At 38.9% G+C, this 72,089-nt stretch overlaps 1 protein-coding gene across 1 annotated transcript; it reads left to right on the top strand.

Moving 5' to 3' along the window:
• Positions 1–24,829: 24,829 nt before the first annotated feature.
• RIC1 (RIC1 homolog, RAB6A GEF complex partner 1) lies at positions 24,830–71,632 on the top strand (the record flags this gene model as incomplete). Its single annotated transcript, XM_082498120.1, has 26 exons — positions 24,830–24,970; positions 31,184–31,291; positions 36,425–36,501; positions 47,425–47,532; positions 48,656–48,798; positions 49,035–49,171; positions 50,092–50,183; positions 51,252–51,340; positions 52,350–52,494; positions 52,988–53,036; positions 54,165–54,317; positions 54,672–54,875; positions 56,207–56,245; positions 56,515–56,625; positions 57,227–57,316; positions 57,810–57,970; positions 58,965–59,103; positions 60,958–61,074; positions 61,977–62,705; positions 63,015–63,173; positions 63,284–63,417; positions 64,454–64,740; positions 65,541–65,735; positions 67,396–67,573; positions 67,715–67,903; positions 68,300–71,632. The coding sequence occupies 26 exons, from the start codon at positions 24,830–24,832 to the stop codon at positions 68,583–68,585; spliced, it is 4,260 nt and encodes a 1,419-aa protein (XP_082354246.1). The 3' UTR covers positions 68,586–71,632.
• Positions 71,633–72,089: the final 457 nt, after the last annotated feature.

Here is a 72,089-nt window from a genome sequence, read left to right as displayed (position 1 = left end):
GCAGTGCCTCCTACCCATTTTACAGCCATAACAAATGCTACCCTGCTTTCCCTCTTAATAGCCTGCACACTGAAAGGTTTCACCTGGCGTCTCTTGGCAGAGGCAGCTCAGCTTTGCTCAACAATCCTATGCCCCATCCACTCCGTTACTTATGAAAAGAGCAATAGTACTATCTACTGTAATAACCATAAGAATACCCGCAAATGTGTCTTGGTTTATAAGTTTCTATTTTTACCAGCTCTCACTGGATACTTAAGAACTGCAATAAAAATAAATCAGGATGATTGCCACATCTTAGTGTATGAAAGTTAGCTTGTCAGCAGCTTGACCAGTCTGTATGTGTCTATGAATTCTTGCATGAGTTGTTTTTTACTGTAAACCATTGAGCATATGATACGTGTGTGATACGATGAGTCTCTGTTCTTTCTGCTTCAGCTGCTGTTTACACACTGTTATCTTGAAACAGCTGAAGTAAGAGTTTTCAGATACAGATAAACTGCCTGCAAAATGTTTGAAGGGTGTGCAGTTGGGTGGGTTTTTTGATAGTTTTGACGTTTACAGAGAGTCAAGAGCTGATATTATTAGATCATAAAACTAGAGGTAATATAAAGATTAGTTTGTAGGGATTAACTTTAAAACTTACTTACGCTCTCAACTCGCATTTTAGAGTGGCATAGTGGACACCTTGCATAGGAAGCTTCCTGATATGTACATCCTCTATTCATTTCCTTACGTTTGTCCCAACTAGGAGAATGTCATAAGCAATAGTATGTTAGTGTACTGTGTAAAGGTATGGATTCAGTTAAAGCTGGTGGAATGTTTGTATGAAAAGATGAGCAAAGAATCTACCCGCTGGTTTATAGTCATCAAAAACATAGTTTACTGAATTTTAAAGATGATAATTTTTCACAAGCACGTATAAAAATAAGTAGTTTTTAAGTACTAAATTCTTCTTGTCTGGCTAAGGGACACTACTTTTGCAATCCTCTGGCCTGCTTTACTGTGAGTGAGATATTTGCCATTTTAGCCCAGGAACGACTGGCAAATCGTGTGATTAGTCTTCCTGCTCATTCCGCACCTCTGCTATTTACCATAGATTTTAAGGGCTTGCAGTAGGTTCATCTGGGCATTTCTACCACAGATTTTAAGGGCTTGCAGTAGGCTCATCTGGGCTTTTCTACCACAGCGACTTTTTTAGTATCTGTGAGTTGCAGCTTCCTCTATGATTAGGAGCACAGAGGAGAGTAAGATTAGCTCTGTTTCGTGCCATGTTCACTTTAATACCGGCAACAGCCTAAACCCACTCCATTTACTTTATTTCCATTAGCATAGACATGGCTGAAAGCAACAGTTAACATCAAGAATGTTAATATCTTTTGGAAAAGACTGAAGTGGAAGAGGGATTTCTAATGTCCAGTTCAAACATAAGTCTTACAAGACCTCCATCTGCATACCAGAAAACTACCAGATGATTCTGACCATGGCTTAGTGGGAGCAGTTGGAAATGCCTTTTAGCGGTTTAGATTGCCAATGAACAAAACCCTATGTCTTTCTTAAGAAATGGTGTAGTCAGCTTTGTTTATGGAATTTCTTCTTTCACCTGACAGAAACCTGCTGCTTGCCACCAAACCCAGTACCTTCCTGCTTCACAAAATAGCAAAGGAGAAAGGTTTTAGAAACCATCTCTATACTGTAAAGAATCATCATTACTGGAACAGATCTGACTTCAAAGTTGGCTTTTCTTTCTGTGGGGCTGGGAGTCAGCTCAGTGATCTCCAGAAGTCCCTTCTAACCCAAAGTGACCATTGATTGTAAATTTGTTGTTCAATTAGCTTCCATATCCTTTGTAATTATCTGACTTTCATTATACTCTGATGAAAGCACGGCCTGAAAGTACAGGCCCAGATCAATGACTGCTTTTGTCACTGATCAAACACTCAAAAATCTGGTTTGACAAGGCATCCTATTTTTCCTCAGCGTGTTGTCAAGTGTCTCTGAAATACTATTTTATAGCCAGTACCCTGTAATATTTCACTCAACTTCAGTATGCAGCCATATGGTAAAAAGTAACTGACACAGGTAAGTGGTCTGTGCAAACATTGTTAAAAGCTCACTTGAAAGAAACATTAATAGAGCTCAGATGTATTTACTTTTGGTTATGTTTACTGCCTTTTTTCTGCAGCTGAGGTTTGTTTACTCACAACCCTCTTTCCTTAACGGGCTTTTCCAAGTGAGAAGTGAAATGTCTTTCATGCAAAGTCTGTGTTACAAACCACATTACATAAGGAAATAAACCAAAGCATATACAGTAGAAATTTGAAGAGTGGGTTTAAGTGCATTCCTTACACACACGTGTTTTTCAAGCAGTGGGTCAAGATGATTACATGAGTCTCAGCTGGTCAAATCAGGGCTTTCTGTAGTGAGGTGGGGAACCTATATAGTCAGAAATTTAGAGTTCTAATTGCAACTGAAATGTTACTAGCAGTAAGATTGCTGTGCTACTGGATGACTGCATATGTGTATGAAATCCACCTGTTTTCAGGTGAGATGATGAACATACTCTTCCCAGGTCTAAACCAGACAATTGTCAGTCTTAATGATGCTCCATCTTGGCAACAGTTACATCAAAATGCCAAGGTGACAAGCAGTGAAATAACTCTTTCCATGTATTCATGGAGCAGTAAAGTAAAACCTAGCAGAACAAAGAAGCCAGATATTGTTGAAAATACATATAAACCACAGAATGTCACTGAGAAAGGAGAAGCTTTTGGTGGGAAAAGAGAACAGAAGGTCAACAATTTTTGTTTCAAAAGGGACTCAGAGTTTTTGTGAGAATAGTCAAGTCAGATGAAGCACTGTGAGCTCAAAGAATTTCCTGGTTCTTACAAGAAGCCATGAACTGCTGTGGGATGCTTCTGTACATCCCCAAAATATTGTGACCCTATTCGACAGAGCTGTCTCAGACTGGTGAGAAAACTGAGGCAGCAAGACAGCTGCAAATTTATTGAGCAAAAGCAACATATCTACACCTCTATGCAAAACCTTTCATTTTCTGTATGTTTGCCACATGCATACCCATGCCCCTAAAGAGTTGTGAAGTGAAATGTAAACCACAGAGTGTAGACCCTGCTGAGATATTGGGGCAGATGTCAGAGATAGAGCCACTTTCTGGACTATTTAAATGCTCAAAGCCAGGAGCAGAATATGATTCAGCAAACTTAGAGATGGAGAATCTGGTGAATTCCCAGCTGAGAAGCTTATTTACAAGAGAGTCTAGATTTCACAGAACTGGATGGAGATTAGTATATACTGTGAGTGGGAACTACTTCCACCGTCCCATACATTTTGCTGTTGACATAGATTTAACAGTTTAACTTCAGAAGAGACCACTGGATCCGTTATTTTAATTGCCCTTACGTTACAGTTTATGAAGGATTATTCAGGTTCTTTATAACAAGCCTCAAACTTCACCTCTAAAAAGTTGTTCAGTTTTTCAAAACTGAAAACATGTATGACAATTGTCGCAACAGATCAGAGCCCCAGTCTCCTCCACTGGGAGGAAGTGGGTTGGGTCAGGTATGCCCAGGATTCCCACAATGCTGAGTTGTACAATTGTACCCCACACTGGAGAGAGGAAGGTGGAAAAGGCCCAAGGGTGTGAAAAATTTTCTTGCATCACTCAAGAGTCTCGAACAAGACATACTCTGGAAGCCATTTGAGGGCACGAGCCAACTCTGCTCAGTCTGTCATTGCTGACCTTGCCCAATCTCTGATACTTCAGACAAGGACACCATTATGTTGGAAGCCAAACTGTGCACTGGGATAACTTAACATTCCTGGTACTTTCAGCAGACTGGCTATAGTCTGAAACATGGAGATTTAGGGGTCCATCTTGCCTGACAGGTGAATTGCTAATGGGCAGAAGCTGAAAGGCCCTTGACTCAAATAGCAAAAGCTATGAAGAATTGCAGGAAGTTATCAGCAAAATTAACTAGACAGATGGGCTTACAGTCCCATGCAGAGAAGGTCAAGGTTTTTCTCAAGTCAAAGGTCATCAACCTACGCATCTTCTCTGTGCTGGGTCTTGATATAAGTCATGCATACTTTGTTGATCTGCATATTTTCAGCTTCATTCTTTAATAGATCTGCCTCAAGTTACAGCAGCACAACTGCATATATAACTTAGCTCCAGTTCTGGGCTACAAGTATGTCTTGCTCCTTCGTATGTTATTTTAAAACAAGATCATAACTGAGATAATTAAGCTTCCTGTTTCCATCCTACATAGTTGTCCTTTTTGTCATTGCCCTTTACAGTACTCGAGTATTCCTTGGATTTTTGCTTGCCTGCCTGAGAGGGAAGACAAGAATTGCTGTTAAGAAAACTATCTCATTTAGGTTATTGGACGAATAGTCCACTGGGATGGAAAGGAGTTGTTTAAATGCCAATAGTGGCATAGAAACAAAGGTATAAAGTGGTTCCACGCTAAATGTAGTGTAGAGATTAGGCTTCTTGAGAATTTTAGAGTAGGGAGGCTCAGAAGAGGCTTTCCAGTGAAAGTGGTAGAGCAAAACTCAAACCTGTTCACAGCTAGAGCTCAGTAAGTTTATGGAAGGGATTGTTTGACTCGGGTCTTGTGACACTGGGGTCCCGGACATAGTAATTGTGAGACCTTCTCTGATTCTGTGTTCCTGCCTTAAAGATCACACAAACCCTTTTTACCACATCATGACATCAATACCTGTGAGGACAGCAGTTTTCCTGGAGTTACAATTTTTGAGGCATTGTTTCCCACTCAGAAAGTGTTGCCTGTATTAATTTTCCTTCATAACCCTCTTTAGTGAACAAGAGCAACAAGCTGCAGTTATCCACTACTGAGTTCCTACTCAGAGAATCTGACTGCTTAGGCCTATGAACAAAAAAAGAAGGTCTGTTTTAACAAAAAAGTTTTGCCCTTGGTGTCTGGCCAGACACTTGTTCAAATCTGGGTTTTCCCCAGGAGAGCAAGAACATGTGCACTGCTTTGATATATAGTGAAACCTTACTTGTCATGAGAAACAGCTCTCATCTTGCAGTGTCATGAAGTAAGTGCTCCAGTAAAGGTGTCTGCTGCTGGTTTAGAAACCAGAAACCTCACAGCAGGAATAAGGAACAAGGCAAACCGTTCTTCAGTCTTGTGTGGTGATGGCTGTGAGTGAGTCATTCCCATGTGTAGGTAGATGCTCAGGCTTGCTTCGCCCCAGCCTTTCACTTCATAGCTGTCCAGCAGTGGGAGCACTGGTACAGAGGACAGGTACCAGTTACTGGCCAGCACGACAGGGCATGGCTGTTGGCAGAACTGGGCTTTGTGCCGCGAAGATACGCTCTGTGAAGGGCAGCTACAAAAGCATTTGAAACGAATCGTGCTCGACAGTCTGTAGCAACGCAGTGTAGGGGGTAAAAGTAACAACCTGGTTCAAACCCCTCTTTGTGACTATGAACATCCCTGAAAGACTTTTAAATTGTTAATTAAATCCAAAAAGCCACAGCAAGCTAAGTGAAACAAAACTGGAATGAATTAGGGAATCTGGCTTGTATTTTCAGCATAATTATTTTAATTTTTCCACTTTGGTAGATTTAAGTTGAACTTTTTGTTAGTGTTTTAACAAAAGACAGTGTCTTTTAAAAATCCGCTTTAGTATATGAAAAGAGAGGTTCCTCTTCGGGCTTTTGGAAGGCTGGGACAACAGGATAAGGTTGTGCTTGTTTTCCTCCAAAAATTGGGAACTCGCAATCTCAGTGCTGCAAGCTGCTTTGTGTAACCAGATGTGGTGTATTTACAGAAGACCACTGAAGTACAGCAGACTGTACTTGAATGCAGGGACCTGCTTTAATAGTGTCTGCCCAAACAGTAGGCCATACACCCCAGCGTCACAGTACCACTGTTATTTGAATTTTTAACTTTGGGAAACAGCTGGGGAAATAGCTGACTATGTTGCTGAGAAAGTAGGAGTGACAGCATTGAAAACTCAAATGGATGATTTCTGAAGGAACAGGGCGGCCTTATTTGTCCCCATTTTCTATCCTGGATATGAGTTCACATATGAAGACTCAAGATAGGGACTATTTTTTTTTTTACTGTATTTTGCTATTTGTCAGCTGATCTATTTTGTAAGAAGCATAGAATTTCCTGAGAAATTAATTAGCTGACTTCATGATTTTGTAAGTTAGTGAAGCACCAACACAATATGTCGTATCTGAGAATCTCAAAGTATTTTCCAAGTGTGTGTAAACACAATCATACCATCTTACTGATGGAGAAGGCAAGCATGTATCTTAATAAAAGCCACATCTCTTGAGGTTTCACGACCATCCTATATAACTAGTTTTACTACCCTTGCAGGGCAAACTAAGTGCCAGTGAGCCACAAGAGTAGGGCCCCCATGAGGGGCTATGAACGAGGAGTGGAGGGCAACCTCAGCACCATGCCCTGCCCAGCAGGGCGCAGCCCCACAGTGCCTAAGCAGGACCAGGGCTGGTGACACAATCTCTCAAAACCACCTCACCAGGCAAGGTGACGAGTTGGGTCTAAGACAACCCAGGGGACCCGGTTAGCTGCAGCCTGGACACAGGGCAATCTACAGCATGGGCCCGTGGTCCAGCCAGGAAAAGCAGTAAGTCATGATGGCAGGGGACAGGGCTGGGCACAGACCCACCTACAGCTCAGCTCAGGCAAGGCTTGGGTGCCTGGACATGAGCTTAAAGGGGGCTCCTGGGCCCATGGGCAGAGGGTGCATTGTGGGGGTCACCAATGAGGCTGGCCAGGGCTGCTATGGCCTACTGTTGCATGTAGCCCCCTGGCAATGAGGAGTCCATTGCCTTCTGTAAAACATCCCATGTTCATTGTTACCGGTTTTAATGGCAACCATGTTTGTGCAACAGCAGGACATCTCCTGTGACTCCTATTCTTAGAGCAGCCAATTCTGTAGTATCTATGCTCCTTCTGCTTTAACTGTCATATTTAACTACAGCCCTGCGTGTTGTTATTTTTAAATATTAAATGGTTGGGTTTTTTTTTCAATAGGGAAGCATAGATACATAGAGCTATTATATTCATACTCAAATATAACTGTTAACAAAAATTAAAAGTCAATTAACTTCCAGTTGCTTTTCACTGCACAGCAGGGCAATTTTTTCCTTAGAAAAGCAGGAACAATCTGAGCTCTGAGTAGAGATTTGGAAAACTGAGCAGAACTACTGCCAACCTGATCCCTGTACCTACTCCAATGGACATTCCTCCCTGAAAATATGAAAGCAATCAAGAAACAAAAGTTGTCCCAGCATCTCTATAGTTAAGCTCTGTTGAGCTGACCACAATACTGCTAACAGATCTTATCTCAAATTAGGTGGATTGGTTACATGCTTTAGTGACCTATTCACTTCTCTCTTTTTCAAAGCAAACTTGGTTAACTCTACAGAGATGCCATCTCAGGGCAGCTTCCAACAGCCACATGGCATGACTTTGCAACTTTGCTGCTTCTCACAACACAGCAGACCAGAAGATTGGTAGGGCCGATAATGCAATAGCAAATGGTAGGGACCTTCCTTGCACTAGTTCTGCCTTTACTGAACAACCGTGCCCAGGCAGGGCCTTTTAACTTAAAGAGAGCATTATACAAGGTATCATGGCATGGAGCCAAGTGATTTTCAGTTGAATAAATAATCAGCTCAAGTACTATAGAAGGACCTAATAGCAAACAGAGTAACAGAGAACTATAAACAAGATCTCATAATAACATCCCATAATTTACAGAAAAAAACCAAACCAACAACATGGGAAAATGCAAGAACAAAGCAAGTACTATTAAAAAAAGACAATGACGATGGTAACTATGATACTTTCCCCCCCCCAAAACAGGGAATAGGCTGCTAAAAATCTGCAGCATGTTTTACTAAGCAGCCCTGAGGGTGTGAAAAGAGAACAGTTTCATAGCTAAGCAAATTCTGTTGCTGTTCAGTTACTTAACCCCTGCCCTGGCTGTTTGGCACATAACCTTGGCATACTGTGCATCTCAAACAGCAACAGGATTTCGATGGGGTCTCTAATCAGGAATTTGTTAGCAAATTAATAATGGTTTCTTTGTATGCTAGACTAATAGTTTTCAGTCCTGTTTTCTGTCTGATTCCTCTCCTCTCCCCCTGGCTTCCTCTGCGTATTTCCTTTTCAAATTTCCCTTGAGTAGTAGGTGCCAACAGACACAGAAAAGGCAAAAATAAAACAACAACACATTTGTTAACCTTTTTACCTACACAACTGACATCAACTGAGTCAGAGTAGCACTGTCTGCCTGATGTCTCAAATAATCCCTTTTTGCTGGCAAGTCTCTAAAGGCTTTATTTTACAAAAATAGAGACCTGAATATTCTATGCTATTTGACTAAGGTGCCATTTCAAGTCAGACTCTATAAATACAATAAGACAAGCTGTCTGATGTCTAAGCACTGTGCTCTGTCCAGAGATGTTGGAGGTGTGTGAGGTCTATTTCTGAGTGCCATGAGAAAGACACAAGTTGCTTCTTGTAGGAAACATTGAGGGAGAACACCACCACTGCTGCGAGATCTGTTTTTCTTTCTTCTTCTTTAAAAAAAAAAAAATAAAAAAATTGCTGTGCACTAGCAGCATGTATGCATTTTGTAATGGAGAGACTCAGAATCTGGCTCTAGTGTTCTTACAGTTTTAATGATGCCTAGTCCCTTGACAAAAAGGCATAACAGTGGTACCTTCCATTGCTATAGACATGAGGGAGGCTTGTGTTTTGCCTGTCATTTACGTGTTGAAACACCAGATTGCTAAGTGGTTCCACCTGTTTCATCAGTCATGAAATTATAATGTCCTGTTCGTGGTGCAAAATCCTGTATTTCTGCATCTCTTCTATTCTCCTACTTTTAGCAGTTCAGTTTTCAGCTCCTTAATTCAGATTTCCACATGATGTTTGGAAGCTTTTATTTAGACCTTTAAAGCCACACCTGCAACATAGTGCAGGACTCTGCCTGTAACATGGGCATTTTATTTTGCTGTCCCAGCAAGAGGCTTATTATTTTGAAATCCAGTTCATAGTGGGAGTAAGAAGAAAGGAGGGATGAAATGTCAGTATTTCAAGGACTGTTATAAAACTTAAAGAGGATCACAAGACAGAAGTCTCACAAGGCCAAGAACATGACACAAGACAGCATGCGCTCATGAACAAGCACTTTTTTTAACCTAGTTTTTTCTCCAGATTTTGCTGAGCAATGGCGTATCTGTTTTTCCCACGTATACATAGAGCTAAACCCTGAGGGGCACCAAGCTCTTGCAAGTCCCTTTATGTTCAACTGAAGCTGCAAAAACTGAACAGATTCAAGGACTAGATCTATACACTTAATTTTTCTTCTGACTTCAGTTGTGCACATCCTGTGCTTGCTTACAAGCCTTCTAAGCTTGTAATTTTTTCCAGCTGAAAAAGCAAAGGTTGCAAGAGCAGTTTTGCCTGTGTGCCTTCACATAAACTCTCAGATATCTATCAGAGGAATTATAAATTTTTGCAAATCCACATATTAAAAATTAATTTGTAATTGTGGAGTCACTAAGGTTTCCTTTTTCATTTCAATAGAGATTAATTAGAGTTCTATCTATTTGTACATGGGTTTTGGATAAAATGGATATGCTGCCAAAGAACACAAAGGTGGCATTTTGAAATGTGTTGTCTGAGTGAAAAGATGAAGGAGGATCATGGGATACTGTGGATGAAGCATGAGAGTTTTGCCTTATTTAATGTTGGACACTGCTCATGGACTATGTATTATGCATGTCAAATGGAAGTGACACAGCAATAACAGTGATTTTGATTCTGGGCATGATAATTTTTATCCTTTATGCAAACTTCTTTGTGCTTTCCAAGTAACAATAGATACTGGATGATCCATTGATTTTGGAAAAAAATAATAAAATGGGAAGAAAATATGTGTCTGTAACATAACAGCCTACTCAAGAAGTGGACCCACTGACTTCCTTCTGTTTATTCAGTACTTATCCAAAGGCAAGCTTCACTAGATACTCCCTAGGTCTTAGACTGGAAGGGACAGTGAACACCAGATCCTTATTCATACCGTCAAGTTTGATAGATTTTGCAATATTTCCCCATCATCTCTTCCTTCTATGAGTCCCATGTAAACAGTGGCCTCATCCAGTTCCTCCTCTCTGGATGATCAGTTCTGAAGGTCACTAGTGAAACATACCCTTTCCCTCACTCACCTATCTCACACATACATTCACAATTGCAGTCCTTTTCAGATCACATACAATAATTTTCCACATCCTGGTCACTGAGCTTAACCCTGAGCTAGATCCTAGTCGGCAGCCTGCAGTCCTGAAGCCTTTTTGATCATCCTTGTAGCTTTTGGTGCCCTTTTTGCACATGAAAGGGTGAGACAGCCAAAAGTGTTCAAGTGACAAGACCACCTTGAATTACACACTGATAAAACAACCTTCTCTTTACTATCAGTAAGGTAATATTGAGTAGGCATTAGTTAGAACAGAACATCGATGATTAAAAAAGTGGTTTAGAGTTGGTATTGTACCCTTGGTTTAGGAGTGCATTAAAAACATGCTCATTAATTTTCAATGTATGAATAAAACCCTCTCATCTTTACAGTAGGGTACATTAAAGTACTAAACTGTTTAATGTATTTAAGTACCATTGAAATCAGTGTGAGTCACAGAGGCACTTAAACCACATGCTTGCTAAACTGGAGTCTTCTGACTAAATGTCTTGCTGCATTTGTCCTCTATCAAGCATGTGCAGTTTCGGTCACAGCCTTTATTTCAATATATTCAGGGCTGGCTAGCAAATTTCGTTGACCTACTATAAGTAAAACAGAAAAATAACTCTTAATATGGAAGTATAGTATTCTTAATAAAACCTAGTAATTATTCTCAATAAGACTGTAAATATGTGAGTCCTGGTGGACAACAGGATGACCATGAGCCAGCAATGTGCCCTGGTGGCCAAGAAGGCCAATGGCATCCTGAGGTGCATCAAGAAGAGTGTGGCCAGCAGGTCAAGGGTCTACTCTGCCCTGGTGAGGCCGCATCTGGAGTACTGTGTCCAGTTCTGGGCTCCCCAGTTCAAGAAAGACAGGGATCTGCTGGAGAGGGTCCAGCAAAGGGCTACAAAGATGATTAGGGGATTAGAATATCTCTCTTATGAGGAAAGACTGAGGGACTTGGGTCTTTTTAGTCTAGAGAAAAAAAGATAGAGGGGGGATCTTATTAATGCTTACAAACACTTAAAGGGAGGGTGCCAGGGGGATAGGAACAGTCTTTTTTCAGTGGTGCCCAGTGATAGGACAAGACGTAATGGGCACAAATTTGAACATAGGAAGTTCCATCTTAACATGAGGAACTTCTTTCCTTTGAGGGTGGCAGAGCACTGGAACAGGCTGCCCAGAGAGGTTGTGGATTCTCCCACTGTGGAGACATTCAAAACCCACCTGGACACCATTCTGTGCAACCTGCTGTAGGTGACCCTGCTCTGGCGGGGGGGTTGGACTAGATGATCTCCAAAGGTCCCTTCCAACCCTGACCATTCTGTGATTCTGATTCTGCGATTCTGTGAGTCACTCTGAGACCTGTGTTTCTCAGGATTGTTTAAGAACAATTAGTGCTATGTTTCATCATATGATTCCAAAAGGATGAGTAACAGAAACATTTCCACCTAAGCATGCCCTTATTTTGTATTAATTGTCCTTTATTTACTATACGTATTAAACCAAGTCATAAAGCAGTGTCTGAGCTGGAAAACTGGAATCCAGTGATACAGAACTTGCTTACCAAAACGGGCAAGTGTTGGTGTACAGAATTGTATTTTGTTCTGCCAGCATTCCAGCCAGTTTGCTCCCCATTCAATAGTTCTGTGGGTATTGTCTACAAAAGCTGAAATGCTTCTCCTTTTTTTTTTTAATAAGATCGTATCACTGAAAACAAGATTATATTTAGGAAAATGTCTATTCAACTCTATCAAGGAATTTCTGAAAGGTTGGCATGGTTCAGTGACTGAAAAAATGTGACTACTGGGGTGTAGCCTAAAAGCAGAACTTCTTATAGCGCTTCCCCTTTCATTTTACTGTTTTGATGCTATCTAATTTACATCTCCAGAAGAGCAAGCTCTATAGCTCCACACAGTGTTTATTTACAAAAGTCAAACCTCTAAACAGGCCACAGGATAGTTTAATTAGAGATTTTTCTGAATATGGATAAAATCAACCATCTATAGTTTTTCTAATGCATTCTTCTTTAATGGATTTATTTTTCTGATAGGTTATTTAATATTTGTGAGCTCCATATAAGAATATAACTGACAGTATTCACACTTTTTATGTGTGTGTACATCACCAGCTAGTCCTAATGTTGCAGCTTTTGGCCTTTCACATCTTCAGCTGAAGTATAGGCTTCTGCTTAACAAACAACTTGGAATCTGCCTCCTTAACTAATTTATACACGTAACAGTTTTCATGAAGTACATATTATTAGCAAGACCTGGAGCCCTCAATGTAAGAAGGACATGGACCTATTGGAGTGGGTCCAGAGGAGAGCCACAAAGATGATGAGAGGGCTGGAGCACCTCTGAGAGTGGTGAGAGGTGAGAATGAGGCTGAGAAAGTTGGGGTTGTTCATGCTGGAGAAGAGAAGACAAGACTCCAGGACACCTTATTGCATCCTTCCAGTATCTGAAGGGGGCCTACAAGAGGGCTGGAGAGAGACTTTTTACAAGGGCATGTAGTAATAGGAGGAGGGGTAATGGCTTTAAACTGGAAGAGGGTAGATTTAGAATAGACATTAGGAAGAATTTTTTCACTATGAGAGTGGTGAGGCACTGGAACAGGTTGCCCAGGAAAGTTGTGGAGGCCTCATCCCTGGAAGTGTTCAAGGTCAGGCTGGATGGGGCTTTGAGCAACCTGGTCTAGTGGGAGGTGTCCCTGCCTATGGCAGGGGGTTGGAACTAGGTGATCTTTAAGGTCCATTCCAACCTAAACCATTCTATGATTCTATGATTTTAACAACAAAGACTTAGGTGACTTCCTAGAGACCACATAGATGTCCCTGCATGGTCTCAGACCAGAAGTCAGAACCCTTTGCGTACAATTGTCCTCACTGCTCTGAGCCTCCTGTCTGGAAACCACATTTTGCTTGATGTGCAGAGCATAGGCATGAAGAAGAGCAATTTACTCACACATACAGCAATGAAAAGGGTCTACTTTATGCTGATGATATTCTTGCATTTAATGGGTTACCATTTAATCAATGATGATTAGGGATGAGCAAACAGTTTTCATGTAATTTACCAAGAGATAAATGATTTCCAAGTTTTGTCCTGCAACTGGAAGATATTTTAAGTCTGTAATAGATCATTCACAAATAGGAAAAAAAAAAAGCAGAGTTCCAACATAATTTATTTTACATTGCACTTGACCAGGAAACAGTTAAAAAATGTGATGTCTTCTCTGACAGTAACAATTTCAGTTGTACTTGCAGCTGTACTTTAGAGATGTTGGGACAGCTCTGCCTCGGTATCAACTTGGCTGAATCTGACACAAGGTCCTTCTTTTAAGAAAGCTGATTTATTTTCATTGCAGTCATTGATGACAAAGAAGTAAAAACGGAATTGATCACTCATTTCTTTCAGACACGGCTAGGTCAGTATAGACAGAGGTGAGCTCCTAAGGGGAAGAGAGATGGGAACCGGAATTCCTGTTGCCCAGGATGCTGTATGGTTTTAACACACAAACTCATAGGAAACCACGCTCTTGAAACAAGTGTGTAATTTGTTTGCATAGAGCTTTGTGGATGTTCACTTACTGCACTCTGTGTTTGTTTCCAAGCAGCTTGGTAATAAAATTCCAAAGTTCAGATGATGATCTGCTAGCAAAATATTTAAAAAGAACTAGCTCAACCAGCATAAATATGTAATCAAAATAGTGGAGTTGCTAAAGCTCTCTTTGCTTACCAAATAAAAGCCTGCAGAGGGCACTGATAATGCTATAAGCACGTTAATACACCTTCAGAGGTTATTTAATATGCATCTCAGTCCAGACAAGTGCATACAATGAAGTGACATAGAAGACAAAATTAAGGTTAATATCAACTAATCATATACAAGAAAAACCCTCTGTTCTCTCTCTTTCTTTTTTTTTTTTTTCTACTTTGTCCCTTGTATCTGCTCAAAAAAAAGCTTGCAAATGTGTTTTGCATCTTGACACCTGTAAGTCAGGTGTCAGGATCCCACTTTTTGGATAGAGATGGTGTTCCATGCTGCAGATAATAGAATCATAGAATGGTTTAGGTTGGAAAGGCCCTTGAAGATCATCGAGTTCCAACCCCCCTGCCAGAGGCAGGGACACCTCCCACTAGACCAGGTTGCCCAAGGCCACGTCCAGCCTGGCCTTAAACACCTCCAGGGATGGGGCCTCAACAACTTCTCTGGGCAACCTGTTCCAGTGCCTCACCACCCTCATGGTGAAAAATTTCTTCCTAATGTTTAATCTAAACCTGCCCTTTTTCAGTTCAAAGCCATTACCCCTCATCCTCTCACTACATGCCCTCGTAAAAAGTCCTTCCCCATCTCTCTCTCATAGGAGAGGTGCTCCAGCCCTCGGATCATCTTTGTGGCCCTCCTCTGGACACGCTCCAGCAGGTCCATGTCCTTCTTATGTTGGGGAGTCCAGAGCTGGATGCAGTACTCCAGGTGGGGTCTCATGAGAGTGGAGTAGAGGGGCAGAATCACCTCCTTTGACCTGCTGGCCACACTTCTGATGCAGCCTAGGAAACAGTTGGCAGATGATGTCCAACAGTCTACCAGATCAGACTCCTGCCTCCAACGTGTATGTTCTCCTTGACTGTTCATCTTCAGACTGAAAACATTCTACTTCAGATTCAACAGCACAGTCAGGGATGATCTATTGCAGATTAACACTGTATCCATAACACAAGTTTATGGATAACATGTATCAGTACAATATGTATAGCAATATAATTCAAGTGCACTTTTGTGAGTTTCAGATGATACAATACAGTAAATGTTCCCAAAATTCCAGAAACACCTAGTAAAAGCAATGATTTAAATGTATAACATAGGTCATCCTATCTACTAAAGGTTCCATATGCAAGAACTCCTATCTCTCCCACCATTTTGTCTGCAATTCCATATCCAAGTAATATACAGTAACCATACATGCACCTCATACTTCAGGTAGGGGGTGTTACATGGTAAAAACGTGCATCCATCACCCCAAAAAAGCTTAATTCATTTATTTCTACACATGGCAGCTTGCGCAGTTCTTTGGTCAGTTTGTTCATAGCATTGGTGCTTTCCTTAAAAGGCTGTATTGTGTGTTCCAGAATCCAAAAGAATAAACTTATTTCCTAAAGCCAAGACTTAAAAAATTATCTATGACTCTGGATGTTTCAGCTCCCTAGTATCAAATACAAAACACCTTCAAGGAATGCAATTCTCTAGACATATTCGGAAACCACAATGGCTTTTGGCAAAGTAATTGTGTGCACAAAGCAAATACTTCAGTGGTAGGCTACTCATGAAACTAAAAGTATATTCATCAGTCACTGAAACTCAGATAATAAAGTCGGAAAGATGATAATGTGTTTCTAAGAATATTTTCACTGACATAGAAGGGGATTTTTTTTTTTTTTAAATAACCCCTTACTGAATTTATAGCAGTTATGAAAACCAAACTGAAGTCCTCGTGGTTGTTTCTATCAGGATTTTATTCCAAAGAACCCAAATCATATGCAAATGCTGTGGTAGCTATGTTAAATTTGATAGTCTGTGGTTTTGGCACGTATATTGGCACTGACAATAATTAATCCATTAAATTATATGGGTTGCTTTCAGAATTTTGAAATTTTTTTCTCCCTTCATATTTGGCTTTATAAAGCCAAATATATTGTGTATGGCTGTTAATGTATGGGTAAGAGCTCTGCTTTGGTTTCCCTTTCTACTTTCACAGAGACAAGTAAACATAAGAAAGTATTTTGGGCTCAAATTTATTTGATTTCAAACCTAACTAAACCATAACTACAACTTTATTGTAATATTTGTTTCCACGTATATTTCCACTCCAAAATTCACTAGCAAATTTACTAATTTACTTGCAAATTTTAGGTTTGTGTTCCTGAATGCCCGGTGAAAGCCACTTTTGCCACCTTTTAATGATTTTGTGACCATTTGTGAATAATTGATTACTAGCAAAAACAGGTGGAATGTATTAAATTAATTTTATTACCTGCACTTTCTTTGCTCAGAATTAGCTTTTTATTCTATTTAACCGTCCTGGGTATATAAATAATAAAAAAAGATAGAAAGTGACTATAAATCTAATGATTAATCCAAGAGAACTGTACTGGTCTATTCCAGAATGATTGTTTTGTGTGGTAAAATGATGGAGTCTAGCTATTGTAAATGAGTATTGTCCCAGTATTTCAAGTCATATACTGTATATAGGCACAGATTGCCGATTTTGATTTTTCAGTAACAATAGAATAAACTGTTCTTCACCTTCTATCGAACAGTCTCTTCACAGGAATAGTCCTTCCGTCTCACTTGGCTAAATTCAGAAAAAGTCTACAATAATGAGTGTGATTTTTTTCTGTGCTTTATTAAAACTCACGGCTTTACAGCTGACTAGCCTTTGCATTTCATAGAATCATTTAATCCACTGTGTTTGTTTTTTCTCTTTTCCTTTAAAAATATGTAAGATTTTCCTGTGGGTTTATATCAAATAACCTCCTTTTTACTGTTTTTTTTTTTTAAATTTCTGATATTAATATTTCAATATTTCTGTAGATTTCATCTTTAAGGATGTTAACAACCATTATAACTCTCTCTGAAATCATGTCTGTGTATGGTCTACAGGAATAAGAGTTCAATATTTGCCCTACCTTGTTCTGTTTATATGGATCTGTTCTCAAGGAAAAAGTCCATTTTTGGTGGGTCAAAGGATGACTAATAAAACAGGCCGTTTAAATAACAAGCTAGTCTATGGCGATCTTCACAGTTCAGCCACAGAAATCTGCAAAGTAAAGGACTCATTTGTTTCATAGCCAGTTTTTAGAAGTCAAGATGAACTAATAAATATATTTTGAGGTACACAACACAGATGTCCACACATTGTCACATACCTTCTATGGTTTATGTGACATAATGCCTGAATTTTAATTCAGCCTGGCAAAAACTTCATGCCATTGACTATGACCATGCCTCCCTAACAGTCTTTCTGTATGTTTTTTTTTTTGTTTTGAGATATGTTGCTGGCAATAACAATAGTGAGGGGAGGGGTCTTTTTTTTTATATAAATTCCACATACAAGGACTGACCCTCCATAATTGTTCATGCAACAGCTGCAGATACAAGATTAGGTGAGACCTAGCTGCACAGTCTAAACAACAGTTCATGGCAATAGCTGCAAATCAATGCCAGGAGTCTAACAGTGGCAACTGTGCAGAATACCTACCCTCCTGGATCTACTTTTGCCACCACCAGTTTCCCCTCCGTCCTCTTGCTGGCCTGCTAATATTGAGACTTACTTATCTAGGTTTATGATATTTCAATGTCCCTGGATGTTCTCACAGCTCTACATGAGCTCTTCCTTTTCAGGACACAGCTATCTCAAGAATGCAGTTTCTAAAACAACAGGGCCGTCACTGAGTAGACACCTGCAAGCAAGTCTTATCTTCAACTAGGTGAACTTGATGACAACTGACAACTGTGCATAAAAGGTTTTAACAACTCTGTTGAGCTTTGTTATCATAGTCTCATTGCTATATCCTGTAATTTTGCCTTGGTAGCCACTGCTAGATCTGTTCAAGAAACTCTGCAAACTTGGTCCCCTCCACGCAATTCATTTCTACACAGCTTTTACGTCCCAGGGTATTATGAGTTACATTCCCATACCACAACACTGAGAAATGTGCTTATGTTTTTGTACCCAAGTACAAACAGCCTATGATTAAAAGAAGTCTATCGTTGCCAAATTGGCATTCTAGGCATCTAAATACGTTCTTGATTCAGCCCACAGAAATGTATCAAAAATGACACAGTTTAGATCATAGTCATATCACTAACGTGAGGATTTTGAGTCACACTTTCAACAAAACACCGCACCACCATTATTTCCAATTTCCATTGTGTGCCTCATGCCTCTCCACAGAGAAAGCAACAATAGCAGCAATGCAAATGTTACAAAGACTACAGTCTCTTTACTTTTTGCACAATGTAGTTACAACAAAATCCTCCAATGTGGTTGCTATTAACAACAGTAGCCATCTCCTTCATGAATGCTGCTCTCAGCATACAACCTGGCATTGTTCCATAGGAGCAGCATGAGCTGGAAGCATGTCTGTGTCTTACATGTACATATGTGTTAGGATACTGTAGCATTAACTAAGGAACCTACAAGGAAGTAGGAAAGACATGCAGGTCCCTTACTAATTATTTCATGGATTTTCTTTGAGAAATTTCTCTGTCCTTTCATCAACTAAGATGAACCTGGCAAAATGTAATTAGTTCAGGGGAAGGAGCATTCTAAAAGTCAATAAATGAAATGCTGCTACACTCCTGAATGTTATTTCCTAGTTTAGAAGGCTAGCTATCAAAAAAGCAGCCCAAAACGCATTCAGAGAAGAGACCATAGCAAGAAGGGTGTTTGTAGTGGAAACACTGATTGGCATCTGTCTGACAGCAGGGAATTTGATGATAAAACATTTCCAAGTTGCCCACTTAAAAGTCTAGGGTACCAAATATCTTGGTATTTTGCTCCTTTACTACATTTTTTTTCCCGGTTATATTACAGTTTTGTCTGGATTCTAATATATACATTATTATAACTCACTTCTCTTCCTGCGTTTGTGTTCAGACACAAATATTTCAGCTGGAATGTGGTATTTGTATGGTAACAGCAACAACTTATTATCATAAAGATGCCAGGAGAGAGCAGACCTTAGGTGTGGGGACAGACCATGTTCTGTGAAGGGAACTGGGTAATCTGCATGCAGTTAGACCTGTTTCAGGACAGCTCAGCCCAGAGGAACTCCTCTAAAAAGCAGTGCTGGTGAACCGGTTCAGTACACTTTACTGATTATTTTTACCGGTAGATATTTCTTTCCAACATAGGCACTGCCCTTGCAATGGCGTGGACATCTGCCTTTAGTTCTCTTCCATCTCCTTTCGTTTTCCAATTACAAGAGGAGACTAACGAGTCTCATTCACTCCATCTAAAGTTATAGCTTTCATTTCTACTTCCCATCCTTCACACCACATGCTCCTGCTCTCTCCTTAACTCTCTCAGGAGTTCACAGTCCTGAGGAGTATGGATTAGCGGGAGAGTAAAGTCAGGACCCTGAATTTTAGGAAAGCAGACTTCCAGCTGTTCAAGGAGTCAGGCAATAGGACCCCCTGGGAAACTGCCCTCAGGGACAAGGGAGCAGAACAGAGCTGGCAGATCTTTAAGCATGCTTTCCACAGAGTGCAAGAGCTCTCGATCGCCAGGTGTAAGAAATCAGGAAAGGAAGGCAAGAGTCCAGCAACCCTGAGTCGAGGCCTGCTGATCAAACTAACAGGCAAGAAGGAAATGCACAGGCAGTGGAAACAGGGACAGGCATCCTGGGAAGAGTGTAGGGACACTGCCTGGTTGTGTAGGTTTGGGGTCACGAAGGCCAAGCTGAACTTGGCAAGGGACGCAAAGAATAACAAGAAGGGCTTCTATAGGTATGTCAGCCAGAAAAGGAAGGTCAAAGAAAGCATACCTTCCCTGTGGAGCAAGACTGGCAAACTGGTAACAACGGACGAAGAGAAGGCTGAGGTGCTCAACAGCTTTTTTGCCTCAGTCTTCACTGGCAACCTCTCCCCTCACACCTCTCGGGCAGATGGACTAAAAGACAGGGACTGGGGAAGCAAAGTCCCTCCCACTGTAAGAGAAGATCAGGTTGGTGACCACCTGAGAAACCTGAACAGACATAAATCTATTGGCTCTGATGAGAGAGTCCTAGGGAAATTGGCTGATGTAGTTGCCAACCCACAGTCCATAATATTTGAAAATTCATGGCAGCCCGGTGAAGCACCCACTGACTGGAAAAAGGGGAACATTGCATCCATTTTTAAAAAGGGTAGAAAGGAAGACCCTGGGAACTACCAACCTGTCAGCCTCAGCTCTCTGCCTGCGAAGATCATGAAACAGATCCTCCTAGAAGTTATGCTAAGGCACATGGAGGACAGGGAGGTGATTCGAGACAGCTGGCATGACTCCACCAGGGGAAGTCCTGCCTGACCAACCTAGTGGCATTCTATGATGGAGTGACTACATCAGTGGACAAGAGATGTCATCTGTCTGGACTTCAATAAGGCCTTTGACATGGTGCCCCACAACATCCTGCTCTCTCAATTGGAGAGATATGGATTTGATGGGTGGACTGTTTGGTGGATGAGGAATTGGTTAGATGGTTAGTGGTCAACAGCGCATTGTCCAGATGGAAATCGGTGACAATGGTGTCCCTCAGGGGTCTATATTGGGACTAGTACTGTTCAGTATCTTCATCAGTGACATGGACAGTGGGATCAAGTGCACCCTCAGCAACTTTTGCTGATGACACCAAGCCAAGTGGTGCGGTTCACACACCTGAAGGACAGGATGGCATCCAGAAGGACCTGGACAGGCTGGAGAAGTGGGCCCATGTAAACCTCATGAGGTTCAACAAGGCCAAGTGCAGTGTCTCGCACCTGGGTAGGGGCAACCCCCAGTATCAATACAGGCAGCGGGATGAAGGGATTGAGAACAGCCCTGCTGAGGACTTGGGGGTACTGGTGGATGAAAAGCCGCACATAAGCCAACAATGCAGCCCAGAAAGTCAACCGTACACAGGGCTGCATCAAAACAGAAGCTGTGGGCCTACTGTTGAATGAGACAGGAGCCATGGTGACGGAGGATGCGGAGAAGTCGGAGTTATTGAATGCCTTCTTTGCATCGGTCTTTACTACCCAGCCGAGCCCTCAGGAGTCACAGGCCTTGGAGAAAGTAACGGGGAAAGAGGAAGACTTCCCCTAGGTTGAGGAGGATCAAGTGAGGGATCAATTAGGTCAATTAGATATACACAAGTCCATGGGCCCTGATGGGATGCACCTGAGAGTGCTGAGGGAGCTGGCAGAGGTCATTGCTGGGCCACTCTCCACCATCTTTGAAAGGTCCTGGAGAACAGGTGAGGTGCCTGAGGACTGGAGGAAAGCCAATGTCACTCCGGTCTTCAAAAAGGGCAAGAAGGAGGACCCGGGGAACTACAGGCCAGTCAGCCTCACCTCCATCCCTGGAAAGATGATGGAACAGCTTGTTCTGGGCATCATCTCAAGGCACGTGGAGGAAGAGAAGGCTATCAGAAGTATTCAGCATGGATTCACCAAGGGGAAATCATGCCTGACTAATCTGATAGCCTTCTATGATGGTGTGACTGGATGGATAGATGAGGGAAGAGCGGTAGATGTGGTCTACCTTGACTTCAGCAAGGCGTTCGACACGGTCTCCCACAGCATCCTCATAGGGAAGCTTAGGAAGAGTGGGTTAGATGAATGGACAGTAAGGTGGATAGAAAACTGGTTGCAAGACAGAGCTCAGAGGGTTGTGGTTAGGGGCGCAGAGTCTAGTTGGAGGTCAGTGACGAGTGGTGTTCCCCAGGGATCAGTACTGGGTCCAGTCCTGTTCAATATATTCATCAATGACTTGGATGAGGGGATAGAGTGCACCCTCAGCAAGTTTGCTGATGATACAAAGCTGGGAGGGGTGGCTGACACACCAGAAGGCTGTGCTGCCATACAGAGAGACCCAGACAGGCTGGAGAGTTGGGTGGAGAGGAATCTTATGAAATTCAGTAAAGGCAAGTGTAGGGTGCTGCACCTGGGGAAGAATAACCCCATGCAGCAGTACAGGTTGGGGGCTGACCTGCTGGAGAGCAGCTCTGTAGAAAGAGACCTGGGAGTCCTGGTGGACAACAGGATGACCATGAGCCAGCAATGTGCCCTTGTGGCCAAGAAGGCCAATGGCATCCTGAGGTGCATCAAGAAGAGTGTGGCCAGCAGGTTGAGGGAGGTCATCCTCCCCCTCTACACTGCCTTGGTGAGGCCGCACCTGGAGTACTGTGTCCAGTTCTGGGCTGCCCGGTTCAAGAAGGACAGGGAACTGCTGGAGAGGGTGCAGCATAGGGCTACCAAGATGATTAGGGGACTGGAACACCTCTCTTATGAAGAAAGACTGAGGGAATTGGGTCTCTTTAGTACAGAGAAAAGAAGATTGAGGGGGGACCTGATCCATGCTTATAAATACTTAAAGGGTGGGTGCCAGGAGGATGGGGCCAGGCTCTTTTCGGTGGTGCCCAGTGACAGGACAAGAGGTAATGGGCACAAATTGAGTATAGGAAGTTCCACCTAAACATGAGGAGTAACTTCTTTACCTTGAGGGCGGTAGAGCACTGGAACAGGCTGCCCAGGGAGGTGGTGGAGTCTCCATCTCTGGAGACATTCAAAACCCGCCTGGACGCGTTCCTATGCAACCTGCTCTAAGGTGTCTCCGCTCTGGCAGGGAGGTTGGACTAGATGATCTCCAGAGGTCCCTTCCAACCCTATGATTCTATGGTTCTATAAAAAGAAGCATGGCCAGGAGGTTGAAGGGGGTGATTCTGCTCCACTCTGGTGAGACCCCACCTGGAGTACTCCATCCAGCTCTGGAGCCATCAGCACAGGAAAGACATGGACCTATTGGAGGGGGTCCAGAGAAGGGCCACAAAGATGATCAGAGGGCTGGAGTGCCTCTCCTATAAGGACAGGCTGAGAGAGTTGGGGTTGTTCAGCCTAGAGAAGAGAAGGCTCTGGGGAGACCTTATTGCAGCCTTTCAATACTTAAAGGGGGCTTATAAGAGAGATAGGGACAAACTTTTTAGCAAGGCGTATTGCATAGGATAAGGGGTAATGGCTTTAAACTAACAGAGGGAAGATTTAGACTAGATACAAAGAAGAAATTTTTTACAATGAAGGTGGTGAAACATTGGAACAGGTTGCCCAGAGTAGCAATGGATGCCTCATCCCTGGAAACATTCAAGGTCTGGTTGGTCGGGGCTCTGAGCAGCCTGATCTAGTTGAATATGTCCGTGCTCATTCCAGAAGGGTTTGGACTGGCTGACCTTTAAACCTCCATTCCAACCCAAACTATTCTATGATTAACATGTGAATAAAAGCATCTGGGCAGTCATGGAAACAAGATCAAGGCACAGGCTTTGGCTGAAATATAACCTAGCAGAAAAAAAAAGAAAAAGTTTGCTTTGCTTTTTTTCTCAGATGATTCAGATCCTTGATCCAACTCATCACCTGGGAGAAATGTTTGTGCCGGCACCCGGCAGAAGCTTGACACCAAAACCATGATGCTGCACTCACAATGAATGAGCAACCGTTCCCTGTGCCTGTGCTCATCTTGTCTGCAAAACACAGCCTCAATGGCAACCTCCATGCTGGCGACTGACAGGTCCCGCTCACCCAGACTTGTCTTTACCACCTACAGCTGCCCACCCTGGCAACCCTCTGCCAATAAACAACCTCCACCATCTCCTAAGTTGCAGGCTGGGTGCAAGAGGGACCTACTTCGTGCAAAGGCTCCGACAGCACCAAGCCCCGACGCAGGCCTGAGCCTCCCAGGGCTGCGAGGTATGAGCAGCCCAACTGCCGGCGGCGGCAGCCAGAGGCCGCGCCTTACCCGACCACCGCAGCCTCCCGCCTTGCCTGTTCGGAGCGGGTTTAACCCCCCTGCAGACCCGTTCTGTGACAGCAGGCCGCCCTACACGACCGCCCCGCCCCCCGGCAGGGCAATGGCAACCCCGCCCAACTGCCCTCCCCGCACAGCTCCCCGACGCATGCGCAGTCCACCACCAGACAACCCCTCCGCCGGCGGCGGACAGAGCCCTTGTGCGCCTGAGCAAAACACCCCTCCTCGCGCCCCGCCTTCCTGCGCGCATACACCCTCCATCCTGTTCCCGCCCCACCACCGACGCCGGCGCGCGCCTTTTCACCCGGAACCTTGACGCGCTGTTTCTCGGGGGCCGGGGGCGGGAACCTCGGATGCCCCTACGTCACTTCCGCGAAATCCCGCCGCCGTGGCCAATGGGCGCCTCCGCGCCTGGCCCGCCCCGCCCCCGCCTTGCCCCGCCCACCGCCGCGGGGCTCAGACGCTGTAGAGGGGGAGGAGGAGGAGGGAGATGGCGGCCGGGGCCTCGGCGGTGGCGGCGACGACGACCACGAAGACAGCGACACGGCGAGCGGGCGGGCGAGGCACCCGCAGGAGGCAGGAGCCGCCGCTGCAGCTCCCGCGGGCCCGCTCGGAGCAGTGACCGGCCGCCTCTCAGGCCGCGGCCCGCTTGGCTCTCCCCACTCCCGGGATTCGCCTCCGCTCCGGCCTTCGGTGGCTGCGGCGCTCCCCGCCCCCACGCGAGAGCACCGGCGGCGGGTGGGGGCGACGGCCCACGACCCCCAGCGGCGAGGAGACCTGGGCCGCCCCGCTCCCGGGCGCGGGCGGCGGCGGTGAGCCGAGGGGTCCCGTCGCTTTGCTGGTGATTATGTATGGTCGGCCCCGGGCCGGTGGTCAGAGCCCGTCGTCCGGAGGCCGTCGAGCGGACAGCGAGCGCGCCTGCATCTCTCCTTCGGCTGATGTCCCCGCTGTCCCCCGCCTAGGTTAGAGTAAGCTGAGAGCCCGCTCCTCGGGAGGAGGGAAACCTACAGCCATGTATTTTCTCAGCGGCTGGCCCAAGAGGCTGTTGTGTCCTCTGGAGTCCCTGGAGCAACCGCTTCACATCCAGACGGATCCCCGGAGAGCTTTCTTTGCAGTGTTATCCCCATCTCAGCTAAGCATCTGGTACTGCAGAGTGAGTATCCGTCGTCCTCTTAGCCTGCGGACCCTGCTCTCCCAGCTGAAAACCCTCTCATCTGTAAAATGTTGTTTTGGTTTTTTTTTTTTTTTTCGTTCCTTTCCGGAAAGGGTTGTAAAATTTGGGACTAAAGCTTACAGAATGCATCATTATTCGTGAATCAGAGCAATTAAGCACGGTGTTTACTGAGCGCAATGTATTGTTAAGAAAATATGTAAGTCTACTTGGAGTTAACAGTTGTTATTCCTGAAAATGAGACTTTGAACCAACTTAATATTAAGACTGTTTGTAGCAATGCTTTCTTTTTTTTTTGCAAATATGTTTCGTGTCTTCTGCCTTCATATGTTTATGTAAAAGAACATGTTAACGTAAGAGATAAACACTTTTTTTTTTAGGAAACACAGAACAGACTATAAAATTCTTTGTAATGATATAACACAGAAGTTAACAAACTTTTCTTTTTATGAAAAGTTTAAAAGTTTTGCAGCCCTAAACAGAAGAATTGTCATGGCTTTTGCATGGAAGTTGCTGCTCTAGCAACATCCACTTTGAGACTATGTGAATAATTGTCATTAAATGCCTTGCTTTTAATTCACTTTGAATTAGCGTGGCAACAAAAGTGCTGTTTGTCAGTTTGATTTGATGTAGTCAATGAAACAGCTGTGATATTGACTTTAAATTTTGATACTGCACCCTTTTAAATACTGCCTAGATTAGACCCTAAATCTGTCTATAAATATCTCCAACTCCAGATAATTTATAGAGTTCATCTCAGATTACAGGAGAAAACTAACAATCCAATTTTAGAAAGCTGGTACTGAAAGGTATCAAATGATAGTCATGGTCTTAAAATCTTGTTTTAAGTTATACTGAGATTTCATCACTTTACGTTGTGTTGCATTCTTCATGACTGTTCATTAGTTCCTGGGTGGGGTGCTGATGCTGTTTTTTTAACCTATACAAATATACAATTAGGGCACATCAGCCTGGTAACTATGCTGTGTGAACATCACGGTGTGGCCTCTGTTTTCATATGTTTGTGACACATAGTATAGTAAAGTGTACGCTCTTCTAGCTTTTGCCAGTTGTTAAACCTATAGTTATAATCTGTCAACAGAGCACAACTGATCTGCTTTTCCAGGAAAATATATTAAAAAAGAACAGGCTTGTAGAGTGTTTCTCAAGATGTGCCATTGTCTAGAGTTTAGTTTACTTTATGTCTGTTTCTGAGGACAACGTTCATTAACTTACATGCTTGGACTTGTTTTGAAATGTTCAATGTTGTATAACTGGTTACAGACAGAGCACTAAAAGAATTCACTCGATGCAGAAAAGTTGAGCAAATTTACAGGTCATTAAAATTTTGTAAAGACATATTAATTCAGTATTTAGTGGGTGCTTTTGAGGAAGGTGCTAACTTTGCCAGGCTTGATCACTGACTGATCTTAGACTAAAAAGTATGTTACACTCTCACCACCTGTGGACATCCTCTGTCAGCAAAATCTCGTAAGACAAATGTTTCTGTTAAGGGCATTTTTTTAAGAGACTTTCTTGCATTATTTTTATGCACATAGCTTGGGTTGGGGTGTGTGCGTGTGGGGTGTTTTTGTTGGTTGTTTTTTTTTTTTTTTTTTTAATCATTTTGGACTTCTGTAAAACAAACTGAAGTTATTGCATTCTAGAAAATGTTTTCATTTGTCAGAAGTATCTTTTTTGAAACAAGGCTAAGTTCTGGTCAGGTTGAACTAATTCAATTTCTTGAAGTAGAAAAGCCTTCAGGCTAATGTTCTTGTTAAGACTTATTACTATTTCAGCTATGTATGAAAGGTTTCATGTCAGAATGAGGTGATGAGGCTGGTGAAGTTCTCTTGAATTTTTCAAGAACAGGGGGCCCTTTGAAATACTTCCAGGCGTGTGAATTTACATTCAGTATGTGTATTTTTCAAGTGAGGTGTTAATGTTTAAAGCTCCTTTTCACCAACCCTGTACTAAGAACTAATGGAACTGAGGAAAGTTTATCCCTAAGTGTGGGTTGTTTTCTGGTTTGGAAACAATATAGGTATTAAGATTAGATACTGGGGTAAATAGTGTGGGCAAAACCGGGTAGAATTCTGTTAGTGTTTTTGAGCCAAAAAGTCCTTGACTATTTTGCATGTTATTTTGTAGGGAAAGATTGGATTGTGGATAGAAGGACACTAATAAGTGGTGAACGTTTTTGATCATGCACCGGTATTGGTGAAAGATTTTTGAGCCTATACCACCTGATATTTGTACATTTATTTATTTATGAACTATATGCTTGTGCTACTGTACTAGTATGTGCATTATTAACCATGCACAATATAGAAATTAAAAAATAGATCAGAATAAACTGTTTCAGTTGGAAAGGACCTACAACAGTCATCTTGTCCAGATGCCTCTTGGCTTGATGCATTGGCCATCTCTCTAGGAGGTCTGTTCCAGTGTTTGAAAAGAAAAAAAAAAAAAAAAAACCAACAGAATGAGGTAAAGCTGAAATAAACAATTTTTTAGATTTTCACTTTATTTTATTCATTAATGGTACAAAAATGTTTTTCTTTCTGCACCCCAATGGATTGTATGAAGTGTGTCCCACTCTGGAGGCTGCTGTTCCAAGTATTTTTCTTAAATAAGTAGAAATTGATGGCCTAGGTACCTCAGAAGATTCCTTGACACTAAGAGCCAGTGAAACTGTTTTCATTGACAATATTGGAAAGCTTATAAGTGTTTTCATTCTGGTAGTGTTAAGTATTTGAATGCTTGAAATGGGAAACTTTAATTCATACAAGAAACTTTCTGAAGTGCTAAAGTGAGGCCATTGATGTTTACAAGATTGACTTGGGAATTAAAGGCGAGGTTTCATGAGGCAGATTTGCAGTCCTGAGTGTAGTGATCATTCCTGCTTGCACCTGTACTTTAGTGGCTCTTCTGGTAGGCTGGTGATGGCTTTTACAGGGTTGTTCAGCTTGCTGAACAAATAGAAGCCTGTTTATTTTCAGCTCAGGAAAGGATCAAAGGAGCATTGTAGTTGGCTCGTTGAAAGTGTTACTATTTTAACAGTAGTGGCTTTTCATTTTAAATTGGTTTGGTTATCTCATGAAATAAGAGCTTGAGGTGGGTACAGGGAATTCTAGGTATTCATCCACTGGGCTCTGGATACTAAGGGAAGATGCATGCAGCTGAGGAAGGAGGTGTGATAGATGAGTGGAGCTCCCCCTGTTAGTATTAAAGAGTGAATTGCGTGCAATAAGAATAGTCTGATGATGCAGTTGTATATATAAATATAGTTCAGCATTTCCTTTCTTTAATCTTAAACTTGTGGCAATGACAGGAATAAGTACTGGCCTTGAATGAATATTTAATGAAAACTCCTGGAGGTTGTTGGGCTACCTGCCAGTCAAAACCAGCTTTGTAGGCTCTTTGAAGCCAGGACTAGCTTGCCCCAACTACTCATTTTGAGGAGCATTTCTTAATTACTTAGGTGCTTATCAGGTTATGATTTACATCTACCCTTGTTTTTAACGTTCTTGTTTTTTTAATGATGATCTGATGTTGAATTAGCTCATCCAAATGAACTATAAGCTTATGGGAAAGCATGCATGTTAGAATCCTAGATTTGTCAAATAATCTCTATTCATTCTAAATGTTGAATAAGTCTATACTCAAACAGCTCTCAGAACTCACTCTTATATGCTTTTCAGTCCCTAGCTGTTGTGGTATTGGAACTGAACTTGCTATATGCTTTAAATCGAAGCATACAAGTTACTTCTACAAAAATGACAAAACAGGGGACTGTGCTTGTGTTAGAGAAGTGATCTCTGTAACCTGGAATTTTAGCATGCTATGAAAGGAACTACTTGTGACACCAGTGCTTATAGTTCATATGATATATGAATAAATATATTAAATATGCAGTTCATTTTGTAATCTTGTTTATTACAGGTGGCCATTAAAAGAAGGGGGATAAAGTTTGTATGTTAGGGTTTTCCTCACATGTGAAATAATGCTTTTGAGTTGTGGAGTATGTGGAAATAAATTGTATCAGTGAAATACTTATGGTTTAACCATTAGCTAGGTAGCCTTTGTGGCCTGTTGAATTAGAAGTGAGTTTACTTTCTGATAAGAAAAGAAGCTACTTAAACTGTGAAAAGATAAAAAATATTGCTTGCAATCTTTGTTAACTCCTTTAGTTGTCATCTGTAAGGCACAAAATGAGATCAGTTTAGAAATCAATTTGTAGGAATTTTCTAGCTGCTGTGTATGCAGACTGTTCTAAGGTGTAATAGCAGCTTTCTTCTGAATAAATGTCACAAAAACATTACAGTATAAATACTATCATTATGTTCTGTAGAACTAGCAGTATAGAAAGAAAATTGTTGTGCATTAATGAGCTTCTAAAATGTTTGTTTCTGCCTGCTGTTAAAATGCTTGAAGCACAGAAGTGCTTTAAGATGGGTCTCCAAATTTGCATTAATGATGCAGATTACCAAGACTGTACTGTCACAAGACACTTTTTCTCTGTTTATTGAAGGCAGTTAAGGTGGGTCTAACACAAGCACTAAAAGGCTATTTAGTTCATGAGAACAATCAATAAGATTCTGTTAAGAATCATTAGTTATCTATTTAATGTTGGATAATTTGATTTGGAAATATCTGCAAAAGAAGCCACATGAATGGAAAAGGCTGGTGTAAATAGTTCTTAGGGTAAAGATTAGTTTGCTCATTATACTGTGTAAATATTTAACTTTATTTTTGATAATTCAGTTCTGTGTGGGTGTGAAATTTAAGTAATAATGCTATTTGTAGGATGCAAAGTCATACTATGAATTCACCAAAGCTGACTGCCTGTGTGACCTTATTTCAGCTCCTTATTTATATATATGGTGAAAACATTTAATTACTTTGTTTCATACTGTTTTTCCTTTCAAATTAATTTATTTGTAACTCTAGTTTTTCTTAAGGGAAACTGAAGCAACTGATGCCAAATATCATGGTAGTGGATAACCACCTAATTCTGGGGTAGCAGGAACCCACATGGTTTCTGGGTAGAACTAATGTTTTTAGATTTGTTGTACCAGCTTTCATGATTACTTTTGACAAAAGAAGAGATTACTGTTTAGCCTTTTGGTTCCTTTCCAGGGGCTGGAGAAGTGGGCTCTTTTTGGTACAGAGCTTGTTGCTACAACTCTGAAGAAAAACTGATGTTGGTAAAGTCAGGGAGAGCATCTGTTATGAAGATGAGGGGAAACTTCTTTTACAAAAAGAAAAGCGTGGCTCATTTAATTTAACTAAAGGCTGAGGAAGTACAGTTGTCATCTAACTAATATATATGCACATGTTTCTCTGTCCTCGCCTCCCAGTGATGGAGGGTAGCAGAAGGGGGAATACCTGTCTAAGCTGAAAGCTATTACTGGTTGAAGAGCAAGAAAGTACAAACAGTTCTTAAATGTATTTAAGGAGGAAGAATGTTCCTAAGCCCTGCAGCAAGGATGGGTAACTTTCTGGTAGGTTTTTGTGTCACAGCTCTCAACTTCTTTCATGAGAGAAAATGAAGACTCAGTGCCCATGACAGCTTTGTCTGGGCTTCATGACCCCAGGAGGAAAGGTACTAAGGGTGCATCTCATCTTATGCAAAATCTTTTCAGCAAACTGTGGAGGTGGATTTTCTGTACAATTTATGGCAACCTTTTCTTGAAGCGATATAAAACAGATTTCCTGATTATCATTGTTTTTAATAGAATGGCCCTTGCATTTAGTAGAAACTAAGCAAATGGATTGTACCAAATTGTATAGAATATTTCATCCCAGGTAATTTGACAGTCCTTTTCATTATAGGAGCCTGTTTGAGATGCTTTTTTTTTCATCTTAAGCGTCAGTCACCCTTTGACTTGAAACTATTTCTGTATTCTGTAATGCCTCCTTCTGGGCAGATGAAGAATTTTATTTAAATGTCTTGGGTTTGAAAGAGTGAGATTAGGAATGACAATGTGGCAGGAGTTCTGCATAAACTCTCTTTAAAAGCAGCGTTGTATAGTCCATTGTCAAATACACACAAATTTTTTAACCTCCCTCTTCAAGGGAAATGTGTTGTTGCTGTGAAGGAGACATAGTTGTTTACGGTAATATCACAATGAAGCAAACATTCCTTCTAGATAGGAGATGTAATTTTTTTTTTTTTTTTTTTTCCTCCAGCCCAGTGTATTAATTGTAAGCTACAAGGAACTATCAAAAGCAGCTTCTCAGTTTGGATCTTATAAACAAGCAGAATGGCGGCCTGACAGCACCATGATCGCTGTTTCAGTAAGTAGGGTTTTTTTCTCTTACTGTGGTTAAACTATTTTGTATTATCGGTTTCTGTGCTTGTACAAACATGCAGATTGTATATATGTTTAATTGATACTTATCTTGTGAAAGTATATAATAGTACCAAGGTTTTTTCGGAGGATAGAAGCTTGCTGTAGTCGTTTTCATGTATTTTTTTTTCTTCCCCTGAAGAATGAACTGCTGTTCTTTTGTATTAAAATAATGTTTAGATATATTGGTTAGGGCTGATCCAGCATCTCATTACTTTACTAATCTGGTCACAAAGAATAAGGGAATTCTGTGAAAGAAAGAAATAGTTGAGGAGTTAGGTGACATCAGCATATTTAGCTTTAACTAGGATTTACAGATGTTTCTGAAAAGTGGGCCTTAAGAGGATGAAACTGTGTTTATTAAGGTGCAGTATCTTTTGGTGTTTAAAAAAATTGCATGAAGCGCAGAACACAGAAACAAGGGCAATGTTAGGTGATACACAGACTCTTCTGTTGTGAGCCTTAAAGGTAAAGATGAGATCTTGTCTTACATGAAAATAAAGTTCTGTTTCATAGCTGGTACTGTGCTCACAGCAGTAATGTGGACTATTTCAGCACCAACATTTAAAAATTAATTCAAGGTGCGAGGCAAACACAACAAAGCTGGGAGTAGAGTTTATGGGAGTCAGAATATGTGATGACACTCTTAGTGACTTTTGGTCAGGTCTTACATTAGCACCAGGTCTTAAATTGGGTAAGTTTCTTTTTTTAGCTTTTAAAATCAAGGCAGTTGTATTTAAGATTTTCCTGTGAGAAGGTGCAGAAGAAAAGAATGAAATCATTAAACCTCCCCATCAGAAGTTGTTATTGAATTTGTAATTCCACATAATCAACTACTGTATTTGTTGGTACACTGACTTCATCTCCTGATATAAACCATTTTTTGTGGTTAAAACGATGCCTGGAATACTTTGTATTTTTTAAACCAATCGGATATTTTTATTTTAGTGGAAAATACCAGATGGTTTATGAAACAGTTCCTGTCTCTACCAATATCATCGTGACTCTAAATCAACTGAGCTTCCTGTGCTCCTGTTTTATTGTTTGTAATGCAGGGGTAGACTTTTCTGAGTAGTTGGTTTAGAACGTTTAAATCACCTAAAAAGTTCTCACGGAATCAATACAGTAAAGTATTTCTATTAGTGTCAGATTATATTTTCAGTTAGCAAATGCTAGTAGTTACCAGCAAAGGCAGAAAGGAGACTTCTGTAACATTTACTGTGAATAAAAAAAATTCTTCAATTTTATAATACAGCATATAATCACAAGTAAACTATCCAAACACATTTTGGTTATACCTTTATGCAATAGTTCAGAAGAGATTTAGATTGTAAGATTGAATTACTTTGCATATTGTGTTTTTTTCTGTGATGTTGGGATCCATTTGCTCAAGAGACCTTATGGTTCAGCTGACAGTCAGACTAGCTTTAATTTCTGCCCGTTCGGTTACTTTCAAGTAACTGTACTTTCAAGTTTTTCTGCAGCTAAATGTATAGTATTCTTTTTGGCAGATGATACCAGAGTCTTAATGCTCATAAAGTCTCAGTTTCTAAACTTATGTTTTCCAAATAAAAATTCAAAATGGTCAAACAGTTTATAAAATAATCAGTGTCTTGAGATTTCTAATAGTCCTTGTTTTTTATACTTATATTGCATCTCCTGGGTGTATATATACAAATAATATAGTCAAGCATGTTTGTTATGCTAGTTTTAACACTAGTTCTGTTTTGCAAGGTTTTTTAATATGCTTTTGGAATATATATGAAGCTTAATTTGAACAAGTTAATGAGTCCTACTGAAAGACCACAATTACAAATATTGGTATTTTTGTTACAGAGGGACAGGATGAAAAGGCAGCTTTGGGGGCTTAATGAAGAAGGTGTTTGTACTGATGCATGATATGTTTATCCCCAAGTAAAACTGTGAACTTCTTTCCAAAAGAATAAACATCTTCTCCCTTCTTTATGACATTTTCTTAAGAAAACTAGCAAGTACAAATGGAGGAACAATAGGAAAGCTAGTTATTAATTAAGAAAAGAATATTTCGTACTACTGGTTTTGGTGAACTGAATTAACTTCTGAAGTCCTGTGCAATAGCTGAAAATACTAGTTGAAGGCTGAGTTAAGTTTCTCATCTGTTATTACCTGTTCTCTTTATTTTCTTGATTGTAGTAGTTTTATGTAATAATAAAATTATGTTGTACTTCGTTTTTAAGAAGGTGAACAAAAGGCTTTATTTGTACTTACTAGTCAAGTGGTAGATTCACTGTCTTTTGTGTGTGTTTTTTTTTTTTTTTTTTTATTTAATGACATAATGATGGGGAGGTTAGTCTGGATTTAATGTCCACTAGAGTAGTGATAGACAGTGTTTTTTGTTTCTGACTGCCAGACTGTTCAAAGCATCTCTATGAAAACAAATCACTTTGCAGCATATCCCTTGAGGTAATTATACCTTGTACTGAAGGCAAACTGGTCTAGCATACAAGGCTTTATAAAATCACAGAATTTTCAGAGTTGGAAGGGACCTCTAGAGATCATCTAGTCCCACTCCCCTGCTAAAGCAGGATTACCTAGAGCACATTACTCAGGACTGCATCCAGGCGGGTCTTGAAAATCTCCAGGGAAGGGGACTCCACAACCTCCCTGGGCAGCCTGTGCCAGTGCTCTGTCACCCTCACCGTAAAGAAGTTTTTCCGTGTATTTGAACGGAACTTCCTGTGTTCTAACTTGTGCCCATTGCCCCTCGTCCTGTCACTGGGAACCATTGAAAAGAGCCTGGCTCCATCCTCCTTCAACCCACCCTTTAGATACTTGTACGCCATAATAAGGTCTCCCCTCAGCCTTCTCTTCTCCAGGCTAAAGAGTCCCAGCTCTCTCAGCCTTTCCTCATAAGGCAGATGCTCCAAGCCCTTAATCATCTTAGTTGCCCTTCGCTGGACTCGCTCCAGCAGTTCCCTGTCCCTCTTGAACTGGGGAGCCCAAAACTGGACACAGTATTCCAGTTGTGGCCTCACCAGTGCAGAGTAGAGGGGGAGAATGACCTCCCTCGACCTACTGGCCACACTCTTCCCTAAATACCTAAACAGTTCTCACACTTTCATCATCCCCTAACAATTCTAACTTAGTTTTCTACTAGTATCTTCTATTGCTAAACTGTTGCACATTTTCTAAACTGATCTTCCTTTTTCCCTCCTATTTTGTAGTTTCTTCTCTCATTTTGCTTCATTTGTAATTTTTCCAGTGTTACTGGGAAATACTTTGTTTCTTGCCTAGACTAGTACACACACCCAAGGAAGTTAATTCTAGTAGTTAAACTTGTGAATTGGGTCAAGATGCTTCAATACAGAGAAATGTACAAGGTATTTTAGTCCTTCCCCTGCTACAGGCATTCCTCAGATGTAGACCGCTCTTCAATGTGTGTTCCCATGGCTAAGGCAGGGCTTTTTTAAAGATCATAGCATACGACAAACCATGTAATACAATCCCTTGCGAAGTACTGTACATTTATACTTTTGACTGACAGAGATGAGGATGATGAGGGAAGGATGACAGTGATGGTTACTTTAGTAAGTTTCATTGCAACACAGACATTTCTAAAGCAATGTGGAAACCTATGTGAATGAATATGATCAATTTGCAAGAAACGAATGGTTGAATGCCTCTGCATTTCATCCAGCTGTTCATGGAATTTGAGTTTCTATTTAGAAATGAACCTGTAACAATAGCAACTTTGTGCTTTGAATAGTATTCAGTAGGGCCCTTTGTACCTTAATATCAGTATAAAGGTACTTCACAGTATTGTTTTACTTTTTCTTCCAGGATAAGATAACTTACAAGTTAAATATTTAATGATGTAGTGGAAAGAACCTGTAAAGATGTTAAACAAGCACGTTTCTTTACCACCTAATACCTGAACATGATATTACTGCACATAGAAAAGCTTCTATTTATTTTCATCCTGCCTCAAGCTCTCCATTGTGGTTTGAATTTTATTCTTGCATGAGAAAGATACTCACTTTGAATAAGAATAATTGTGTTTCTTGGACTTTGAAGCCACAAATTTCTTTCATGATAAAGCAAAATGTTTGGGGAAAAACATGGCATCTGTGAGCGGATAAACAAAGTTAACAAGAGTGTTACCTTTTCCTTTATTCAAAGAAAAGGAAACCATACTTGCAAAGCAACTTGAAACCATTCATTTCAGTGCTTGTCTCCAGTAATAGTGCTTTGGGTACGTGCCCAGCCCATATTAAAATGATTGGATAGAAACACTATTTAACTAAAATGCATTTGCCAATTTGTCTGAAGGATAAAGTTGTGCTTTAAACAAACCATACTTCTTTGAACGACTAACTTTACTGGTCATCTGCCTCTCCTGTGCTTATACAAACACGAGATCAGTGTCTAGTCGTGACTGGAACATCTGATAACTAAATGATTTATATTTGTTCTCTGAATAGTGTTAGAGTTTGAAGGCAGTCTTCCAGAATGGCAGAATATGACTTGGAATTGAATTGTAGTAGAATTTTTTTCAGATGCTGGAAAATTTTGAAAAAATGTTGTGGTATCTAAAGATACAGTGTGACATGAGGATTTTTTGAAGGCTACCAGGGTGACCAACACTGAGAGGCAGTGCCTAGCTTCTTTGCACTCTGTAGGGTCCAGATGTATTCAAACACCTGGAGGTCTTGTTCTGAACGCTTGCTACCTTCTACTACATGCCTTCTTGCATTAATTCTCTTCATTGGTGGGAATTAGGTGCCCAGGTTCTAAATATCTGTTGTAGCTTTCTGGTTGTATGTATTTATATGAATTGGAGGAAAATTTCTGCTGGACGCATACATCAACAGTGTTTTTCCATTTTTCTACCTACTCAGTGATCTATTCAGTGGCCATTAAGGGCTAGTACGAATTTGACCTAGAATTAATTTCAACGCACAGTTTTTTAATATATCTAAACTTGATATGAGTGTATATTTGTGTTCAGTACATGGGATAAAAGTAGAAATTGCAAGAGTCTGTATAGATTTTACTCATGCAGATAGACTACATACATATCTTACCAGTGTTTCTCTTTCAGACTGCAAATGGATACATCTTATTTTTTGAAATCCCCTCAGCAAGAGACAAGTATCTTTATGAGCCAATGTATCCCAAGTAAGTATTTTAAACTTTCTATGCATCCCCTAAGCAGACTTGATGATAAAAAATATTTCCTTTCAAAATATGTTTTAAAACTTTATATGAAGTATCATTCCTATGAGTTCAAGTCAGTTCAGGGAAGAAGGTGGTCTAATTGGTTTGCTGTGCCCTGCTACGATTTTTTAGGTCCATTTTATAAGCTCACAAAGTCCTAAAGAGCAGGATTAAAATTGTCTAATTTTATGATTTGAGGTAGTCTGTTGAATTTGTGATCTGTAACAAGCTTTAATAATTCCTTTTGAGTAACTCAGTTGAATAAATCTTGGTTTTTGGGAACTATTAGGGTGTAATATTTTAGTAGATTCCTCTCTGCCCCCCAACTTTGTGATAATGTAGAGATTTTTGAAACAAATAAGGAATAAAATATCAATATTTTGGAAAGAATGTGAACCAGTTTTAGTGAGATTATACAAGTATTTTAGCTGCAGTATGTTCTGTTGTCATTATCTTATTTTCTGTATTGTGAATGACAATACATTTTATGTGTTAAAATATGGCTGTATGTTGGATGTATTCCTGGTTGACTCAATTGACTTCTACTAGGATTTGGCAAAACTGGAAAATACTTAAGACAAATTAAAACCTTAAGGTGTGTACTTATGTGTGTCTCTGTGTGTTTAGGTAGGCAGAATCTGTAGTTGTTAATTGGATCAAATTTGTCCAAAGAAATAATAACACACTCTTGATTTCTCATTGGCTATAAACTGCTTATATATATATATATGTATAAAACCTTCATCATTATGATAATGCTAGCCAACTTAATTTTAATTTTTTTTCATATTCATAAAACGAGTTGAAGTTCATCAGTAGGTGTCTCCAAATGGAGATCTATGAGGAGTGTTGGATAACCTATGGTGTCATGTAAGAGGAAAATGTTTTGATTTTTTTTAAAACTGTAATTGTTAAACCATGAACATCAAAGAAAATAAAATAAATCACATCTTCATGAACATTTAAATTTTAAATATCTATTCCTTTACAAGTGCTTATAGGAAGAAATGACTTAGCAGGTAGTAAATGATTTCAAAGTGATTTCTTGCTTCATTGAATTGAAAATTTTGTGTTTTACTGCTGTAATGCATCTTTTGGCCTCTGAAATAGCCCTCAAAGCTCTGTAATTAAATGGAATTTACTATTGCAACTTATGTGTCTATTTTTTTAAAAACTTAAGACTAATGTAAACAAGTCATATTACTTGCCTTTTCTGAGACCTGAATAGCATTTTTCAAACTGACTTTTCATATCTGACTTACTATCACCAGAAAAAAAAAAAAGGCAGGCAAACTGTTGCTGCAACCTGTTGAAATATATAAAGTGATAGCATAACTTCAGCTGCCCATAATGCAAAAGACTAAACAGTAGTTTATGGTATGTTCTTCTTGTTCAATTTGAAAGTTTTGTTGTTTTTTTTTTTTGATTGGCAAAATCTGAAAATATGTGGAAATATGTGTAAAATATGCAATAAGAGTTAAAAAAGAAGCTTTGAAAAGTTTGTTTACACACATCACATGTAGGAGGGTTTGAAAATATTTATTAAGCAGTCAATGACTAACCAGTCTAACTTTCACATAAAACATTGGTAATTGATTTGTGTTGTCAACATGAAAGTCTGTGTTTTATGAAAAAGTGCTTGTTAGCTGTGTGTTGAATGGTCTGGATGTTAAGATTTATATAGCCCAAAAGGGTATAATGCTGATTTTTGTGGATGAATAAGACAAGGTGTTTGTCCCTACAGTGCTTATGATAGGTTGCTTATAATCTCCTAAGACTAATGCATGTGCTTAACTTTAAGAAGATGAATGATCTCACTGAATTTACTGGGATTACTAGTCTGTCTATATTTAGCCCTCAATTTTGAAAACCTATATGAAATTACTACTGTACAGGTTATATTAGATCGAAAGAAAGACACAGGCATTTGTGTGTGAATTATGCCTGCTGTGATTAATGTCAAATTATTCTATAAGCTATTATAATGGAATGATACAGCAATGTATGCTTGCAACCCAGGCAGTCAACCGTATCCTGGGCTGCATCAAAAGAAGGTCAAGGGAGGTGATTCTGCCCCTCTACTCCACTTCACTCTCATGAGACCTCTCCTGGAGCACTGCATCTGGCTCTGGGGCTCCCAACATAAGAAGGATGTGGACCTATTGGAGGGGGTCCAGAAGAGGGCCACGAAGATGATCCAACAGCTGGAGCACTATTCCTATGAAAACAGCCTGAGAGAGTTGGGGTTGTTCAGCCTGGAGAAGAGAAGACTCCAGGGTGACCTTGTAGCAGCCTTCCATTATCTGAAAGGGGCCTACAGGAAAGATGGGGAGGGACTCTTTATCAGGGAGTGTAGCGATAGGACAAGGGATAATGGTTTTAAACTGAAAGAGGGTAGATTTAGATTAAATAATAGGAAGAAATTCTTTACTCTGAGGGTGATGAGACACTGGAACAAATGGCCCAGAGAAATTGTGGATGCCCCATCCCTGGAAGTGTTCAATGCCAATTTGGATGGGGCTTTGACCAACCTGATCTAGTGGGAGGTGTCCCTGCCCATGGCAGGGGGTTGGAACTTGATGATCTTCAAGGTTCCTTTCAACTCTAATCATTTTATCATTCTATGAACTTTTTTTTTTTTTGTTGTGGGTACAGTATACTCACTGGCAGTCTCACTAATTCACCTTTTAGATCAAGTAAAAAAACAAAAACAAAACCAAAAAACCACACAAAAAAACACACAAAAAACCCCAAACCACCAACCAAAAAAACAAAACCCCAACCCCAAATGAACAAACAGACAAAATCCCAGAATTGAAACTTTTAACTTTCTTCTGGCCTATGTTCATTTCCCAAAGACATTATTTCACTGAAATGCTAGAATTTCATTTCTACTGGACTGAACAGTACCAAATTAATTTTGTTAACTCTGAAGCCATTAAAAGTCAGTGAAAGGCCTCATATGTGACTTGCCTTGCTTGAAAGGGCACCTCTTACTGTTTCCTCCCTCTGTAACAGTGTGTTCTTGGCTCCTTCCTCTGTGTTGGCAGCAGTGATTATGCAGCTGTGCCATAAGTAAAGTCGGGCTGCTGACCTGATGGGGAAACTAAGCCTGCCCGTCTCCGTTCTTTACCCTTCCCTGCCCCCTCCCCCGGATTCCAGTAGCTTAGCTTCTAAGTTGGCATAGAACAAAAGGCTGGCATTAGAAAACGGTGACCTTGAAGTAGCCCTGAATAGCAGCACTGGGAGCTTCAAAAACATGGGAGTGACTGCTCCATGATACTTGTATGATAAATCTTGTATGATGGTTCATGGTAAAGCAATTGCTTGCAACGTTTTAACTCTCGTGCAAATATTAATTACGATTAGTCCGGCTCTGTGTTATGTGGCTATTTGTCTATGTTAGGCAAAGTGAGTGGGAGGGTGGTGATTTCTGCAGAGTGTAAAGGTGTAAGCCTGTCCTTGTATTAGCGGTGTGATAGAACAGCTGCTGCAAACAAGTCAGTAAAAACAGAGAAATGGATGGAGAACAGGTTCAAATATAGTTCTCCACACTTTGCATATTTGAGGTAAAGGGTTTTTTGTCTAGCACTGTTCTCTTTGGACACCTCCACAACATACCAGGAAGTCAAGAGATATTGTAGAATATAATCAGTTGTGGTTTTGTGGTTTTGTTTTTCGTTTGTGTTTGTTTTTTTTTTTCTTTTTAGCTAGTGAGCACACTTCTGTCAGTGCTCTTAAAAGTTCAATCTTATTCTACTTTTTAAAATTATTAATAATTCTTAGTGTTGATGAACTGTCCATACCTACTAACTTTTTGTAAGCAGAACAAAGCCTGTTCTGTAGTATCCTTTCTTTAAATAATAATGGCCAGTTCTGACAGCAACAAAAAATTTCAACGTAGTGACTACAAAAATAAAGGAAAACTCTCTTAATACAACTTCAGCTTGAACAGAATTCCGAAGCAGTGCAGGTCAGCATACTGAGGTGGTCATGCGCTGGGGGCACGCATCACTAACATCCTCAGCTGCATCAAAATCGTGGTGCAAGATTTTCTGGTTTAGTCACTATCCTGAAGCTGAACTTGTGGTTAGGCTTGAAAGTGAAAAACATAGTGGAAGGTTGTGTTTAAATTATCCTGTCAGCTTAGCTCTCATTTAAATGAAATGTGTATATTTTACCGTAAGTGAAAAAAGAACATCAGAAAAGGTGATAAAGTATCTGATAGACAGCCACTTTCTTGACTTTAGTTATTTTTGCAGTATTCCAGATTGGGACACTGGTAGCTGCAGTAAAGTTACAGCTTTATGTGGTATTGGTACTTTTTAAATAACTGCTTTAATATTTTCTTGATAATGATTGAGCCTTGATTTGAAGAGAGTGACCAAAAAAGCTGAAAATAAAAATCACTCCTCATTCATCCATATGGGAGAGGAATGTTTGTGGAGAACGAGTGCAGTCCTTCCAGTTCATAGGTGTTACTACAGAGTTGTTACTATATGTGGCTATTGAGCAAGATGATCCAGAAGAGCTTGCCTCTATTTGAGCTGTTAACAGAACTATCCTAGCATACAGTTATTGTGTAAACTGCAATTACACCTGTAATAGTGTTTTGCTGGTACAGCTTGAACCACATGCCTCAAGGTAAAAAAAACAAAACAACAAAAAACAAATGACAGAACTGCATGGGAAATGACAGAAACACTTTTGCTGTTTATAACTTGGTACACGCTGTCTAATCACAGTGTGAGGGTTTTTTTAGGGCCAAGTCTCTCTCTTCTCTGGCAATCTGACCAACACAGGTTTAGTAGAAGAGCTAAAGCATAAGTTGAGGCTAAGCTTTCATTGTGTTTGAAAGCAAGAGTCTGCTTCCCCTTATCTGTTAGTGGTGTTAAATAACCAGATTTTGGTTGAGTGAACTCACCCTGCCTCCTGCTATTGTTTATTTAAAACCAGGCAGAATCAGAGTCTAGGAAAATCACTTTCCTGTTTAAAAATACCCATTTGGCACGACTTCCTCCTTTTCATAGCAACCAATTGTAATGGTCTTTATATTCTGAAATTCAACGATTTAATGAAAGTGCTGGAGTTCAAGATTATCAATGTTTGTGGCTGGAGCCCACAAAACCTTTTAAGTTTGTTCTGTCAATATCTGAGGGCATAGCTCTTAGAAATTTGAGATTATATGAAATACTTTAGGATGGTTGAGTGGGAATTTTTTCAAAATGCTGGCTATTTGATACCTTTACAGGATTAATAAGTTTAAAATATACTTATGTAGATATGGCAAGTGTTAAGGTACTGACCTTTTCAGCATTGTGCACTTTTGATGTAAAATCTAATATTAGATTAATGTCATAAAACAAGTGCTCATATCATAAGCACAGCATTCTGTCATGAATTCTGAGTATATTTATATATATAAAAAAGGAAGCTTTTAAAATTTTTGCTGGAGTTGATAGCTTTTTGTCAAATTGTAATATTTGAAGAATGTTGTCAATTGCAGTTCTTCTATAGAAGGAAATATTTCTGGCTGTTGATATTTGGCTAGGAATTGCTAGTCTGTTCTTGGAGTGAGCAGACATTCATGCTCTATGAAAAGGTGAAGTATCCTGCCTAATTTGTTAAACTAAAATCAGGAAAAAAGGCAGTAATTGTGTGGGACTTTTTTTTGTTGATGTTGTTTTCTTGTTTTTGTTTGGTTCAGGGTTTTTTTTGTGTTTTTTTTTGTGTTTTTTTTTGTTTCTTTTTTTTTTTTTTTTTTTTTTTTTTTAAATTGAGCCAGAATAGTCTGCAGCTTCATTCCAGCTCTTAGAGACTTTGCTCCAGTTCAGAGCAGACTTGGAAGAGAAACAGTATTGGCCATTAGCCCACATTCTGGGATACTTTCCTGCAGTGAGCACAAGTACAAAGTCCCACTTCAATTAGTTCAGTCTAGTTTTACCACCATATTATGAAAGTCATTACAAGATAAAACATGAAGAATATGTATGGTAAGATAATAGAATGTTAAAATAAAATTAATATCCACCTGTGATACACTTAAAAGTGGCAGCGCATACAAGCAAATTTGTAGCTTTGTAAGCTGTGGCAAGCTACAGTAATATTTTTTTGAGTAGTTCCCAAACAAATTTGTACAGATACTCCTTTGTTTCACAGTGAATAAATGTGTAACACCGTCACAGTAGAGGCTTCCCTGTACTGAACTGTTAGTTATTTCTATTTAAAATTTTGCAAGGAGAGCAACATAAAATTTGTCACTTGAAGAGACAGTGTGCAGTGACTTAGTGCTGAGGATGTTTTTGCTTTTAAAAAAGGCAAAACCTAAAAAACTTTACAAGGCTAATAAACTAAACATGGTAATTGGAGGCTCTTTTTGCCTCAGATTTCTTCATATCCTCAAGCAGAGCTTGCATTGGGAGGGGTGGTGGTGGGCAAGTGGTATGAATGTTGTATAAATTTAGAATAAGATCTCAATACTGTAGATTTTAAGTACCTGAAAATACTTAAAACATTGAAGTTGTTTTCTAAGCAATATGGGCATGTGAACAAGCTATATCCTGGTTTACAATTCTGTAGTGTTGCTTATAGGTACGGTTACTTACTGTATTTGTGTCCTAGTGTTTCTGGCACTTTTCAAAGCTTTTTACTTTTACTTTTTTACTTTTTTACTTTTTTTTACTTTTTACTTTATAGCAAGATGGTTTATAGGTGCCATAAATTACTTCATCAGTGGAGGTTTTTTTTCCTGATTCAGCGGACTTAAGATTAGTGTGTACAAAGGTTTTGAACTTTAAACTATGCAAGGGTAAATGAGGTGTACAGTTAATTAACTTACTAAATAGTTTTTGTTTGGAATTAAGCTTGTACTAAACTTTTAACAGTGTGGTTTTCTCTGTAAGTTGTTTTTGGCATTGGTTGGAAAATGTATTTTAAAAACTAGAGTAGTTGTAGAAGTTTTTTTTAACCACTCTGGCACCTGCTAGCTCTTAGTGAGGTTCAGGAAGTTTAAAATGTTGTCAAGAAACCTTTGCAACTGGAATAATAATTTGGTAAACTATTTGGCTTTTTTACATGAATAGTTGATTAATATGCTAGCTAGTTATTTCTCTTCTCAAAACACAGAAACCTGTTATTACTCGATTGGGTAGAAAAGGCTGTAGTAGAATTACTTTTCTAAACCCTTATTAATTCTTTATAGTTGTTTCCATAGACTCTTTCTAAATTCTTGTTTGTCCAACTCTTGCCAATCTGTGTGCGTATAGCTCTGGACCCAGCCAGACGTATTTCATCTTCAGCTGGTGGCTGCCTGCAGTGTGTGGTGGAGAGATACGTGTTTAGGGGTGAGAAGATGCTAGTTCTGTGGAAATCAAAGCTCAGAGTGTAACTTGGTTTACTTGTTTGAGAACTATTCCTGAAAAGAATGGTGGGTAGTGAATTGAAGAATCACACATTTAGAGGTGATGATGCAGGCTCTTTGAATCAGGTATAAAAAAAAATTAATTCCTCAGCTCTACAGACGATGTCTTCACATGAACCATTTTAGAATAGTTACATTATGTAATTGTGCTAATGCAACAATAATAGCTGTAGTCATTTTTTTTTGCTTTTGTGACTTCAAGGAGAGCAACTCAGTTCTTGGTGGTGTAAATTAATTTAGAAACATTGTTTGCCCTATTTTTCTCACATGTATAATGGTCTTAGTAGTTGAAACATCAAGGTGTTGGGGTTTGGTTTTTTGTTGTTCCCCGACCCCCTCCCCCCCCCCAAAGTACTGCTGAAGAAGCTGTGTTAGCAGCAACAATTAAGAATATTGTGCCCCCAAAGTAGTGTAAAAACATTTTACCTTTGTATCAATTATTGTTTGTATCAATTATTTGTTCTAAAGATATTTACTGATGAGCAAGTCTGGAATCTTTAATATTTTTTACAGTAAAATGTCTCCATTACTTCCCAAGCAGCTGTGATTTGACTAGTGGGAATGGATGCTATTGACTTGTTTGTTGTTTCTTTGCTTTTTTAATTAATGCACTCTCTGCCATTAGCCACATTAATTTTTTTTGGTAGCGTGATGTTTGTTGACTGTGGGAGCATCTCTGAACTTTTCTAAATTATTATCCAGCCATAACAGCTACCTATACTACTATGATTACCCAATAGTAAGGTGGAAACTTAAACCCTAATCTAATGCTATTGCTACCTCTGGAATAGAATTCCCCGGTAATTAGAAGAAAACAGTGAACATTATGTTGCAAAATTATAGACTTAGAACAGACTAAAAAAGATGATGTGTTATATCTTAATTGCAAATAATGAAGATGTCCTTAAGTATGTCCTTTCAGGTTCTGCAGTAATTAACTTCTTAAATATTTCTACTACTAAAAGTAACTACTTCTGCTAGCAGTGACTAAGTCTGGTAATGATATTTCTGAGTGGGTTTTGTCCATGGATCATGCTGTGTCACTTAACTGCTCTTCATGTAGTGGAGGACATAAGTGCAGTACTGTGCTGGTAGAAAAATCAGCTGGCTGGTGTCCTGTTTCCTCCCTGAACCTCCCCCTCACCCCAGATAACAAACTCAAGGAAATTCTTCTTCCCAGCTCAGGGGAGACTAGCTTCCTATGCTTCTGTGTGGTGCTGCCTCTTCTTGAATTCAGGATGCTTAAGTTTTGTTGTTTTGCTGGATATTTTTTTTTTTTTTTGCGGGGGTATGTGTGTTTAAATGCACTTCTCTGTTTTCTCATTGTTGCTTCTTGCATCACAGTTTGAGCTTACAGTTTTTTCTTCGAACAGAATCAAAGTGTTACTTCCACAGCCACTTCTTCCCCTGTGAGAAGACCAAATGAATACAAAATATTATGACTGCATGCTAAGAATTTTAGCAGTTCACGTATTTGTAGGCTCCTCTTTCATTTTGGGGAAGTCACAGTAGAACTGAACAGAATACTGTATAGTGCTCTGTTTTCTGTGAACAAGCATATCACATGCTAAATAGGGAACAGAGAATGAACCTGGTGTTTAAAAAGTACACCTAGATCTTCAATTCAAGATTTGAAACTTCCCCATAAACCTTGTATTCTACCTTTTAAAAAAAAAAAAAAAAAAAGACTGGCATTCGTAATCTTTCCATGTTTGGAGTTTTCTTGGGTTGCAGATGTAGTTAGAGATTTTTAAGAGATTTTATTCACGGGTTTAGTTACATTAACAGATACTGTGCGAGTAGAAGTGATTATGTTTGTTTTGACATGCAGCTGGTTGGTCACTGCAACGTGTCCGTTCCTCTCAATTCTTGTGCAAAAGTGGTTTACTTAAAGTTTGGCTACAACGGGTAGCAGATGCTGATGTGGCAACCCAGACCAAACATTCTTTCCTGCTTCCGTCAGCAGTGCACATTCTTCGTTTAAAGGTCAAAGTAACTTAACTAGCAAGGCTGACTCATGCAGATGTGGACTATATAAATGCAGCGTACTTTTGATTGTGCCCCTTTGCACCCATAGTAAGGGTTTCTTTTTGAATCAATGAATTTTGACGTAATCACAGGCAATGAATTAAAGTACTGACATTTTGGACTTTCAGTCACGTTGATAGTGCCTCAATGGAAAAAGATACACTCCGCAGATGGTAAGAAATTTGCTGAAACTAGCTCACAAAACAAAAAATATTCAAATATTCTTGCAAACTATTTTTATCAAAGGTGTTCAAAGAAAAAGAAGCCTGCCAACATGGAGACTTGGAATTTCTCTTCCAGCAAAAGATGTCTTTTAAACCATGTTGTTCCCATTCTGGCTTAATAGTTTGTGCTGCGCAGAAACACTGTGTTTACACTTGGTATATACCTCAGTGGGTTACAACAGGCATATTACATGGTGTGTTATGGGTGTGTAACGGTAATGCTTATGCATTACATAACCCTTTTCTGTCCATTTTAGTCTATTCTTGATAACCCAGAGTAATTTCGTCTTGCTTGGGAGTATACTGTCGGGACCTATATGTCCACTTGCGTTGAAAGGCATGTCTACAAACACCTAGGGTTTTGTAGTAAGTGTTTCTCTAACCCCAAGGATGCTGCACTGCAGATAGTGACATAGAGATTTGAAGGAGTTAATCCTGTATGATATATGTTTTTATCTGTGAAATCCCTGACTCTAAAAGATACCAGGCCAAATCAGGTGGATTTGGCTTCATGAACTTCAAAAAAAAAAAACAAACAAACACAACACAACAACCCCACAACACTAGTATTAACTAGTTACCTTTTTTGTAATTCTATTTCAGGCCTCCTGTCAGTCCATGATAGCTGGCTTATAGGAAGGGCTATTCTTTCCCAACAGCTGTATTAGTAGGTTTTATGTTTAATGCTAATTTGCTACAGGGAGATATATTCTTATGAATTACTGTAATAAATGTCTACCTGTTGGGTTATGCATACTGAATTAATAGTATAAACATTGATCTGGCAAAAGGACTTGAAGAAACATGAATGTTTCACAGTCTGTAATATCTGTAATGCATCTTTGCAGAGAATGAATTGGAGGAACTTAAAAATTCAACACTTAATTAATGGAAACAGTTGAATACCATTTTATTGAATCAGAATCTGCATTAATATATATCACTTATTTTAGGATTATTAAGATGGGCTACACAGCTATTGTAATGTTCTTTGTCTTATTTTGCTTACACACTCACTGTAGGCATATAGATAGGATGATATGACTGCCTGAAATTGTCCTAAATACTAAGTGCTGATTGTGGCACGTTGCATCTGACTGCCTGGTGTGTGTACATATATCGAGGGGGGAACTCACTGTAATGTAAGTCAGTAACTCTTATGTGTTTTGAAGGACATCTTGTTTCAATTGTAGTATTTCTCTTTTATTTTAGAGGAAGCCCACATCTGAAGGGAACCCCACATTATAAGGAAGAACAATGTGCTCCTTCATTAAATCTAGAAATGAAGAAAGTGCTGGACTTGCAAGCCTCTATCACAAGGTATGCTCACTAATCATGTCTTGAGTATTTTTCTGCACATAGCAGTTATTTGTTAAAAAGTGAACTCATGGAAAAAAACTTATAGTAAGTATTTAGACTTATTCCTAATAAGGACTAATAGTTACTGATAGTAGGTTACTAATAGTAAGTCTAAGGAGGTGAAAAAGTAAATTGCTGTTTAGAAATTCTTTTTGTGCTTGGCAATACTGATGTTTTTAGCATATAGAAGTATATAGCACATGCATGTTCAGTATTACATTACGTTACTATAAATATGTTTGTCCTTGGGCTTAACGTATGGATCGGAGATAAAGGTGCACAAGAGCAAAGCTATACATAGCATTTCAACATTTCTCAAGTTGCCTGCAGATGGACCCTATTTGTCCTGGGAAAACTTCTTGGTTCTCTCTTCCCTTTTTTGTGGTGACTGCTTTCCTTATTTATAAGCTTTGAATATGCTAAATGAGTGTGTGTGTGAAAAGTTGGTGAAACTGTATAGTGGTGGGGTGGGGTGGAAAAGTAACAAAGTGCAATTTGGGAAGAGGCCCCATATGAGAAAATTGATGTTGGAAGAAATCCAGCACATACTGGAGAAAGCTTTCCTGGGAAGCTGCAGGTTGTTTTCTGCATCCAAATAGATTAACAGTAGTTTTCAGAATTTTGGAGGTGTTTGGGGAAGGATTTAGGAGAAGTCTTAATTTCTGCTTAGACCATGGATTAGAAAGTGTTGTGGATTATTTACAACCTAGGCAATATTGGTAACTTTCTAAGATAGACAAATAATTGATTTTTGGCAGCAATGTCTTATTTTTAGTCAAAAATATTAAAATAACATTCAGCAGTTCATATACCAGTTAAACAATTACTCTAACAATACACATCTGTTCATGAACTCTCATTCCTGGAAAAAAATAGACACATACCATATTTTGTCAGTTTGGTACTTTTATTCTCTAGAAGACTTAGGTACTTAGTTTGTAACTTATTTGATGTAACTTCTCAACATAGTTGCTTATACAAGAGGCAGTAATACAGTGTTTGTTACATTAATTGATTTTTTTTTTTTTCTGTGACATTGGTTTGAGATGCAGTTTTTTTAGAGAATGACAAATACATTTGTTAGTTTGCAGTCCATGTTAGAGGATCTACTTGTTGCTACTGCTGATGGATTTCTCCATCTTGTTCACTGGGATGGTATGACCAATGGAAGGAAGGCCATCAACCTGTGCACAGTTCCATTTTCTGTGGACCTGCAGTCTTCTCGAGGTAGGTTTTGAATTTTCTTATTGGTCATGGTAGTTAACTATTGGCAAAATATCATCTAATATAAAATATTATCTCTGTTCTCAAGCAGAGATGAGAAAAATGTGCGTTTTGTAAATGTGAACAAAATAGCCTGTTTAAGTTAGTTTTTTTCTGTGAAGTATTAAGTAAATTACTGAAAAGTCTGGCTTGCAATATCACTGCGGTGACATATTTTAAAATTACTGGTATTTTCTCAGCAGGTTCATTTTTGGGCTTTGAAGATGTCTACATCAGAGATATGGAATACTGTGCCACACTTGATGGCTTTGCTGTTGTTTTTAATGACGGCAGAGTTGGTTTCATTACACCAATGTCAAGTAGATTCACTGCTGAGGTATATTTCCTTTAGTATTTCTAGCATGCACTCTACAATAAACGTGTTTTCCTTGGTCTCTGCATTTCAGTGAGCTTTCTACATTAAATTCTGTTCAGCTGCAAAGAAATATAAAATTTAGCAACTGCTTAAGAGAGAACATAAGAACAAGGCTGTATTTCATACCATAATTTGAACTGGATTGTTTTAGGGCTTGTACCTGTCTATGTGAGAGCATAACTGATAAGCAGATTTAGTTTTTGTTTGTTGCTTCAAAGTGTCATCGTAGTTTTGAGTTCTTCTTACTGTCTGTGTGATGGACTTCGTGTTGCTAGTTATAAGTGGGGTGGGAAGAGGTGGTTTCTCCTATGGCAAAGTATCATAGGAGCTATTTCTAGATTTCAGCCGTAATCAAGTCTGATTCTTCTCATAGTGACAAGCGTACTTCAGAATTTGTTTTAAAGGAATCTTTTCCAAGTTAAGTGTTTTCTTACCCCTAATTTAGCCTACAAACTGTACTACATTTTGTCATTAGACAAGGGTTTGATAGTCTATCCCAACTCCTTCAAACACTTGCAATATCTGCAATTTCAGATGTTGAAGATGGGCATTTATATTCCTGTTTTGTTTTCATCCTTGGCACCGTCTACTGATTTTTATGTATCAGGGATATTCTTCCCTTACAGTTATTGACTTGCTTTGGTTATTCAGAACTCAAACAATTTCCTTACATACTGGCATCTTTCTATAATTTTTATTAAGAATAAAGAAACCAGTTTTACATATATAGGATTTTGTTTACCTGAGCCATGTCAGTTAATCTTGAAGGTCAACTGGCAGGTCTATAATATGACGTACATGGATAGCACATGGGTAGATGATGACTATCATGAATAAAATCAGTGTTTAAACAAAAACTCTGCAAATTCCTTTCTTTACAGCAGCTCCATGGTGTTTGGGCACAAGATGTGATGGATGGAACTTGTGTGGCAGTAAATAACAAATACAGGCTAATGGCATTTGGATGTGCCAAGTAAGTGTTGTAATGCTGGTTCGATGTGGGGGACAGGGGGAGGCGGAAATTATTTCATTATAAAGCTTAAGTACTAATTTATTCTTATCAAGTTGTGTTGCAAGAGCTGTAAAAATGAAAATGGTCAGTCTTCCTAGAAATGGTATAATCTGCTTTATCAAGAAGGTAGGAGGGACGAGGAAAGAAGTAATTGCCTGTTTGAACTGCAATTGGAATTAATGCTCGCTGTCCAGCTCTGGAAATACATTAAAGGGTGGCTGGACCAGTACCAAGGATTGGAAAGTGCTGCTGTCCCAGTTAATCTCAAAGCAGGATTATAAAGTCAGTTTTAAGCAGCTAATTGTAATAATATTGGATAAGAATCAGCACTTTGCACCCAACTGAGAAAATGCTCTGTGAAGTGTTGATTTGGTTGGGAAAAATGTTGCCTGTTTGAGTTACTGTGAGTCCTTATAAATTTAATGTTGCAAAAGTGCTTTTAGTTGTGATGTTTTGCTTGCTGCTCCTTCAAGACAGTTCATCCTGTATAATATTGCTTTAGCTGGTCTAGAGTGCAGCTTTATAAAATTGTATTTTATTTGTTTTTAGAGCATTTCGAAAGATCTGGGTGGTTTATTCTTCAACTGTCCTTTTAAGAAATAGTATTCTTGGTTGTAGTAACAATGCGGTATGTTGGTGTTTGCCTCTGAAACAGGAATAGTTACTATAATTCATTGGTCTCAGTATGCATTAGTACACTCCTGATAAAACTGAGTGAATACTGACTTCCCTCATGGATTGTCTTGCAGTTCAAAGCCATAAATATATGTGGATTGCGTGTGCATGTGTATTTTCAGAGGATGAAATACTCCTATGGCATTGGTTATTAGTGTTTTGGGTCCTCCACAGCCTTCTGTAAAGAATTTTACAAATTTGTTTCATAAAGTTTTTTGAGTGTTACTTCACACAATTTTTCAGTTCTAGATAAATTTGGTATTGGTGAGAAAAAAAGCAGCTTTTTATTAACTTCTTGAAACTGATGAGAAATCCAAATGATCTGTAGTCTAAAGCATGTGTAATCTCTTACAGCGGCTCTGTGCAGGTTTATACGATAGATACCACCACTGGCGCCATGCAGTTTTCTCATAAATTGGAGCTGACACCAAAACAATATCCTGGTGAGCTACTTTTATTGCTAGAATTTTCCAGCTGTTTTTAGGGTATTAAAGAATATTTTTATCCTTGGCTAGTTAACAACTATTTGTTGTTTGTATTGTCACTGATGCGATTAGTATTTACTCTGGGATGTTTGTAGTACTCTTGCACATTTGTTCTTTAGCTGTTTGCTTGTAACTGACTTCTGGATGTGTTTCATATGGGAGGATCTGGGGTTGGTTTTGTGTTGGTGTGTTTGTTTTTTTTTGTTGTTGTTGTTTTTGTAAATCTGAATCTGAGCTAGCAGTTTACAGACAGTGCTTCCTGTTCCTTTTTAAATGCTGTGGATCTTAGTAGTTCCCATATGTAGTCTTGAGGTTACTTTTGCATTACTCACCTGAGAAAATGAGAGATTATTGTAAAATTGATAATGACTATAATAGAGGTGTGAATTAACTTGAAACAACTGACATGTAGAGTACAGAAAAATAATTGAGTAATCCAGCACCCTGCCTGAACTGCAGTGAACAAAAGCTCAGTGGAATTTTCCATGTAGTAGTAATGAGTATTGTGGGCTTGAGAGCGAGGGACATATAACGTGGGTAAATTGTGTCCTCAGCTGAAAATGAATGTGCCTACTAGGTTTCAACAAAAAAAATAATCTGTAAATAACAGAGTTTTACAGTTATGCTAAGTGCCAAAGGAAGAGGTTTGAAGCATGACTATAAAATCCTCTTTTGTCCTAAAAATCATTTTACCAGAACTGCAATTCTATGGTTGTGTCATACCACAGTGTATTTTTGGCCTGTTTTCATGTATTCTTAGTTTCCTATGAAACCAAACATGTATTGGAAAGAAAACATGAATTTTTCATTTGCTGTTTATGCATTTTGAGATGGTCGGTTTGCAGCAAAGAAGTTAATTGAAAAATCAAATATTTTTTCCATACATTTTTGTTTCTATTCTTATGGTGAAAGCTGTTGAAGAACATTTGATGTTTTTCACATGGTATTGTATTATGTTTTTAAACAGATATTTGGAATAAAACAGGACCTGTTAAACTAATCAGATGGTCACCTGATAGCTGTGTTGTGATGGTGACCTGGGAATGTGGAGGCTTATCCTTATGGAGTGTTTTTGGTGCTCAGCTTATCTGTACTTTAGGAGGTGATTTTGCGTGAGTATCCTTAATGAAAATGTAAAATGTTTTATTATAAACTTTTATTTTTCTAATTAAAAGCATTTAATTCACTGAATTAGCTTTTTACATTTTTTTCCATTATAATGCCTTAGATATTGGAATCATTGAATAATATTTAGGAGGGGATTATTTGAATATAAATGAAAATCTGTTATTTTCTTTTTGTAGTGGTCTTTTTGGCCATAAAAGCAAATTACCCTAAAGGCAGGGTTTAGCTTCCAAATATTAAAATTCCCTCAGTGCCAGTATGTATTTGCTGAAAAGGTGCTAACGTCCAGAAATCATGATTCAAACAGTTTATGCTAGACATCTGAAAATTGCATTGCCTTTTATGCAGTGCCATGGATCAAACAGGTTTTATAGTTTGAGGTGAGGTTCAATATGGAACCATATGACAATGCAAATATAGGAAGATAATATTTTGATGAAGTTATTTCCAAACTCAAACTTGTTCTGTTCTGTTTTTAAGGTATCAGTCTGATGGTGCCAAAAAAGACCCTCTAAAGATCAGTTCTATGGTAAATATGGATGTAAAAATACTGTAATAGGGTGCCTGTTAATTTTTTTAATTATTTTTAGTAAAACAGATTTTCAGAAATTAAAACTGGCTTTCTTTAGCTTTATTACTTTAAAAGAGTAAGATGCCTTTACTACACTTCCTAACACCAGTGTTGTATTAAAGGAAGAGGTAAAAAGGTACAGCTGATGATTTTTTTTTTTTTTTTTTCCAATGTATATGCCTGATCATGAAGTGTGCATGATGTGTCTTTTCCTGGCTTTGCTTTTAATATTTAGAATGAACAATTTTGGTTTCCCTTAATCTCGCTCTTTTTTTTTTTTTTTTTTTAAATCTGGTATTGTATTTCAGTCTACAATGTGAATCTAACCAACAATTACTGTAAACTTACTTATTTCGCTAAAACGACTACCTTACCTTTGATTGTTGAAGTAGCTTAACTCAGAATATGAACTCAAAAGAAACTTAAATTATATTGTTTTAATGCAAACTAATTAATGTGAAATTCTGCTAGTCTGTCAAATCAATAGATGTTGATAAATAGCAAACACAACCTTCAAGGCCTTTTGTATAAACTGTGATGGCTTTTGTACAATACTCCTAGAACGTTTTTTTATTTATGTATAGTTCCTATGAAGATTGACAATTGTAAACATGCATCCCAAGTGGATGTATGTTTGCAAGGACAGTACAATGTACCTTTTAAAAAAACCCCAAAGACTGAAATTCTGATAGCATTGAATTTAATGAACAACAACTAGTGTAATTTCAGGGATCGAGATTTTTTCATACCTGATTCTGTTTATGGATTTTTTGTTAGTTGCTTTAAGCTGCAAACTAAACGGTCTTCATTACATATATGGATGTCTTGCATAGTTATTTTTTTAGTCAACATTTTTTACATAAAGAAAAGAATTTAAGCTATATTCTTATTGTTCCTTGTGGATTTTACTGCTATGGGTACTTACGATTTCTATGATGATACATTTTGGAACACCAAACTGTGTGGTTTTTTTACCAGGCTTACGTCTGTCATAAGATCAGTTACAATAAGTTTATGTAATTCTTGTTGTCTGAGAATATATAGTGTTGGGTTTGGTTTTTATTATTATTATTCTTTTACATTCAGACCTGGGGATCAGAAGGGTATAATCTGTGGGTTATTGATGGGAATTCTTCCTCAAACACGAAGCCTGAAAAAGATGCAAATAATGAAGCTCGCCAATTTGGTATTCTGCAGTTTCATTTCATCAAGAGCGCACTCACTGTTAATCCTTGTATGGTAAGGTTTTGTTGTTGATAAATATATCCTTATTTTAGAGCATATTTCCAGTTTTCAGGTGACCTATGAGTTATTCTTTTAACAGGTTTTGAGTCTGTTTTGCAGCCATTAGATTGGTCTTCTGTTTTTTATCATAGACCCTTTAAAATGGTACTTGGAAAATATTGCTATGCAATACTGTAACATAAAACCTACAAGTATATAGTGATATAAAAACTGAGAACTGCTGTAACATTTATTTTTCATATTGTTTATGCAGAACCTGTTAATGTGTTGATCATGTGTTTTCCTTTGTGTTCTGTACATGGAGTTCAAGGTTGCTTTTGGTTTTTTGTTGTTTTGTTTTTAATGTAGAGTAACCAGGAACAAGTCCTCCTTCAAGGAGAAGATCGCTTGTATTTGAACTGTGGAGATGCAACACAGGCTCAGAGTCCCAGAAATACTTCAGCACACTCTGAACATAAGCCTACCAGAGAAAGAGGCCCATTTTCAGATGGCAGTTTAGATTCTCAGGGTTTAAGCACTTTACTTGGACACAGGCATTGGCACGTTGTACAGGTAATTGTCACTGGTTGCCCATATGTGCTCTGTGCTTGTGAGACTTTATGGGACTGGAATTTGCAGCTGATCTCATCACTCTCTGCCATACCCTTTTCCTCTAGTGTGAGATCATTACTTTTTTATTTTCTCTTGGGTTTCCCCTGGTACAGCTCTCTTTTATTGCCACACAGTAGAGGAATGTTGGCCATGTCAGCCTTGTGGCTGTGAGTTTGCATCCTAGCCAATAAAAAAAAAAAAAAAAGTCTTTTTGACTTCAGGAGGGAGTATTTAAATTATTTTCCTATGCTCTGAAAGGGACAACAAGTGCAACATGCAAGAAATCCTTTAGGGGTTTGTTCTGTTATTTATGCAAATTGTTTTAAGCATATTCCACTGATGAATACAGCCTTTGGACAATGGCTATGATTTCAAGCAGTCTTAGATGGCATCTATTTAAGCATGCAATTAAAGATTCACAATATCAAGCTTGTGAATTATTTTCAGGGGTAGTAATGGCACAGATTCTATTTTCTCTGTAATACAGAGGAAAAATTCAGTAACTTTTAATCGATATTCTTATATGCCTAGAGTCAAATGCTGTTTATGTCAGGTTCTAGATACTGTTGAATTTCCACTTTAGCTGGCCAGGTAGCTCTTCTGTCTTCTGAAACTGGCATAAGAGGGGGAAGTCCTTATTCTGTGTAGGAATAAAACTAAGACAATTGGAATTACTGTGGGGAGCAACATACCCGTGAGAACAACCAGTGGCTGGGTAATGAGCCTTACTGCCTTGTATCAGACCAAGGAGTGGAGTTTGAACCTGGATTTGTATCATCCCATGTGACATGAAGAATCCAGGATCAAGAATAGTTTGACATATCCCAGTTAAGTGCTCTTCTGAAAAAGCTTTTGGATGTGCTGGTGTGTATTTCTGATGGGATTAGAAATTTCATCCCAACATTGAAAGTCCCTTTTGAATGCTGTGCTTACCAAAACTTGTATGTTCCCATGAAAGTCCTGTTGGATGAGAAGTACCTGGGGAGGGAACAGAGCAAATTTTGACTATCAATCCGTACTATAGTATTAGCTGTTGTATGTTGTTAATGCATTTCTGTATTTCTTGTATTAAAAACAGGCTAATATTTAGGCTTCAGTAACTTTCAGGGGTGGGTGGAGGGGGAAGAAGTATCTGTATTTAAAAAAGAAATCCCAACACTAAAAACCTTTCAGCCTGTGTTTTGGAAAAACATGGACATTCTACAAATTCCTTTAGAATATTAATTAATCACTACTTTAATGGTGCTTGGTATAGTTATGTGGTTTTGGTTTTCTATTTTTTTTTTTTTTAGATTCATAGTACATATCTAGAGAGCAACTGGCCTATAAGGGTGAGTTATTTTAAGCATATTTTCTTGCTTCTTTAAAAATACTGGGGTTTTATAACTGTCCCTTAGGGTTGGATGAGCTCTGGAAGATGAAATCATTGTTTTAAGTTGCAGAAAGAAGAATATGTGTTGGGCAGTAAAGCAGAAAACATGAAGATACTTTACAAGTTTTGACTCTGACATTATATTGCCTTGTAGTGATGTACTTGGATAGGATATATAATTTAAATAAGTTCCCTTCTGAAGTCCTGGGTTTTTTTCTGTTTGAACAGTTTTCAGCTATTGACAAGCTTGGACAGAATGTAGCTGTTGTTGGCAAGTTTGGTTTTGCACATTATTCTTTACTCACCAAAAAATGGAAGCTGTTTGGAAACATTACCCAGGTGAGGGGTTATGGTACTTTATTCACGTATACTGGTGAAGTTGTATTTATTGGAATGTGACTCTTGAAGAAAATTAAAAAATATCTTATTCAGATAAACTACCTGTAGACACACTTGGGGATTAGGGATGCTGGTTTTGCATTTGGTTTTCATAAAATGGCTGAAACACTTACCTTGTGGCTTTGGCACAGTAATTTGTGTCTGATTTTTAAAAAGTTTCCAAATCCAAGTGCATATAGTCAGACACTTACTCCCATATGTCTTATCTGAGAGTTTGTGTGATATGTAGCTTTGAATGTCAAGCTTGTAAATTCTGGCCAGAAGCAGAAAACTAATTGAGAGAGTTCAGGGATGCTGATAGCATAAGGAACTGTGAAGCTGTGTTTTGTGAGATGTTTGTCCTTCATGTATTATTCCTTAGTACTTTGGGGTTTTTAAACAACAAAAACATCATATACATAGATTGTCTTGCCACTATCAGCAAAGCTTATAGAGACCATGTATGGCTTTCAGAAATTCCCCATAGAATATATGTGTGTGTGTATAAGTATATAAAAAGTACATATATATATGTAATTTGCTTGCTTTTTTTTCTTTTCAGGAGCAGAATATGATGGTAACGGGTGGCTTGGCGTGGTGGAATGACTTCATTGTTCTTGCATGTTATAATTTAAATGATCATCAGGAAGAGGTGAGGTATTTTTCTTCAAAGTAAATAAATCAGAATACCAGACCTGTTCTACAGTAGTATTATAAATATGAAAAGCTTGATGAGTAGGTGGCTTTTGGTCATGTTCAGAAATTCTGTATTTGTATGAAGTAATTCTTTGCAGAAAAACTTATTTTTATATTAAAAACTATTTTCTGTTGACTACAATGAATCTACTCATTGTTCTGAAAACTTTGTGACATTGTTGCATGTTAGCATAAAACTAATGAATAAAATGCTTTCCGTATGTTTGTTGTTTAGTACTTCAGATTTGGCTGTACTGTTCTTTAACCGCTTTGGATGCAATAATATAATGCAATGGATGTAACGTTTGATGAAACAAAAACTCAGAAATGTGTCTTGCTAGAAATCCTTGACAGCTATTCTACAAAAAAAAAAAAGAAAATAATTGAATGTGGAATTACTATTTGTTGGTAAACAGAACCTATATTCAAACTACTCATTTACCTTGTAGCTGAGAATCTACCTGCGAACGTCTAATCTTGACAATGCATTTGCACACATCACCAAAGTGCAAGCAGACATCTTACTACTGAGTGTCTTCCGGGACATCATAATATTGTTCAGAGCAGATTGTTCCATTTGCCTTTACAGTATTGAGAGAAGGCCTGAAGGGTGAGTATCAATATTTAAAAGCTTTTGCAGTAATGTATTTGTAAATCTGTTCTCAGTCTGAGTAAATTCTTAATAATAATATGGAGTTGCTTGGTAACTTGTGGAGTCAGATTTTTAAAATACAGAGGGGTAAGTGTTACCTGTATCCACAAGTGATAGTTCTTGAGTGTTGTTAGTTGCATGTGGATACGCATATTAGGTGTGGAGGTAATGACTGAGAGTGCGGGTCTCCAGCTGTCTGTACAGACATGTTTTCGCTGACAGGAACTTGAAAACTGAATGTAAATAGAAGAAAAAGGTAGCACCCACATGTTTGAATATTTTAATAAAAAATGTTTCTAACATTAGAAGTAGGAATTGGTGAAGGTGGCAGCAGAGTAGCAAAGATGAAGAGAGAGAAAGTTTTGTCTGTGGTGTGGTTGTGGGGAGGTATTTTTGCGCAAAAGAAGTAGCAACGTAAGAGCCAGATACTTTCAGACAATTAAGATTAGTGAACCTAAGGAGGAGATAAAGGTTCCCAGATAGTTTTTTGAAGTGCCTAAGCAGGTTATTTTTCTTACAGTTAAGGTATCTTGGTTGCAGCAAGAAGGGACCTGTTGTGTTTTTTTTAAGCAGAAAGCAAGTTGTTGATCTGTTTCAGAGGAAAATATTTTCAATACTTTTCAAAGAAGACTCCCAACAATATCTAAAGCCTGGAATTGTCTTATTGAAGGGTGAATAGAACCTGAAGTATCTGATTTTGTCTTCTGTCTACTCATAGCTGTATTCCCCAGAACTACCAATATAAAGAAGCCCAGCTTAGGTTTATTTGGTAACTTTATGTAGAGTAGAGATGTGGGCCTGTAGGATTCGTGGTTAAAGGAAAGTCATTTTGGTCTGTACAGTAAACTTTGCTGAGGTTAAGCTGCTTATTTTCATTAGGTTTACTTCAAGATACTAATTTTATGTTGACTACTATTTTAAAATTGCTAAACGTAGTCATTTTTCCTTTCAGTCTAAACCCTACTGCCAGTATCCAAGTTCTTCAAGAAGTGTCCATGTCTCGGTACATTCCTCATCCTTTTCTTGTAGTGTCTGTTACATTGACATCGGTGAGGACAGAGACGGGCATCACCTTGAAGATGCCTCAACAGGTAACACGTCTATAGCGCTCAAAATTTAAAAGAATCGGTGCCTGGATTTGTTAGTTTAGTCCTCAGAGGTTACCTGGCTGATAATTGATCATAAATCAGTGGTTTTGCCATGTGGTAAAATGCAGAATGTGTTTTTTCTGATACTTGATACATTGACATTTTATGTGTGAACTGGAGGCAGAGGTGGTAGAAGTAAAATCCACATTCTTCTATTTCATAGCTTCTCTTGTCACCTTGTAAAGTTTGGGGCCAAATCTTGGAGGACAAATTAAACTTAACTATGTCAAGGGTATGTTTCTCTCTTGTGTATTAAAAGTAGAACACCAGAGCAATCTGTGGCATTGGGAAGCGCCTTTCTTGCAGCAACAGGTCCATTACTCAAAGAGTAAACAGAAAAAAAGGAAAAGATGTCATATGACCCTATAAGGTTACTTCTAATCTATTTCCTAAAAAGTAAAAGGAAGATAATCTCTCCCATTGGTTATGTCAGGAGATAGGCCAACAGCCAAAAAATGACTAAGATGTGAAGGTGAAGTCCTGTCTTAACTGCAGGAAATGATTCAGGCCACTGAAAGCACACTGCAAGAGAACTTGGATTTTTGTTGTCTGTGGTGTAAACAAATTAAGCTTAACTATTTGAGTAGCTGCATTTTCTCATCAGAGCAGCTACCTTAAGATAGTTTGGAAGTTGTGTTGTCTGTGGGGCAGGCCATAGACATGTGAAGGTGCGTATTTTTCTCCACATACCAATGCCACAGGGAGATACGAGAGCAATGGCACATATGTAAAATCTAAAGGTTTGCACTTGCTTCCTTCAGTTCATTCTAATTTAGTGTCACACATGTGTCCTGAGACTTTGATACGATCTTAGACAAGGGCATAAAAGGTTTTCTAGTCCATCTTGCAGTGAGACACCATCCTTACTGCTGAACTACCTGACCTATGGTGTTTCCTAATTTTGAGAAAAAGCTACTGAAACTTTTTAGAGCACTAGTAATATTTTAAAGTTAGCTTCAGACTGAACAAATATCGCCCCTTTTCTTTGTAACTAAGAGCCCATATCTTCAAACCCTCAATCAAAAGAAAATTATTAATGTTATCACTGAATATGACACTGCACTGTAGACAAAGCAATGTGCCTGACTTAGTGGAGCGTGTCAGCCTTTTCAGTGTTGTTACTTGTTAGTGACCTTAACCCCTGATGCTGTAAATTTACCATACAGGCCCTCTACCCATGTGTTTTAAAACTAAACTTCAGGCACAGCATAGTATTAGCTCCAGCGACTTGGTTTAAAATTAACATGAAACAGTTCTGAAAAAAATCTCTAGAAAGAATACTTTGCTTTCCTGGTATACCTAATTAGAAAGATTTTTCTCTAACTGCAGCTTCTAAAAGTTCAAGATGCTCTACAAATGTGGCTCAGCTCTTCTTGGCTCAACTGTTCTTGGCTTATGTACCACTGTTAGTCTTTGCCGTCAGATACTGGCAATCATACTGGTGATACTGATAAGAATAGAGAGCTTTATTTTTCTTAAAATATTGGTGGCTTGCCCATGCCAACAGGTATAGTTGGAAAAAGCCCATATCAAATAAACATGTGGAATGAGTCTGGTGAACAAGAAACATTCCAGTATTTACTCCTTTGCACAAGAACTGCATAAATGAATCTATCTGTAGGTACTTGGTTCTACTTCATTTTCCTGAGTCCTTCAGCACTGAATTTGGTTGTTAGTGACCTCTGTATGGCAGTGCAATTAATTTACTCTTTTTATTCTGGGTTTGTATTGTGGTTATGGGTAAAATCATGCATTCAAAAAGCTTAAATAATTTGTGTAATACTCTTTTATCTTTAGGCTTGTGAGGCTGAAAGTATTATGCTAAACTTAGCAGGACAACTCATCATGTTGCAAAGGGATCGATCTGGACCCCAGATACGAGATAAGGATAATAATCCTAATCAAAGGAAGCATGTGAGTAAATATATGTGGAATATTGTGTATGGCTTCAAAGATGTTATCAGTGACTGAAGAAGTTGTGGAAGGGAGTGGTCCAGGCATAAGAAAAGGTCTATAACGCAAGGCAGTATCTACACTTATAGGCTAAATTGTTAGCTGGAAGTAAATCACTACTCTTGTGATTTTATTTTTCTTCCCCTCTAAGAATCTGTGAAACATTACTACTTGTGTGAATGTCTAATTAAAGTATTTACTACTTGCATTTACTCCTTGTGTTGCACTGAAAGGTAAGAGTTTTAATCATAAAGGTCCTGTGCTAAATTTGTTACACACTGATGACAGAAAATCTCCGGTCTATCTAAAACTGTTCTGTATGTTTATGGAACGCTATCTTTTTTTGCAGAGCATGTTTACAAAGTTCCTAAAAACAACAATAATAGAAATCAATGACTGAACTTTTCAGTTTTTCTGTGCTGATGAAAAACACTTCTACATGAAACAAGCACTTTGGGAGAGGGAAATCTGAAAAGTTTAGATGAAGAGTTGTTTGCAGCTCAATCGAACACTAGCAAATTTGATGTTTGTAGTAATGTTATTAGTTCTAGGTTGGACTCTTGGGCTAACTGAAGAAGCAGAGAGCTTTTCCTCCCTTATTCTCACCTCTCTGGCTTCCTGACTAAGTATAAGGACGTTAAAAAAAATTTAAAGAAATGTCTCTTGAGTTCAAATAAATAGTAAGTGGTGTTTTCCCAGGTGTGAGGGTGCAGTTAAGCAGATTGTTTCTCTTTGTTAGAAGAATAACATGTTTTGAAGTGAGTAGTTCTTAGACGAAAAAAGAGTTCTTGTGAAGAGGGTTAAAAAAGATAATCATTAATTCTAATGATTCTGATTATTTTTTCCTTTTTTTTTTTAAATAGCTGCCTTTTTGTGCTCCAGTTGTCCTAGCCCAGTCTGTTGAAAATGTATGGACTACGTGCAGGGTCAACAAACAGAAACGCCACTTATTGGAGGCTCTGTGGCTCAGCTGTGGTGGGGCAGGTATGAAAGTCTGGCTTCCCCTGTTTCCCAGAGATCATCGAAAACCACATTCCTTTCTGTCAAGACGGATCATGCTGCCTTTCCACATCAACATATACCCATTGGCTGTTTTGTTTGAAGATGCCTTGGTTCTTGGTGCTGTTAATGACACTGTGCTCTATGACTGTTTATACACTCAAACCAGTGCTAGAGAACACTTAGAGGTTCTTTTTCCTTTCTCCATTGTTGAGAGAACCTCTCAGATCTACCTCCATCACATTTTACGCCAGCTCTTGGTTAGGAACCTTGGTGAACAAGCCTTGCTATTGGCCCACTCTTGTGCCACATTACCATACTTTCCTCACGTACTAGAACTGATGCTTCATGAAGTGCTGGAAGAAGAAGCTACCTCGCGGGAACCAATTCCCGACCCTCTGCTTCCCACTGTGGCGAAGTTCATTACAGAGTTCCCCCTCTTCCTGCAGACAGTTGTTCATTGTGCTAGGAAGACAGAATATGCCCTGTGGAATTACCTTTTTGCTGCTGTTGGAAACCCGAAGGACTTATTTGAAGAGTGCTTAATGGCCCAGGACTTGGACACAGCTGCCTCTTATCTTATTATCCTACAGGTAATGGTACCTCATATATTGCGAGAGAGGTGATACTTAATAAAGTTGTTGTACTTAAAAAATATCGTCATTCTAATGTTACACGTTGAACAAATTTTCAGTTTAACCTTTTTCTGTTGAGATTATGTCAGTTATGAAGAGGGGTAATATCATGCAATGTAAGTAGTTTACAGTTATAGAAAGGAAAATAATAGCATGAAATTTGCTTCTTCTAATCTCTTGAATGTGACATGATCTGGCTTGACTTAATAGGGCTTTTGTTGCTCGATGGCAAAAGCAAATGACTTAATTATGTTTTGTTGCTTGCAGAATATGGAAGTTCCAGCAGTTAGCAGACAACATGCCACTCTCCTATTTAATACTGCCTTAGAGCAGGGAAAGTGGGATCTTTGTCGACATATGATCAGATTTCTTAAAGCCATTGGCTCTGGAGAAACAGAGACACCTCCAGCTACACCAACAACTCAGGTTTGTGATGAAGATAGTAAATACTGTGCATCAAACCCTGCATGATTAATCTTGCTATTATATAGCATGTTTGCTTCTTTGATTGTATGTTTGAGTTTTCTTGGTTTTAGGAACCTAGCTCAAGTAGTGGCTTTGAGTTCTTCAGACATCGCAGCATTAGTTTATCCCAATCAGCAGAGAATCTCCATAGCAAATTTAACTTGACAAAAACACTGAGTATGCCTTCTGGCCCATCTGGAAAAAGGTAATTGGTGGTAATGTCCTCTCCTTTCTCACTTTGTTAATTACTGTACTAAGTCTCTTACCAATTTAAGTTACAGAAGTGCATTATATGATAGAATTAGACTTGTCATACTCTCCCTCCACATCCTTCTGCATTTGTCTTTTCCTGACTCTTGTAATGTCTGTGCCTCTCTTACATTCTTGGGAGAATATATTCTTACACATGTGAGAGTGTGTGTGTGTGTGTGTGTGTGTATAAGCACAGACACACTTGCATGGATATTGCTGACCAAAAGCCTCTGAATCTACTGGATGTATATGTAGTCATTTAAGTAGCTAGTGAGACCGCATGTCTTATATTTAAAGGATCTGTTTTGCTGAAAGAAATGTCTTGAACAGCTCACAGTACTGCAGGATGATAGTATATGTTGTGCTGTGATACTGTGCGCATCTTGATTTAGTAGTGTGTTGCCAAGCCATAAATGGAGCCTTTTAGACCTTGGAGTGAATCCCTTTTAAACAGCTGTATACAGAATTCACGTTGATTGGTATTAATATTCAGAAGCAGCACTGAGCTGAGATTCATTATTATCTTGGTTTTGGCTTTTTTCCCCCCATATAAGACTTTCAAAGAAATCTTGGTACAAATTCAAATGCTTTTATTTAGTAATTTTCCATAGAAACTACTATGAGTTTTGATTGTAAGGGTCCTAGAGTAATACTTGACTTGGTCTCTAAACCTGCTTCTCAGAAGTCACTTTGCAATGGCATCTGCCTTTTCTTTCTCCTTCTTTACTTTTTTTCTGCATTGCTAATAATTTAATACACTATGGACACTGCTGCTGTTGTTACTTCCTTGCCTTATTTCACTTACCTGTTGAGGCAGTGGGATGTTTTAGAGAACATAATTAGCAGGGAATAGTGGAAACTGCTTTTGTTGGTGCACAGAAAACTCCAACTACTACTCTGGTCACTCAGAGTACTGTGGTTGTGGCCCACAAACACCCTTCACAACTCCATTTCAGTCTTAATGTCACTGTCCTGTGGTCTCTCTATAGATGGAGTAAAGACAGTGACTGTGCTGAGAACATGTACATTGACATGATGCTCTGGCGGCACGCTCGACGTCTGCTAGAAGAAATCAAGCTGAAAGACCTTGGCTGCTTTGCCGCACAGTTAGGCTTTGAGCTGATCGGTTGGCTGTGCAAGGAGCGAACCAGAGCTGCCCACGTGGAGGATTTTGTGTTCGCTTTGAAGAAGCTACACAAGGATTTCCTCTGGCCGTTTCCAGTCATACCAGCTTCGTCTGTTAATTCACCTTTCAAGAATGGAAAGTACAAGACAGGTGCTGTAACATCTGAGTTGATTTGGACTGGGTTTCTCTCTTGCAGTCCTACATCCATCAGTCTGAATCTGTCCTTCCTCAGTTCAGCCAAGGAAAGCACAGGCTGAGGCTTGCCACCTGCACAGCTTTCTCACACAGGGTGTGTTTTTTGAAGGGGTTTTGTTTAGCACAGACAGCATCTTTTGTGTAGTCTGACATTACTGTTTCTGTTGAGGTTTCTTGCTTTCTCAGGTGCCCTGAACTGGATATCACTTGTGCAGATGTTGAGTTGAATGTGGATATTCTCTTTGATGTAAATTCTGCTACAGAAAATTACTAAAATCAACATTCTTATAGTCTTTAGATGAGGATTTGAATAACTTTCTTATATTTAAAAAGTAATGTTCCTAATATTTGAAATTTGCTTTGTGTTAAGGGGTAAGAATTTTGAGAACTTGCTGTAAACCTCCTTTGTATTATTAATCTCTCAGTTCACCAGTTTACCTTCTTAGGGCAAAGTTGATACTAAATGCCAAATCTTCCTCTTTTTGGTAGTAGCAGTACCATTGTTTAGTTCTATTGATGCTAACGCTTTATCAGCTGATATTTCTTTTATGCCACTGCTGACCTAAAAAGCTGATCAGAAATTCTTGAAAGACCTAAACTTGCTGCGTTCCCTTGCTTTTGGTGATCCCTCAGCAAGCTAATTGAATATTGATTTAGAAACAAGTTTTATCGTCCTATAATGCCTGGAGAGGACTTTCCAAATTGCCTTTTTGATGGTTACATGACCTGTCCTTTGGTGGGTTCTTTTTTTTCAGCTGTGGGGGAGCAGCTGCTAAAATCTCAGTCTGCAGACACCTTTGTAAACATGGAAATGGACACAGGGGTTTCAAACACACCTCGAAGTCGCAGCTGGCTTGGCACTATTGGCTCCTCTCAGAGAGAGCTTGACACAGTTTCATCCCATGGACCACACATGCAAGATGCATTCCTTTCTCCTTTGCTAAGTAAAGGTTAGTCACTCTTCCTTCTGTCTGCTCATAGGAAAAATGCACCTGGAAGTACATGCTTATATTTTGATACTTGCATGCCACTGCTGTATTGTTGCTTCTCAACTGCTGATAACCATAATTCAGGCAAAAACAAAAAAAAAAAGGAGGATTTGTTGAAAAGTGAACTGAAATTTTTACAACAGAAAGATCATGGCTGTGACATACATCTTTAAGTACTTGAAAGAGAATATGAAACTGATGTTTGCTGAAGTTAATGTCCGTGGTGGTAACTTGAAATTTAGTACTTTTACAGTCTGGCTAGGAAGAGTGTTCTGAGTTCTTTGGCTCTTGCACGGGTTGGCCTCTTGCACAGGTTGGCACTTTTAATGCATGAAGCTTGTGCTTTTGGATTTCTTTAGAAATATGTTAGATACATTATTTATTGAGGAAGTTTAGGAAATTATGGTCCCATGTAGTTTTCTTTTTTCCTATGGCTTTGTTTAAATAGCTTTTTAAAAGCTCAAATGTATGGTCAGCTTATGAAAGTACAAAGGGGAATTTTATTCTCTGCATCTTTTCTGACCACAGAGACAGGAAATGTTAGTCTGACCATCTGACCATTCATCTCTTTTATTTTCACTCCTGTTTCTTTTGTTTATTACTTCTGGAGACTGCAAGAATGCATTTAGGTTTAAGTAAGTTTGTTATAGAACTCAACAAAAAAGCATAATTTAAATGGGGAAAACTTACTTTGCTTTTTATTGCACTATCTTGTATTGCTGTCTGCCACTACCACTGCTTAAAACAAGTATCTCTTTTTTTTTTTTTTTTTCTGAGCTGGATGAACACCTTTGAGTTCAATGCACTTCAGTATACATTTTGAAGCATTTTATTTCTGAAGTGAAACTAAATTAATTGTCTTTAAAATGTTGTGCACTGAATTCTAATAATAATAATTTCACAAATAACTAATCCAGCAGTAGTATTTACAGGCAAGAAGCTGATAAAATAACTTTCTGACTTTCTGAACATTTTCCACAGAAAAGATGCATCTACTTTAATATGGAAACCCTTCTAGAGGGTGGGTGCCTTCCTGACTCGCCACTACAATGGTTTTAGCTTTGCTGTTACTGTTCCTGTGCCTGTGCAAATTCTGTGGCTACATTTACTCTTCATATATTTTTATTAGAAACCCTTCTTTTTGTAGTTAGTGCAGGTAATTATTTACATTCCCAAGCATTCAGAATCTTCAGGGTTTTGTATGAAGAAAAAAACTTGTTATGGCATCTTCATTTTTAATAAACTTAAAGGTTAAGAAAGCAGTATCTTTAGATAGACTGCAACCCTTCCCACAGACTTATTTCTAGGATTAAAGTATGTAAGAGGCTGTCACTGTGCTCTTACAATGATTGCCAACACATCTTTGGGATGCCTTATTCATATTATTATGCAGAATTATTTTTATTTGATATAAAAACTACTGCATTCCTGAAATAATAGTTCTCCCATGTAGTGTGGCAAGCTGAAGTGGGATGGCCTGAAGTAACTTCTTAGCGCTGTGATACACAGCAAAGCATTACTGTGTAATTTGTCAGTTTCTATAGGAAGTAGTTCAGAAGTTCTGAGTCTTACTAAAGTAAGTAGTTTCTTTTTTCCTTATGTTTCTGAGTGTTTTTGATAGGTGATGAATGCAGCATAGGTTCAGCAACAGACCTGACCGAAACAAGTTCTATGGTGGATGGTGACTGGACCATGGTGGATGAAAACTTCTCCAGTCTAAGTTTAACTCAGTCGGAGCTTGAACATATCTCTCTAGAACTGGCTAGTAAAGGGCCGCACAAGTCACAGGTCCAGCTGCGGTAAGTAATGTAGTCTTTGCATTTGAAACTTAAAATGACTAATATGCAGCATTAGTAGAAAGAAACTCTGTCTACAGAATTACACTGGGATTCCGTCTTCAGAGTGGAAAAAGAAATAAGCAGACTGTTATTTCCATGCAGGTACTTGCTACATATCTTCATGGAAGCAGGATGTCTGGATTGGTGTATTATCATAGGCCTTATCCTCAGAGAATCTTCAGTAATCAACCAGGTTTTCAGTATAATGCAATCCTCTGATATTGATAGAGAAATCTGTCAGAATATCAAGACCGGCCTATATGCTGTTGACAAATGGGCTTCTACAGATTGGTAAGTGTTATTTTCTACCTTTGTTTTCATTCCACTTGTAGGTAATTAGTTACCTAGAAAGTAACTTTGAATTATCTCAGCCGTAGCTGAAACAATTATTTAAAAGCACTTTTGCAGAAAATTTGCGGACAGTCACTTAATACAGTTGTGATCAAACTGGGGAAAAAAAAAAAAAAAACCCAAAACCAAAAAACATCCCAAAACAACCAAACCTCCAACTTTTATTGTCTGATTATGGTTGACTTTTTCCCTCTATTTAAAAAAAGAGAGTTTCTGTACAGGAAGGATTATAGACCATACTCATTTATACTAAACATCTCCCAACAAATGCTGGTAATATGACAGAAGTACTATTTTTTAATTCACTTATGGTGTTCTATACCATTATTTTCCTAGCCCTGGGTACAAGCCATTTCTAAATATCATCAAACCACAGATCCAGAAACTAAGTGAAATAGCAGAAGAGCAAGTACAGCCTGAAGCTTTTCAGCCAGTGAATCCTTCTAAGGTTACCGAACAAGCGAACCCCAGAGCTGAGGAAAGCAGGACTTCATCTAGCCATGGCAGTAATCCTCAGAGTGATGCTGGCAACAGCAATGCAAGCAGGCATGAAGAGGACAAGTCTAAGACAGAGGATGAGGATTCATTCCAAGAAGGCAGTTATGACTGTATTGTGTCTTAAATGGAAGATGAACAACTTCCCATGCATCAGGTGTGAAAGGAAGCAAACCAGCTCTTAGACATGCTTCCATGTTTTGGATGTGAACTTTCTCTTTTTTTTTTTTTTAATATTTCAATCTTTGAAATATTTAGTGGGGATAATTAAGCAGCAGTTTCATCTAATTTCAAAAGGAGGCAAGGGTTTTTTATGCAATCTTCAGACTGCAGCTTTAGGTTCTGATACTTCAGAGTGTTGAGAGACAGTGACTACATATGGAGACAGGTTCACCTAATGTTCATCAGTACCTTTACATCACCAACACATGTTCTGAAGAAACTACTTATCTTTTGCTTGAGTTTAAAAGGCGAAGAGGGGATTAAACTTAAAAAACTGTTATCCTACGCAGCTTGCCTGCCTCAGAAATGTCTGATCAATGCAGTTCAGATTAGTTTGATATCCGTATTTTGTATTAAAGGACTGTAAAATATATTGTATGTTTTTGTGAATACTCTTGTACAAATACTCAAGGCTGTACCGAATTTGAAGGTACCTGTATGTATTGTGCATGTTTCTAGATGACTAGTAAAGTTAAAGCAGAGTTGCACTTCTTTCTGGATGAGGCATACTTCACTGACCTAACATTGACACAAGGTGGCTTACCTGGTTTTTACTGCCACTTACAGATCTTGTAGTTGGGTTTAAGGGATTGCTGAAGGTTATTTATTTCATTGTAAATTCTTTTCTGAAAAATGGATTTTTTAAATGTAAATAATCATCATATACTCTTGCTATGGAAAATTAGTTTAACAGCTCATACATAAACATTTTTCAAACATTTTATAATATGCATACTTGTAACTAAGACATATTTAACTTTCATACAATGTTATGGAAAGCTGGCTGCAGAAGTCTGTTGCTTGGAGGTACTTATTTTTTCTAGCTGCTGTCCCTATGTAATAACTACCTGTAACAGTATTAATTTAGATATTAGCTTGTTTGTACTGTGCAATCTGAACAAAAATGCAACATTACTCATTTTATACAAAATAAACTAGTTTATTTTTTATAACATCACTTGATTACTGACATGGACCAAACTAGTCATTATAGGATAGTTATAGCATCTGTTGCTTTTCTAGTGTACTTACTAAATGCACATCCATTTTAAACTCTGAAAATTAAGAATATTCACAATTAAGTTGAAATAAATTGTGATTTTATCATCTTTGTTTCCTTTGTAGATAAGATCAAGTGCTTTAAAATGTACAAATATTAAACTGTTGCTTTAGAATGGCTTTACTAAGCCAACACAACCAGTACAAGTGCAATAATTGCGAGTATTACTTGGAAAGCTGGAGATTTTAGTGAATGCAGCTTGAATTTCCATTATAGAGTTGAAACTAATATTGAAGTTACAGGAGGGAAATGTGGTTCAAGAGTCCCAGCATTAAGCTTCATCTGCATTGTAGCTACTGGTTACAGATAATGTCTATCATACCTACAAGCCTGTTGTGATCTGACGTCAAAATCCATTATTGTTACAAGGGGATACGTAAAGCTTTTTTATGATAAAAAAAATCTGCTTAATCTATGTTAAAAGAAATAAAAACTGTGCTTCAAGTTAATATTTTTCTGTGATTCTGTGGTAATGATGTAAGCCAAGCCCATCCTGATCAGCTTTCTGCTGTTCAGGTTTTGGATCTGTACAAGTAAACACATCCATTAACTGATATACTAACATTCTTAATATTAGTATCTTACTACTGTGCTACTGTTGTTTAGCAGTTAAATCTTTTTAGTTGTGAAATTTTAGAAGTTTGTACTACTTTAGTAGTAATTATCTCTATGCAAATCTTGTGTGCTAATTTTGTATTTCAATTTCACTGCTGTTATACCTGTAATTAAAAGACAAATGTATTCAACTTTACTTGAAGTTACTCCTGTGGAAAATAACTGTTTCTGACTTCAAGCCATTGGCTGTAAATTACCAGAATTCAAGTAGGTTGTCTCAGAGAAACAAAGCTCTCAAAGAAACTACCCAATGAAGATTGGTTGTTTGCTACATCATACCCCTATGGCCTGTTTTACAGGATGAAGGTATCAAGCTTCTAAGTTAAAAATTACCTTATTAGTGCATTTTTGAAGTTACATCCATCCATTGTTTTGAAAAAAGGTGTATTGGGTTTTGGTGGCAAGACTGTGGTAGCAAGGGGGGCTGCAGGGGTGGCCTTGGTTAGCCCGTGTCAGACACAGCCAGTTCCAACAGACCCACCATGGCAACAGCTGAGCCCATCTCTGATAATGTATTTAACATGGGGTAAAATGTGCTGTGCAGCAGCTGTGAGAGAGATGAGCAAGAAAAAACAAAATGCAAGGAACAAGCCTGAAGACAGCCAGGCCCATAAAGGATGCTCCAGGCTCTGTAGCAGAGATCCCTGGATCTACACAAGTATAACTATTAACTGATATACTAACATTCTTAATATTAGTATCTTAATACTGTGCTACTGTTGTTCAGCAGTTAAATCTTTTGAGACCACGGTGAAGCCAGCTGTTTCCCTGCAACCCATTGTGGAGCACATCAGAGCCGCTACCCGCACTGTAGCCCGTGGAAGACACCACACCATAGCAGGTGGATGAGCCCAGAAGGAACCTGCAGCCCACAGAGAGCCCATGTAGGAGCAGGTTTTCTGGCAGAACTGCAGCCCATGCTGGAATAGTCTGTTCCTGAAGGACCTACCCCAGCAAGAGGAGGATCCATATTGGACCAGTTCATGAAGGACTGGATCCCATGGGAGGGACTCCATGCTGGAGCACGGGAACAGTGTGAGGAGGAAAGAGCAGCAGAGAGGAACAGTTGTGGACTGACCATGACCTGACCCTTGACTGACCATCCCTGACCACCCCTGCATCTGCATTTGATACCATCTCTGCACCATTGTGGAAGAAGAGGCACAAGAGCAAAGTTGAGTCTGGGAAGAAAGGGGAAGGTGTTTTGATTTTTCCCGGTGTTTGTTGCTATGCTACTTTATTTTTAATTGGTAATAAATTAAATTAGTTTTCCCCAAGGCTGGTTTGTTTTGCCTATTATGGTAACCCTGTCTCAACCCATGAGCTGTTTCATCTTATTTTCTTTCTGGCCTGCTGAGGAGAGGGCATGAGAGCACAGTTTGCTGGGCACCTGGCACCCAGCCAAGGTTAACCCACCACAAAAGGTTTCTCCATCTACAAATACACACTGCTCCCTCAACTTAACATAGGAAAAATGGACCATTTAACCAGCTGAGGGTCAGTATTTTCTGTGAGTTGCAACTCACTGCGTCTTTCACTTTGCTTATCCAGCTCACATAAAACTGGCTGCCCTGGTTCTTGCCAGCCTGGCCTACTTCAACATTCAGCATTTAATGTCATACAAAGATGTCCAATTTCCTCCTTCACCAGCATTTGCATATCATCAAGTTTTCCTGATCTGGTTCTCATCCTGTACAAAACCAATTGCCTCTGAAAAACAGCAACAATGCTGGA

This window comes from Vanellus vanellus (assembly GCF_965231255.1).
Source record: "Vanellus vanellus genome assembly, chromosome: Z".
NCBI lineage: Eukaryota > Metazoa > Chordata > Aves > Charadriiformes > Charadriidae > Vanellus > Vanellus vanellus.
This window is presented reverse-complemented; position numbering and strand designations above follow the sequence as displayed.